The sequence below is a fragment of the Apteryx mantelli genome, chromosome 1 (assembly GCF_036417845.1).
Source record: "Apteryx mantelli isolate bAptMan1 chromosome 1, bAptMan1.hap1, whole genome shotgun sequence".
NCBI lineage: Eukaryota > Metazoa > Chordata > Aves > Apterygiformes > Apterygidae > Apteryx > Apteryx mantelli.
In genome coordinates, this window is record NC_089978.1 from 46,150,706 (window position 1) to 46,222,794 (window position 72,089).

Below are 72,089 nucleotides of genomic sequence, written 5' to 3' on the forward strand. Positions count from 1 at the left end.
AATACCAAGCAGTTGCCATTAATCTTACCATGAGGCAAAATATCTACTTTGATAGGTATTACACTCTAGTTCATAGCTATTACCCTCTAGTTAGCTAAGCATTACATTCTAGATAGGTATTTCACTCTAGTTCATAGGATCAGCAGTTGATTTTTTAAAAGAAGCAGTTTTTAATAGCTGCCTCCACAAGATGCAGGCTCAGACTACGAAGTCCTTGCATCCTATATGTAAGGGTTCACCTATCTTTAAAATTCAGCCTTCACTTACAGACATTCATTAGATACACTTGGTAAGACAAATTAATCCTGGACAATGTAACCACAAAGCCTTCTGAAATTCAATTATTATCTGTTATACGTTATGTAGAGCATTATTTCCATCTGTTCCATGCCTACAGAAGTTTTTTTTTTTTTTTTTTTCTTCTCATTGCTATTACCCAACAAATATGGTTGGAAAGGCAGCTTGGATTTACTTACCCATGGTGATGTGATTTGAAGTTCAGCCTTTGACTACTTGTGGATCAGTAATTTTGGATGACGGAAGTCTACTTTAGTTAAAACTCACAAATAAGGATTTTTTTTTTTTTTTAGAAAGTCATTTTAAAAAAGTGCTTGGTTGAAATAACTCCCAGTCTTGCCCAGAATTAAGATAAATGAAAACATGGAAAATAATTTAAATCACTTGGTAGTCTTTTAATGACTTTCCCAGAGAATTCTACCATTTTTCAACCTTATATTGGGGTTCATTATTCTACATGATCTTATCTAGGATAGTACCTTGATATATACGTACCCATTCTCAGTTATGTGGTATTAGTTACCCTGCAGAATTAGGATATTTAGATATTAGAAATAAGTCTTCAGTGAGTCTCAGCTTTCATAACTGTATATGGAGTAGTATACTTGAGCTTATGTATCATAAATGGCTAACTGAAGGATTGGTCTGACCCAAAGTATCTATATGCATTAGATGTAATAAATGTAATAAACATCCTGAAGAAGAAAAGAGCTATGGAGCTATCAGCAAATGAGTTAATGTAAACTTCATTATTTTATGTCTTTCTGTATTAAGTTCTGTCCTTCCCCTGTTTTAGGGAGTAGTACACCCAAAGAAGTTATGCAAACCTCTTTGTAATTGTGCCAGGGCAAAGAGAGAGATCTGATTCATAATTTCTAAAATATAGATAGCAGAAAATGAAATATAAAATCTCTTGCAAGGGTTCTTTTCCAAAATGGGAAACTGTAAGCAGGTAACGTTATCAAGTGCTGCATAGTTCCTGTACTCTCTCACATCACTTTGCAGTTGCTCACACAGCTCTGTGATACTTACAAACATGCACAAATATATTGTCCGTTTTTTTGCTTTACAATACCTATCTAATATGTATTGACAGCAGAGAATTCAAGTCTTACAAACAAAATGTGTGAACTGATAGGCTGATTTTCCTTCTTTCTCAACGAAATTTTTCACACATGAATGCATGGAGTGTTTAGAGAGGATACATCAGCACTTCCATCTAGACATATAAATTGATATCTCCAAATAATTAGCACGTAGCACCTATTTCTTTCTTCATATTCACAGAAAGCTATGCCTTCCAGCTTGCCCCTGCCTTGCCAATTCATTTCCTTTTCAGACATATCTGATCTGGTCCATGTGGGAATCACCAAAGACAACAGAGCAGCTTCCCAACCTCTTGGGAATCCGATTGCTTCTTTTTTTATGCTAGTTCACTTTGTCCTCCAAGTAAGAATTCAAATGTCAATCATTTTTTGTTCAATTTCATGGGGTAGAATCACAAAAATGGCAACCAATCCAATTGCAAATTACTTGATGAATCTTCTCTGAAGAGTTGCCAATAATGCTAATCATCAAATGGTTGAATCCAGCTCTGTAGAAATGCATATGTGAAGAACAGCAATCTCTGTGACTTTGACAAAGGAACTGCTGACTTGCCTCACTGTTTGTCTTTTGATGTGAAAGAGCAAATCGATTTATAGAGCTTTTGCTTGCAGATGTAGGATATGATTAGTATGCAGAAAGACCTTTCTACAGTGTCATTTGTTTATTTAGCTGTCTCTGCACTCAGCCCTGATTGTGTATACTTAATTAATGTATACAAAGCTAAAAGAAACAAAATCCTGGAACCATGATCATAGAATACTGTACTACATGTCATTTGTCACCATGAAAATGCTATTTATATTTTACTGGCTACAAGGAAGGGAAATGCACACATTTAAAAAAATGTTTCAAAATTATGTTTGCCAAAAGAAGTCATTTATAGTTACACCAGAAGTGTCAATGAAAGCTGTTTGATTTAAGTAAGAGGTTCTTTTTTTTCCAGTGTTTAAATTTTTATTCCAAACAGTTGTTGAGTCTTTATAAAAAGTACCTCTGATGCCTTCCTAAGGTCAAAGTACTCTGTAAAACATCCTAAGAGACCTGAATCATGCTGTTCTTCAAGGCCTTCTGATTCTGTTGCTTGGAAATTTTAGCTGAGAAAGAGTTTAAAGAGAAAAGCAGAGACACTAGAGACCTTCATGTCAATAATGAATGATCAATAGAAGTCACACACTAGAAAATTGACATTCAGTCAGCAATTCTGTGTTATTCATGCACATTTTACATTGTCTATTCAGGTTTGTTGTGGGGAAACGGAACTGATAGAAAGGCAGAAAAAGAGCGGAAATCATCAGAATATCAAATAATGAAATCCAGAGTGACATCTAGTGACATGCTGTATTAGAAGCATGAACATTTAGATACTTAAGTATACTGATTTTTCTAGACATTAATTACAGTTTTCCAGAAAACTTACTTAAAAAGATGCTAGTAAACATTCATAAAACTTACAAAATCATTCAATAAGCATATGAAAGCCTTCCTAATTCAATTTAATAAAATATTTGCTTCTATCTGTTATGAACACCAATCCATGCAGCAAACAAGCTTTTTTATAAAAGCACTTTACAAGCTTAAAAACATGGTTGCTACAATTAGTTTGTCAGTAAAGATTCACATTATAAACACTTTCTAAACTTATTTACAAGAGCTCAAACACTAATATTCTTTGGCCATGAACACTGACTCAAATTCATGAACAGACTCTTCTGTTCAGGCCTTTGCACCATATTTTTCAAGATGGCAGAGCACTGCGTACACAAAGAGTTTAAATTGCATTTGATCTTCCGTTCTCAACTTTTCCATTGGATTAACTGGAGAATTCTAGTCACTCAAAGTTCATTAACTAAGAAAATTGTTTTTACAAAGCTAAAATCCAGAACACCCTGTTCTTGACTTACTCTCGTCAAATACTCACACAGACAATAATTTGCTAAATTGCTGTGGTACATATAAGCAAGAATAGTTCATGTTATTAAAAGATAAATGAAATTGTTCTGCAAAGACATTGTATAGACTTGTTTAAAATTCTTCAAATATTCCTTTTTAATAATATAAAAATGCCAGGAAAAGTAATTTCAAGACCACTTATAAATTACTTTATTGATATTATGCTTTAGTAAATAGGAAAGTACACAAATCACTGCACGTGACTAAAATCAGTTTTGAAGGTTGTAAGACTAACTGAATGTAGAAGTTATTTTAATCAGTTTTACTGATTTAAATCATATATTCATTCATTTTTCAACTGTGATGTGTAAGAAGTGTTTATTATTTTTGACTTTTCATTAAAACCATTCTCAGATATTAATTTCAAAGAAGAAAATATCAAGCAATTGTTCTAAATTCACTGTACAAAGTACCAGTCCTTCCTCTACTTTTTTTCCTCTTCTTTTTTTTAATTAAGGATAACTCAGAAGGTCAAAGTCATCGACTTTCTTATGCTCCTCTAAAGCAGCATGGAACACAATGTACTGGCCAGTTAACCTGGGCTTAGCTGTTTTGTTTCATTAGTACAGCAGAAAACAGATGATGTGTACAATGAATTTTTACTCTTTGTCTTCCCTCTGTATATCTTTCCATTCTGTGCATATATCTACTATTTTCCTCTCTTCCACTCCTTAAAATTCCATGTCCCCATTTTCTCTCAATATCTTCTCCATAATTTCTCTTAGGTTCCTCCACTCCTCCCATTCTTCAGTGTTTCAAATCCCTCTTTCATACCCTCAGTGTTGATTAAAGTAGATCTTTAACAAACAAACGAACCAGCAAACTGGCCAAACATATCACAGAAATTCAAATAATTGCCCTCTTTTAACAATTGCCAGCTGTTCTCAGTAGGATGAGATCAAACCACTATTATTATTATTCGGTTTCAAAATGACTTCCTTCCAACTCTTTTTCCCAGCAAGCTCAGGAAAAAGGTAAGTCCCTTCACAATAAAGAAGGTGACACAGCTCTGTTAAAAAACAAGGAAAAACTGCTATTTTTTGAAAAACAATTCATTAATTTATCAATAATTTCTTAGAAAACGTTTTTTTTTTTAAATTCAGAACACATGCTATGGTTTTAGGATGCACATTATGTTTTTATCCACATATATTAAAACAATTGCAGCTCTGTTCTTTGTGTGGAGAAATTCAGTTGTGACCTTCCTGATATATAAAAATCTTTCCCTATCCTTTCCACACTGAGATGGGAAAGCTGTCAGATATATGGAAACATAGCAGTAAAAGTTGCTACTTTTCATTTAAAAGCCCTGAATACTACACTGCAAAGGCATGAGTTAATTACCACCTTTTTATTAAGATTAGACATGTTTTCCTTTCTTTTATTCCCCCTTCTCTCTCACTGAACTTGGTTGTTACATAGTTGACTTCCCTTTTTGCCTTTCCTTCTTGATTTTTTGAACTTCCCTACTGTGTTCAGAATTATTTCTTCCATCCTCTTTGCTCCTTTTCCATCTCCATCCTCTCCACTCATTTCACTGCTTATGGGGAATTCTGCCAGTGTTGTCCCACCTAGCCAGTTTCTTCCTCTTGCTCTGTCCAGTGCACATATTAAACAAGGTAGTTCCAACACAAAGCAAAATTGACAAGTGCAACAAGAAATCTGAGCTCTAGGATGCCTGCAGCAGCAACTACAGTGACAACTGGATTGTCCCATGAAATCTGAGACCCTCTGAAGGTGCTCCTTTAATTAAATAGAGCTAATTCAAATATGTCATGCCTTGCACTTTCTCTGTAGCTGCTGGTGCATTATTTTCCTAAGAATGATGATGTAATTAAATAGATTTTGGCATAGACTTACAAAAGCCACACTAGTTTCAGTCACTCAGGAAAGACCTTTATAATTCTTTCGTAACTGCAGCAGAATAACTATTTCTCAATACCTCTTCAACACATAATGAACATTAAACAGGAAATACCAGCACAATGTGCCTTTATTATTTTTTAGATGTTGAAAAGGTGGAGACCAAGACAAGGGTTTATTAATTGCATTTGGATGCCTAATAGCCTTAGGCTTCTTTGAAAAACTCAACCCAGAAGAGGGATGTTCTCAGCATGTTTGCACAACAAGTTGATGGAATAAATTGCTATATTTTAATCATAGTCTTTGGATTAATGACTGGCATAAGAGTCTCTAGATTTTCTTGGCCTGGTTTCACAGTTCTCATTTTGGTATCATTACCTTTTATGATCCCTTAATTTTCCTTATTCTCATTAACTCTGATAATCTTTCTCTGATCTTGGGAGTTTTGATATCTTGATTGTTTCTTCACCCACAGTGTTATAAATCTTTAAGGAAAAGCTGATTAGCTAATTGTATGATAGAAGGGGGAACCACAGCCTCTTTCTCCAACCACATTTTTAACCAAAGTATAGTAGCTGCTGTGTTCTGTGGGATGCTCTTTTTTTTTTTTCAAGAATACGTGTGTGTGTGCATGCACATTAACTTTGCTCTGAGGATACCTACAAAATTGGTCTCCCACATGACTGATGTGGAAAAACGGCATGTCTGAGAATGCTGAAAGTCATTTGGAAAACAAGAAATATGAAAAAAAAAAACCAAACCAACAAACCCCACTGTTTTGCAATACCAGAAGACTGCTCTAAGCATTGCGCTATGTCCTGCTAATCTAGTTTGCCCCCTTTATTCCTCCCCCTTGACTCCTCCTCACTGCATTTAACAAAAGGGCAGGAATAGCCTTTAGCCTAAGTAGTGCCTATCCTGATGAGTAGAACATGTCATTAAGGAATGAATGATACAGGCTTGGAACAGGTTGCCCAGAGAGGTTGTGGAGTCTCCTTCTCTGGGGATATTCAAAACCTGCCTGGATGCGATCCTGTGCAACGTGCTCTAGGTGAGCCTGCTTGAGCAGGGGTGTTGGACTAGATGATCTCCAGAGGTCCCTTCCAACCTCAACCATTCTGTGATTCTGTGAAACACTCAGACTGAGAAATGAACACTGTCTCTCATTTTCTAAGAGGAATGACTGCTTTCTCCCTGTCTTTTTGACAAGAAAAAAAAAAAAAAAAAAAAAGAAGAAGAAAGCTGGGAACTGCCCTTCCACAGTCATAGCATGCAGGGTAACAAGGGGATGGAGGTGTGCTGAGAAATGACACACGTTGCAAAGAGGGGTGAGAGTCTGAACATGCCTATGGCTTTCTATCAGAAGTCTTTATTAAGAGCTTTCTAGAGCTCATGCAGAGCTCAAACAAATCATTCATAGGCATCTAACACTCTCAAAAGGTTAGAGCTTTGGTGCTGTGATTCACTCAAATGGGGCTGGGTACCTACATTTCAGGTATGGCAGTATCCCAGCCGGGAATCCTAAAGTATATGCCTGAGTCTCTCCTTTACCACCATTTACTCTATCCCTCATGCATATATTCAAGCAACCTAGTCTTTCAGAAGCACTGTGTCCATAAATTAAAAACAAAATGAGCTTGAAAACCTGCCCAAATATTTCAGTGCCTAAATGCTAAGGAGCCTGTTTTGAAACAGGCTTGAAAAAAATGTGTTTTTTTTTAAATATATATAAAACATCTGATACAGGTGGGCAGTATAAATCCACAAATTCCGCATTTTGCACACACACATGCACACACAGAGGAAAAATAATAATAATAAAAAAAACAAATAAGCAAACACAAACATTAGGGGAGCAATACAGGTGCTTAAATATAGGTTTCTAGTGCCAACTATGTCTTAATTACAGAGAAAAGACAATGATGGACACTTGACTATTACAGTGAAAATGATGATATTATCACCTAAGTCACAAAGCACTTCTACTGCTGCTCACCTAGGCTGCCAAATGCAGCAGTTTACCCATAACCAGAGATTTGCAGGACATTCTCTGTACATTACCCTGCTTTTTGGGATCATGTTTTGGAAAATCAGATTAGAAATCCTCTGTCTAATCCTGCTAGTAATACATCATAATACTAGCGTTTAACTTCAACCAAAATAAATACTAAGATTTAATATATTAAAAGTAAATGCAAGTAATAAAAAATTGTAAATAGTTATGTTGTAAATCATACCCCCAAAAAGACAATATTATTCTTTATGTTAATAAATCCACTGCTGCAAAAACAGTACATATGCTTGTAACAGTGGACTTGCCTCCTGTTATGTTTCTAGGGCTCTATGAGCATCCTCAGTTTGGTGCATTGGAAACTACCACTGGGACCTATAATAATAACTATACTGCAGGAACCAAATGTGGCAGCATTTACAACTCCTTTAGGAGAAGCTTTTGTGCTCTCCCCAGTACATATATGAAAGAAAGATGCCTCTCTTAGGGCATCTTTGGGAGATCTTCAACTTAGATAATATTTCATATAATGAAAGGCAGATTTCTACATTTCAAATAAAACAATGAAAACTTCCCATTGATCCTCACCCGAGGATCACACACCTCCAGCCACTTTGGGCAACAGTTTTCATGGCTCATACTCCCCCAGAGGCACTTGTAGCGTGGCACCTACCTTACCTCAAAAGCAGGTTCTGAAACATTCTCATCCTTGATTAGAAAGGAGATAGTAACTTCTCTGCATATCCGTTATATAGTTTTTAAAAAGCAAGACCACAAGAAAAATCAGCAACAAGGCTGAACAGTAGACTAAAATACTAGAATGTATCTCAAGAAAAGAAAAACTTCCGTTTCTCACAACAGACAAAACATTTCTGCTTGTGGATAAATGCTTCCTTGGAATTGCCTGACTTCTGTCATTGGTGTGGAGAGACTAAATAGAAAGAGAGGTTATTTGCCTTGTTGTATGTTAGTAAGAATAACAATCAATGCACTATCTGTTGCTCTCACTAATGACCCATTTCTATATGATTGTTTTATAGTACAATTGACAAAATAAAATTGCAAGCTTTAAATAGTATTGCATTTAAAAGAGAGACAAGCCATACAGTTTCTAAAACCAGAACTTTTGCATGTGGAAAGATGACAGAATAAGATGAACATGACTCTTATGAGACACTTTCAAAGGCACAGAATTCCCAGTTAAGAAGTTTTTTTTTTTCTTTAAAGATACTAAACTAAACAGAAATGAATGGAAGACAGAAAAAAACACTTTGAAAATTATCTTCACAACAACTATGCTGCTAAATAAATTAAAAATAAAAATGTTCCTGTCCTATAAGAGTTAATCAGACTTCGGGGTTTTAAGAAGAGATTTTATTAAAAATATATCTGTAAATATCTCAGGTACTCCCACAGACTACAGATATTCTGGGCCCAAAATGAAAGACAAAGACGATGACTTTAGAAAAAGTATTGCACAGTATAATGGTGCCTTCGCTCCTTAGCCTATATTATCACTCATTTCTTCTTCTAAATGTATATAATTACATTTTAAGACTTTCCTTAGAAGAAGCTTAGTGTAATTGCTATGATCCTGCTTAATAATGCCTTGAGAAACAAAACAACGGATCCAAATAAAATATCCCTCCTTAAAGTATAAGTCAAAGGCTATCCACATGGAAGACTGAAAAACAATCAGATTTTGCATTCCATCCTTTCAACAATACAACTGCACTTTCAAATATGCTTTGTTGTTTTCTTTTAATTCATGAAAATTAATCTTATAGATGTAGATGCCAGATTTGCATTAATTAAAACTCCACTGTAGAAGCCAGGCTTAATTGCAATCAAATTTGCTTAATTATGCATGGCGAGAGATTCCCAAATGAGAAAGGTTTTAGTAAGGATTTTTGTTTTTTATACTGACAAAATAAATTGAAATTGTCATTTTTTGTGTTTTATGTAACACTTGTAAATAATTTGTGGAGCACCTTAAGTCTTCTATGTAAAGCAATGTTATTGCTTAAGTAATTATAACAATCTGCATTTTTCATTGTTAATTGTGGGTGTCAGCCTCATTAATTTTAATTTACAGCCTGTAATGAAATTAAGAAAATTTTGTGCTGATCTGATGAAACTTGTCTTACAGAAAGTTACTTAATAAAACTGAAGTTTAGAAAAGTAAGGAATTTATCGGTGCATTGTCAAGACAAGTAACAAATGTTCATTTTTCTCACAAGTTTGGCTTCTAATTTTAAATCAATATCTAGTAAAGCAATTTGTGTCAGAAAGTTTGAAAAAGTTCAATCTGCAAAGTTTTCACTTCAAAGAGTAATTACGTAGAAGAACGCAGACATAATATGCAGTTTTAATGTCAACAGATAGTATGTCACTACACTCAAAAACTTTTTGTAACTCTATTCTATTGTTCATACACTTTTATTCTGTCTGTACATTGCTTGATTAACCATATGAATTAACTCGCTATTTACTGAGTATTGAAAAAGGCAAATAGGAAATAACTTTTGAAGTCACAAAACAGCACATCATGTGTCTGAACCACATAAATACAGTCATGCAAATGGCAATAAGCAGCTGAATGTGTTTCCATAAAACTGCAAGAAAACAAAGAAAAACTTGAGTTTCATGAGTTGAAAATCTCATATCCTATAGCCCGCTGCTGTCACATCCAGGGAAGGGCATTTTGTGCTGTGATTCTGATCCTTCCACTGTCCATGGACATAAGCATGACTGCTGCTGTGGCCCTACTTCGGCACGAGCCTTACGCATAAACTCTGCTTTAAGCATGAGAAGCCCAGCTGAAGCGAACAAGACTGAAAATTAGCTTCAAGCCTGCATTTCTTCTTGTGTTACATTTTTTAAAAAACTACAAAAAGTTAATTTTGGTTTCATTTATTGCTGCACTTGATGATGGCAATTGTTTGTAGCATGAGATACTTAGCTCAGTTAGATCGTCATCTTTGTCCAGCAGAGAGGGTGTTTGGAAATTTAACTACCAAGGAGAAGGCAAAAAACTTGCTTTACTGTTGTTCATGGTGGGCTGTCAGTTGGCCAAATCTTGTTGCCACTTTTTGAGGGAAAGGACAGATATAAAACAGGTTTCTACATCTGCAAACACCATTCATTTCCTGTGGTTGGAAATTACTATATAAAGCAAGTTCATCTTCCCTATTTAAACAAACAATTTTCTGGTTTGTAAGAACAGTACTAAAGAGCACAAAACCTTTTCACCATTCATCTTAAACTGTTAAAATATAAATTATTTTTGTGAAAAAATTCACAGTTTAACTAATGCATAGGAGATTATAACATAATATCAATAAAGATCTTTCTTTGCATAATCTAATACTTTTTCCATCTTAATGAAGTGGTTTTGAATATCTGAATTATAACAACTTTTTAAAGTTAACATTTTGAAGACATAAAATTATATTAGAAATGTAATAAAGGGGTCACACACAAAAGTAGTCAAAATACAATATTTATATAATGTGATATTCAGGATATCTGAAAGGCTCTTTGGAAAATCATCTGAATGGAGGACTTCTCAAAAGAGAGAAATAGCAACCAGGTGCCTAATTCTTATTAAAATATGATGGGAGCCAAACATTTTTGTGCCATATTTAAATGTGATTCCTCAATCATACCTGCCTAAAAACACATCTATTCATTTTCTAATCACTAGTAGTTTTATCTTTCAATTTCTCAATCACAGTCAACTCAGAAAGAAAATTCCAGTGTTATAGAAGTTTCCAGTCAGCAAAGGCTGGAAGCTTCAAATAGAACAACCTAACAAAACCCAAAGTCAACCTGTCCTATAAACCTAAAACCCTGTATGCTTTATTTCTATATTATTTTACCATTATATTTTCAAGATAAATTCTAAACATATTGCATCATCTGCAGGTTTGGGGGGGGGGTAAGTTCAAACACAATAGACAAAATGTTTCTTTCTTTGTTGTCCAGCACCTACAATTCTGTGATGTCTCATTCACTTTCTTCCAAAATGCATTCACCTATTTCACTGCATACAAAAACACGTCATAAGATCAATTCCTTTTTCTCTCTTCATTGCTAAAATGTTTTTTTGTACAGTTCTGAAACTTTAACTTCCATAAACTGTAAAGTTTTCAAAATTAAACATAGCATAACTGACAACCTTTGCTCACATTTTTTATGGCCCCTTCATTAAGATTTGGTTTTTAATATACTCACTCTTTTGCTTTCCAAACCCCAACCCTTCAAACTGTATTCTTCCCTTCCTCTGTTCTGCTGAGTTTGCATCATTGTCCCGGCCATGCAAGAAAACAGAAAGATATGGCTTAATTAGGCTGCAAATTTATTAATTTAATTTATCTGGGGACTATCCAGCATCAGTCTCTACAATACAGCTGGTACATTTTTCATTAATTATTTTCACTTGGAGGAGGGCTGCCATCAGCTTTCAGTCCCTCTGGGAGCTGGTCCTCAGCCCTTGGTGAGTGATCCACCAGCCTATTTAAATGTCGGTTAGGAAGGACATGCTCTCTTCTTGTCGTACTAGACCTGAAGAGTCCTGCTTCCAGTATCCCTCTCCTCCTCAGGAGACTTTCAGTCTTATCCTTTTCTAACTCTAGTTTACCAAACAAGCAGATCTGTATGGTTGTTCAAGTATCTCAGTTGGATTTACTCTCTTGGAGAGGTGGATGACTGGAGGACTAGGCTAGACAGTCTAAGTTATATTTACAAGCTCTAGTGGCAACTTGTGCTCCACTGACCTGCCAGCCTCTCCATGGAGCTTTCCTCCACCTGGATGGTTGACTTCCAAAACCTATGAAGGGGGATGTTTAAAAGAGCTAGAACTCTGTCTTTCTAGGTAGTCTACAAAAACCAAATATGCAAACAGAAGAACACTGTGGATTCAATTATTGTATTGTAGAGCCCACCTCAAAACCTCCCTAAACTCTTCCCTTATTTTTGCTTTTACTGGAGACTATCCATTGTTGATTTGCTTGTCTCATTTTTATATTGGTATTGAGAGGCATTTATTGTTATGACCTTGCATGCACTTGCCCAGTGCTTTGGATGAAAAAGCATTATATGATGTCATAAATTTAACGAAAAAAATATGAAGGAACAAAAATGGCAATATCTGGGAAAGTTGTGGGGAGACAACGTAATTTTTCTGGCATCCAAAGACATTTCTCAAATATGTAAAATAGCAGGACCCTGCCTCAAATAATTTACAGTATGAACAGGTGAAGCCAGTAAGGGAGGGGAAGAAATAATAAATCCAAGATGGGGACAATGTAAGAAGTATCCCAGAATTTGTGTTCTGCTCTCTGCCGTTACTGCTCCTATATATAGCTTGTTACTCTAACTGAACATGAAAATGGAAAGCATAATCTTGTAAAACAGATGGGTCCCAGAATATACTGCATGATCTTGTGTATGCTTGATCCACCACAACTAGGCAGACGAGAGATAAAAACACTGAAGCATATAGCTAATTTTAATATATGTCAGAGAAAACATTAGAAAATTCTGAGCCCATGCACTTCTGTTATACAGATATTATACTTTACTACTGCAAAGAGTTTTAATTTTATTTTTTTTTAATTATTCACAGTGGCTGGTAGTGAAACAGTTGTCAAGGTGTTTTTCAGCATGTGCTAAAAATGCATAAGAGACTTTAGGATTTGCCAAAGGTCACAGATGAAGTCTGAAACAGATTCTGAATCTTGGATTTGAACTAAGTGTTGGTGGTTGTAATGGATGATGGTCTTTTCAGTGTGTGATAAAACTGAGAATGTGATTAATTTGATCTGTTATAAAAATGTACAGAATTAAAACTGGGCAGTAATAATCTAGGCAGCAGGTTTTCCTTCCTACATGGATAACAACTGGTACTTACACACCTCAGAGGTCTAACCAATTTTGACATTATTTCTGAGGGACGTATACAGAACAATACCAACAGGAAGAAAAGCACCCTTAGGAAATTGAATTTCAATTCACATGCAGCATGCAACATATTTTTGCAATGCTACTTATGACTTTTTACATTGTCTTGTGGTAATAAACTTTTCTTCTGCTGAGAGTAGAAATAATAGTGAAGTACAGAATAAGCTGCATTCTTTAAAAAGCTGGAAATGATTACATGTTTTAGGATATCTGCAGGTCTAAGTCTTCTGATGATGAATATTGCCTGCTTCTCCCCAGTATCCTAGTGAGTTGTCAAAATGTAGAGATTAGGTTGTCCCAAAGGAAGTATATAATAAAAATAATAATAAGAAGAATAAGAATGATAAAGTACATCATGTGAAATAGAAGCTCTCTTTACACCTGGTTTCAGTCCACGATTATAAAAACGTTGAGTTCGCAAAGAGGAAGGCTGAAATTTTTCTTGAAAAAATATTGACGATTACCTCAGTTTGCTGTCATTTTTACAGCATGTGGGCAGGGCTAGCTCTCGAAGGAGGTGATGCTTGCTTGGTAAAGAAGGGGGCTGCCATGGCCTGCTAGATGACCCTTCTTGCTACCAACGTGACCTAGCACAGCACCTCGAGCGTGGTGGGAAGCCAGGCGGGGTAGGGGACTGGGGAAGGCTGGGTATGCGTGGGGGAAGCCAGGGAAGTTTGGGGTGAGGAAGGCAGGGCAGTTTGTGGTGGGGAAGGCAGGGCAGTTTGGGGTGAGGAAGGCAGGGCAGTTTGTGGTGGGGAAGGCAGGGCAGTTTGGGGAGGGGGAAGGCAGGGCAGTTTGGGGAGGGGGGAAGGCAGGGCAGTTTGGGGAGGGGGGAAGGCAGGGCAGTTTGGGGAGGGGGGAAGGCAGGGCAGTTTGGGGAGGGGGAAGGCAGGGCAGTTTGGGGAGGGGGGAAGGCAGGGCACTTTGGGGTGGCGGAAGGCAGGGCACTTTGGGGTGGGGAAGCCAGGCCATTTCGGCGAGGGGGAAGGCAGGGCAGTTTGGGGAGGGGGGAAGGCAGGCTGGCCGCAGCTGCTGCTTGCCTGGAGGGCCAGGTGGTTCCCCAAGCTGCACCCTGCCAGCGGCAGCAGCTCGTTGTAGGGCTCACTTTCTCTCTTTTTCTCTTGCCTTTTTTTTTTTTTTTTTGAGGCTTTCCATGCTATCACTACTTCCTCTTTCTCCTGTATCCCTCTCTGTTTCCCCGTGTGTTACCAGCCCAGACTCAGCCCCTCTTTTCTGGTGCAGCCAAATCCTGTTTTTGCCAACCTGGCTAAGAAGGCCTAACATCAGCTCTTCATAGAGGGCCTGCATTTAATCACTTCCAAAATAGATAACCTTTAATTTTTTCAAATACACCCAGATCCTTACCTAATAATGTTCTGCTGAGGTACGCATGTCAGTGGGGTGCATAACAAATTACAAATGAGTATTTGAAATCCTGGGTCTAAGGTTCTCCTTACATTTTGACAGCAAGCTATATGGGGAAAAAAATCTTTGCTAATAATTGTGACATTTTCATATAGCTTGTATGAACGAGCATGGCACACTAGTGCTTCATCCTAGACATGTAAATAAAGGTGTCAGCAATTTTCTTAACAGCTGAGCTAACATTCAAACATCTGCTGTTTCCTTTCTTCCTATCTCAGGACAGTAGGAAATTAATGGTCATGAAAAGTGAATGAGTAACAGCAAAGAAGGACAAGAAAAAGTAAAGCAAAAGGCATAAGAAAAGAAGAAGAAGAAAAAGAAAAAGGAAAACTAAAAGAAGAAAAAAAAGAAAGAAGAGAAAGGAAAACTAAAAGGAAAAGAGAAAAAGAAAAATGGCTTGTTTGGAAAAGGAGGACTTTGGCATTCTTCTTTAATTATCAGTGGATACACAGGATAGAGGAAAGAGTTCTATTTCAAAACTCTGACTTAATGACAAGTTGATGTGTAATACTTTGCCTGAAGACCCAGACAACATCGTTAAGGGAGAGACAAGTAAATTGTAGGTAAGAAATAAAAATAAATGTTTCCACACCTCTGACATAACTGTAAAAGTTAAAAGGCTACTGATGAATTAGAGACAAATGACTATTGTTCTGACAAAATATGGAATCTTAATTCATTTTTGTATAACAATATTGCCAGCTCTTGCAATTTTATGATGAGCTTCACGATATTTGATGCTTTTCTTAAAGACCTAGCTCCTAGATTTATACTAATTAGGAGGCTATTAACTTTCATTAAAAATACCGTGTTTCCAGTCCTGATACCTAAGCAGAAAAGTGATTTTCCTGAAAGCATGACTGATAAAAGTCAAACAAGGAGAACCCCAAACAGGTTCTTTAGAAAAATCTATGAATTCTGGAAGTCTTGCACGTGGTTTTTGAATATTTGGCAATACTGTATTAACTGTAATTAAGTTAGAGTTCTATTAGGTAATAAAAATAGCAAAGCTGATAAGAAACTTCTGCACTGAAAAAGCAGAACCTGCTGAAAATCAGCCAGAAAAAGGTGAAATTCAGAAAGATTTCAATTTGCAGTGAAAAACCTTCACTTTTTGTTGCTTTCAATAAACAATGTGCATAGATTTCCATCCAAAAAATTTATGACTAACTTTAAAAATTAGTTTTCAGAGCCTGACTTGTTCTACTGGCAACAATCGAACCTATTGTCATAATTTTCACCTGTTAGGGATTTATCCCCTGCCACCCCTTGAATATTGTTGAATCCCTGTCCATCACCATTTTAATCTTCTCAGGCTTCACTGAGTTAACATTGTTCAGGCAGCATGAGACCACACTACTAACAAGATGAATTAAGGAGAGAACTCCAGTTAATTTTTTGTGTTACTTCCAGTTTTCCTAAATTGTACTCAACTAGTGTACTACTATGATGTTGAGTGCCTGCCCCATGCTAGAGTCAGGTATCTGAATGGACAATACAGAGAATTAGAGTCTGATTAGCCAGCTTAAACTCTAAAGAAATACAGCCTAGGGGCAAAGTCCAGTGTGGTTAGATGGCTAAGGATTCCTTCCATCATCTTCAGCTGGCTCCCAAGCATGCTATTCCTATTTGCCATTTTAGGGAAGACCCTCCCCTCAGAGACTGTCCATAAACTTCTACCAGATTATTTGTCACAGCTTTCACTATGGGGAAGGATGGCAGAAAAGCTATGTCTTACGTAGTGGTCAGGATGTACTCATATTTTCAGCCACCTTTGCACACACTTTTCCTCTTGGTATACACATTAAATCCAACCTCTTCTAATGATCAGATTGTATCTTAGATCTTGGTTTCCAGGAAATAAGATTGATGAGCAAGATTGTTTCAGCACTTTTTTTAACCTGGGGGGAGAAAAAAAGAAGAGATCTAGAGTGTTTGATCTCCACTAAGCTTTTCCTCCTGTAGGGACACATGTTCTACAGCTTCAGGAAGGACTCTTATGACCCTAAATCCTTCTGTGAATCTTTCATGTCTGACTTTTATATTCCTGCTGTGATATGCTATCATGGTATAAAATATCCAGTCCAATGTCAGCTTAGTGCGCCGTACACCACCGTAACTTCATGATCATTCTTTTCTTTGTCATTTTTGCCTTTGCAACAAAGGATTTTTCTGTTTGTTTTTTCCCTATCCACTACTTTTATTACTCTGAGTATGGCTAAAAGCCAGTCATTTACCTTGACCTCAAACACTCATACAGGCAGTCACTGAAATAATAGTATGAAGCAACCCTGCTTCCTGAAACACACTCTATTTTGCTGATGGACATGCAGATGGTTATTCAAGTGCTGTGCAAGTTATGGAGAAGTCCATGCACATTGCTTTGACAATGAAATGCTAGCCCTGGAATCAGACCATATTAAGTCCAATGATAAATGAAATAATAAGTACCACCCCACAGTGTATACTGCTCTACCATTTGCTGAGGTTTTCCAGAAATAAGACTGATGAAATTGCTTCAGCACCTTTTTTAACCTGTGGGAGAAAAAAAACAAAGGAGATTTACCAATTCCTACCTGTAAATTCCCTGGACAAAACGGCTAGCCTTTCTGTTGCTACTTCTTCTGAAGTTTTTTGAGGCACAGTTGTTTCTGTCTCTATTAAAATTTGCCATTTATACTGGCCCTGTACTACTGTACCATCATCTGAGTATCCAGACATATATAGCAGATGTTAATCACAAGGGCAGTACTCCAGTGCCTGGAGTAACTGGGCACATCTACTTTTGCTGCAGCTCTTCCTTACCACCAGACTTGTTGGATGCATGTAAGTCCTTCAGCTCTGCTTGCCTTCCTGTGCCTGAAAGCCCTATCATATTGGAACCAGGAAAACCTTATAATTCCAAAGATGAGAAACTCCAGCCTGACCAAAATTATCATCATTATCAAGTGTAGCAGCATAACCATAGCTCCAGTCATGTAGTCATTTGCAGTAATGTCATCGATAGAATATAGCTGAGAAAAAATACTGATATTCCCCAATTCCCTCAGCAAGTTTGCTGATGATACAAAATTGGGAGGAATGGCTGATACACCAGAGGACCGTGCTGCCATTCAGAGGGACCTGGACAGGCTGGAGAGAAGTGCAGAGAGGAACCTCATGAAGTTCAACAAAGGGAAGTGCAAAGTTCTGCACCTAGGGAGAAATAACCCCATGCACTGGACAGGTTGGGGTTGACCTGCTCGAAAGCAGCTCTACGGAGAAGGTCCTGGGGGTCCTGGTGGAGTGCAGGTTGACCATGAGCCAGCAATGTGCCCTTGTGGCCAAGAAGGCCAATGGTCTCCTGGACTGCATTAGGAAGAGCATTGCCAGCAAGTCAAGGGAGGTGATCCTCCCTCTCTACTCTGCCCTGGTGAGGCCACATCTCGAGTACTGTGTCCAGTTCTGGGCTCCCCACCACCAGAGAGACATGGAGCTACTGGAGCGAGTCCAGCGGAGGGCTACAAAGATGATTAAGGGACTGGAGCATCTCTCTCATGAGAAGAGGCTGAGAGAGCTGGGCCTGTTTAGCTTGGAGAAGAGAAGGCTGAGAGGGGATCTTATCAATAAGTATAAGTATCTGAAGGGAGGGTGTCAAGAGGCTGGGGCCAGACTTTTTTCAGTGGTGCCCAGTGACAGGACGCGAGGCAACGGGCACAAACTGAAACACAGGAAGTTCTATCTGAACATGAGGAAAAACTTTTTCAGTGTGAGGGTGACAGAGCACTGGAACAGGTGGCCCAGAGAGGTTGTGGAGTCTCCTTCTCTGGAGATATTCAAAACACGCCTGGATGCGATCCTGTGCAACGTGTTCTAGGTGACCCTGCTTGAGCAGGGGTGTTGGACTAGATGATCTCCAGAGGTCCCTTCCAACCTCGACTCTTCTGTGATTCTGTGATTCGTAAATACAGATAGAATTGAAATTCCCAAATACATGGGAATATATTCTAGACAGAGCAATCTATATATACCACCTGAGTCTGTAACACTCAGCTCCTGTACTATAGTGAGTGGCTGTGGGAGCTGTTAACAATGGGCTGGTTGAATTTTAGCTTCTTGTCCCAGGCAGCTCTTGCATCCTACTTTGGCCTCACACTCTAAGTGTAATCTGAGACCTAGTTTTCCTTGCAGTTTTCCCCAACTTCAAATTTCCTGCAGTGCCTTATCTGTGTGTCCAAGACTCTGTGGCAGACTGAGAACACCTGCAGCTGCAAGCAAGTCACACACAGGATACCTAATTCCTTCCGGTCTTCAAAGGAGGGGACTATTTGACACTTTTGCTGGCCATGCACTGTCCTTAATTCCATGCCATTCTGTCCCAGACTCACTCCTTGATCCCTACATTCAGGAAGAAGGAGGGAGGAAGGACTATTCTATCTTCTATACCCCCCCACCCCCCACCCCCGGAGAGGTAGAACATCTTTTTGGAATCATTACATCCCTATCCATCACATTCCCATTTGACCTACCTGCAAATATGCTATTTGAATATTGCTGCTTAGTTCTGCTAATCACTGCTGTCCTCTCTGGACCTAGAATCAGTCTTTCCTGAGGTGAGCAGAGCGTCGTAAGCTCCTGTTTCATTCCCCCTTTGATCAATGTTTTCTCACCCAAGGCCCCACATGGAGAAAGGCTAGGTTGACTGATCTAGAATGATTTTGCTCTCTCTTTCTTGTAGGAGACAGACCCTGATCACAAAATGGCAACTTTGGAGGAGATCAAGTACTAAGAATGTGCTGGGTGGGGAAGATTTCCTGAGTCTTCCCATTTCATTTTTATAAAGCAAAATTTTCAGAATCATCCATGTCATCTATTTTCATCTATTAGAAACAAGAAAGGTGTATGGAAACTAAATTCCTTGGTATTACCAAAGAAGTGAGGATAAGTACAGGAATTGGCTAAATGACCTTAGAAGTTATATATATTTCAGCACCATGTGAGAAATAAGATGAGAAAGCTCCTCTTTCAAGCTATTTTTATGAGAAAATACAGTATGGATCTGACTGCATGTGAAATTTTTTCACAAAAAGGTTTGAAGCCATTCTACAAATTATTTGATTGTTTGAGTAGCTTAATAAGAAATCACAGTATATCCTTACCAATTGTAACACTTCCTGGGAATTGGAAAGTCATTAATATGATTCTGATTTTGTAAAAAGGATTTAGGGGTTATCTTGAGAATAACAGTTTTTTATAATGACTGAAAATCAAATAGATCAAAAAATAATGCAACATTTGGGGAAGTGAAATATGTATGGCAAGGGAAAAAAACAACAAGGTTTCTGTAACAGAAAATTGTGTATCTCTAATGTGTTAGAAGGTTCTGAAAATATTAATAAGACAGTAGATGAACATGACCCAGTGGACATAATTTACTTGGATTTCAAAAAGCTTTAGAAAAGGTTCCTCATAAAAGAATATTAAAGATAATAAATAACAGTGAAGTAAGGGGCAAAAGCTTGTCATGGATTAAAAAGTGATTAAATGATAGGAAATAAATAGTTATAACCTCAAAGAAGAGATATATTAATAATAGAATGTCTCAGGGGTCAGTCCTGCAATTGAGTTGTTTAATATATTTTTTTTAATAATTTGGAGGAGGAAGTGGATTGCAAGGTGGCAGAGTTTGCTGATGACACTGTACTATTGAACAGCTAACCACTTGGATAACCTCTTAGTAGTCATGACAGCTATGATCCTTGGAGATAATTCTAAAGACCAGCCTATAGTGATGTGAAAGTCACAGAGGAATCCCAGTGAATGCCAATAAAAAACTTAGCAACTTACAGGGAAAGTGGTACAAATCTGTCTGTATGTCAGCTGTTTTACTGTATCTCAAGGGTCACATAAAGAATGGATAAGTTCTGACAGGTCTAAGGTAGGAATGAGGGTAGAAAAAAGTGTCCACTTGGCCTCCATAATGAAATGCTTGTATGACATGCCTTCTGTAGACTGTCTCCAGTAAACTCTGAAGTTTGTCTAGACAATTGAAGAAAGCTGGAATCATCCCCATGGTGTTCAGCCATCACATGTTAATTCTACAGATGAAAACTGTGTCTTATTTCTTTCTCAAATTATAAATAGCTTTGAATGGCTATTAGCCATAAAAACATAGGGAACCTCATGTAATAGCCTTTCCTCCTAAGATACAAGTCAAACAGAGACATTTGTGCCAGAACTAAGCATTCTAGGTCAAGTTCTCACTTTCATAACCTTACCCTCTTCCCATCATTAAGGATCAAGAACACTATGTCTTTGCCCCCGAGCCATCATAACCCCAGAGAAAGGTTTTACCTATCAGAGAGTTGACTGGAAAAGGTAGCTGCTGCTACAGTGAGATCTTCAAAAAAGGCAGACCTGCTTTCAGCCTCAGGAACAAATTACTGTGTTCATTACTAACCCTAGCTTTCTGTAAAAAGTAAGAATAACCGAACAGAGTTCTCAACACCAAGAATGACATGGATGAAAAGAATTACCTTCCTGTAACAGCATTTTCTTCTAATTCTAATGCTTCTTCCCCAAATATAAAGAATCATATATTTGCAATCTAACCATATCTTATCTGTCTCATGTCCCAAGATGTTTTTGTCTCTCACAGGACACTACCTCTGAAAAAGAAATGTCAATATTTATCACTATTAAATGTGAGATGCATTATAGCTATTCCAGCTACATTTTATCCAAATGGAATGAAAAGTTTGTGTCACTAAAAGGGAAAATTTACTTTCCACATTCCTTCCCTGAAATGGGAAGAAGTAACAGTAATCACACAGATGAAAACCTCTGGCCAAACACAGTTCCAGCCCCTCATACAAATGGTATCCCTTCAGAATCGAGCTTGCTTTACTCTCAGGCACAGATATAAAGCTTCATCCACAATTCTACCTCTTACTGCCATCCTTTCAGAAAAAACTACCCTGATACCAGATGGCTGAAGGAAGGAGAGGAAATGAAGTAGACCTTGTTGAACTTGCTGCTGTTGAAGCAGAGTGTTAATCAACAGACTCTATTTTTAAAGGCCAGTGTAAGCATTTGGACTGATGCAATTTGTATTTTATGTGATACAAAATAATGGCAAATAAGTCATTACTACCAAAGTTTCAAAGTATTTTATTCATGTTAAAAACTGCAGAATTATCTGACTGTATTAGGAGGATAGCCTGAAGTATCTGGCAGTGGCTTCAGCTCTAAGCAGAACACTAGCTGTGAAAGGCTATTCATTTAATCCATTATAGAGTTTTCTATTATCCCAAATATCATGGGAGAAATTGAGTCCATGCACAACTTAATGCAACTTGGAGGAACTTAGCCACTTAATGATGGACCTGACTTTGGCTCATGTCTTTTATACAGCTGATGAAATGTATAGTTTTAAATGCATTAAGTTTAATCAAGCAATTGATTCCTGAATTTGCAAAAAACAAATTAAGGGATATTAATGTAAATCTTTCTTTTTATTTTTTGATAAGATGTTAGGTAGAAACTCTGGTTCATTGTCAGCTGGCTGAGAATTACAGTATGCTGCAGTATAGTCACAAACAAATACTATAATTAGAAATACCAAGGGAAATTTAGGCTATAAGGCAAAATGAAAAACGAATTTGTCTGTGGAAAATTAAATTAATAAAACATTAAAGCATTAAAAAAAGAAGCCTACTGCCTATTGTAACTAAATTGTTTGCATAGCTAAAATAAAGAAACAATCTTGATGTTTGCATTTATGAATGTTACATGGCAATCAGAACAGGTAAAGGAGAGGATCAGCGCAGTTAAGGTTATGGTCTCCTATCCATATTTTTCCTACATATTTGCACCTTGTAATTAATTTAATCTTAACATTTTTATTTAAAGCAATGAAATTAGGGATTTATTATTCATTCTATCTTACCTTTAGTTTCTAAGAGACAAACAGTGATAGGCTACCAATATAACCATGGTATGCCATGTCATAGCATATGCTGGGAACTCTTTTTATGTACAAGTCAATGGGAGCAGAGTTAGGCCAATGCTAAAAGCTTTTGAAAAATCTCTCCCAGGATGACTTTCTCAACATCACATAGTAAGTCTCTAGCAGAATTGGGACTGGAATTGCACTCAGATCTTCTAAATCCCAGTTAAATGCCTTAATCACATGACTTACTGGATCTCTCCTGAGTGAATTCAAACATATTCCCATCAGTTCTTCACCTGTAGACCCAGAAAGTCTGGTTTGAAGCAGTTTGGGATAGCTGCAGGTATGAGTCATCTCCTTGTCAACTGTTCTCTGTCAAACATATTCATGAACTGATTCCTGTCATTCCCAAAGAAGGAAAACAAATTCAAGAGGAGTCCATCAGAATACAACAATCAACTCCCTTAAAGGCACTTGTTCACCTAATAGGTTTTTTTCCCCATTTTTTTCTGTTAGGGTCTTATCAGTTAAAAATATAATTCACTTTTTATGTGACTATATTGTTGCTTTCTTGCAAAATTGGAGTAAGAAAAAATACAGAAGTGTTAACTTCAATACAAAATCATCTTTCTTAAAATAAAAATCTTCAGAAAAAGGCAAAGCTTCAAGGACATTTTTTATGCATGTTTGAGGACCACCTAGACCAGCTGTGACATCTGTACTAATTGAAAAAGCAAACGAGGCCACAAAGGACTGTTCTTTGACCATTTAATCAATTTTCCACTCAATGCATTGTTCATTCTTAGAGACTTTAATGCTAGAATTGATTTTAACAGCCATTAGAGAAATACATAAGTCAAAGGGCTCTCAACCTATTTTTTTTAAGTTTGACCAATGGGAAAAAAAGACTATGGATATGTGAATAAATCAGTGAATTCAAATACCTTAATACAAAACTTTCTGTGAATCATTGTCCACCCATGTAGTAGTGGTCACATGGACTAACTAGACCAAAATGTCAGAAACAGCAACATGATCATCTCTGATAATGGTTGGGCTGGACTCTTGACTGTAAAATTCTCTCTGAAACTTTCAATAATGCCATATAGCTCACTTCAGTACAGAAGGAGGTCAGTTGTCAAATGTTTATAAATAGTTATGGAAATTGGGTATTTGACTCAGGCAAGCAGAAGAGTTCTGAAGGATGAAGAAGAATATGAAGACCACCATCAAAATGCTTTCAGGCTTGGTTAGTGGACATACGCTCTGGAAAATATAGGAAAAGGAACTACTGAAATCTGTACTCTACTTTGCAGTTCTACATGCATTAGTAGAGAGGAAAAAAACAGCAAAAGATAATGCTTAGATAATTTTCTCTTATTTCTAGCAACTTCTCAAATAGAAACGTGCATTTAACCTACTACTTACACAGCACTGGCCAAAACTCATATGGAGGTGAGAAAAGCAGATAAGCCATGGTTAATCCTGTGAAAACAGAACACACAAAAATGCATATAGGTTAGAAAGGCCAGCCTCTTCTTATTGTCCTACTTTTGGGGTTTTATGGCATTTGTAGCAATAGAAGAGAATTCCCCTCCCCCCAACTCAAAGCAGAGCAGAATTTCCGTGCAAGAAATTTTCTTCTTCTTCAGTGACAAATATCTATGATGGATAGGACCCCTATTGTCATGAAACATAAGAGGTTCTGGGGAGATGAAAGAATCCATAAGAATTTTTTTCTCACAATACAAATATATAGCAAGAGGCAGCAACAGCTATGCAATGCTACATGTGGGGAGTGACTTCTTTGTCTTCTGTAACATTAATGATTGCCTCATGTACTGCCTTCTACTTCATCTGTGTTCTGGGGCAATAAGAATTTGGCTCTAATGAAACAGATTTACAATATGACCTTTGCATACATGCATGATATATTGTGATGACACCTATTCCATTGTGAAATATGGTGCTATGATCTTTCAGCTGCTTCCCTTTGGAAGATGAGCCTTACATGATTAGATTGATATGCATCAGTGTATCAGAAATTGTGCCAAAAGAGCAGCTACTAGCATGTTGTACTGTACTGTACTTTCAGGATATTGACATAGTTCTAGAAAAACAAGCTTAAGGACAAGCTGAGCCACAAAAATCAAATAATGTAATTGACAGATTATTTGACGTAGTTCCTGATTAAAACTTTCCTATTTTACTGAGATACACTGACTTACAAAAGACCTTTGACACTCTACTGTAAAGTATATGAATGCTTTAAGATTTTTCATCGTTATGGTCCATGCCTGAAATTTGTTCAGGTTGTCAGTTATTTGTCATGGAGTCCTCAATATTGTTATAGTATAAAAGAGTATCCATCAGGCACATTCAACACCATGTCTATTCTTTAAGGAGATTACCTGTATCTGTGATATGTTGCACTATTGATACAGACATGACATCCAATTTAGCAATCCGTGTTTATCTGGAGATTTGCATGCACCATAAAGTAGAGCTTTAATTTTGTCTTTCTTTTCAACTTGGAAACAAGGGAGGTAGGCAAAGGGTGGTGCATTTTGCCATCCATACTTAGTGGCACTGTTGAGTGTTATTCATCTGAAAATGTGGTTCATGTTTGTTTTTAATCTTCCTCTTTTTATACACAAAGGTCAATGTAGGTTGGGCTTCATTTGTATAGCTGCTGTTAAAAAATAGGTAAAACATTAGTTGTTCCATCAGAAAGCTCCAGGCAGATGAAACATAACTGGCGGATGAGAAAAAAGAGGCAGATTAAGATAGGGTGAGAAAGATGAGTCGAGAGAGAACAGAATGCGCACTTACACAGTGCCATAAATTCTTCTCAAACAAATACCTTAACACTTACAAATCTTTCAGTTTCATCCTGATAACATTCTGAGATAAGGTTTCTGCATTACTTATAAACTTTGGATATATGCCAGGTCTTTACGTGATCTTAGAATACTAGATAGTGTAATGTCTATACTAATTTTGAATACTGTAGACAATATTATACAAGGGAACTCTATCCTATTTTGTAATAACATAGTTCTATGAATTTTTATGAAGTCTCATGTAATGCAATGCTGTGCCTTAAGAGGAGGAAAAAAAGAATGATACTCAGAATAATATGGAAAATGTATAGATATATAGATAGATAGATAGATAGATAGATAAAATCCAGTGTTGTTTTCTTACTTGAACTTCTTGATGATATCCATAGCAATAAACTGAAAAAAGCCAAGATGTGGGCCAGAGAATAGACACACGATCATGCATATTAACTGGTTATCATAGTCTACAGTATGGTTTCAGACTGTGGCAAATAGCACTGCTGTGCCTGTGCATTACTTTGAGATTATTGTGGGCCAAAGACTATTTCAGCAGGTTGTTTGGAGGTGGCCACTCTGTGCTGGAAGACAAGAGAGTTTTGCTATATAGATGTCAGATGTGCCATGCAAGTTTTTGTTTTACTAATACAGATACAGCCATAAAGCTGTGCAGTACTGTTCATCCTCTCTCAAAGATAATTTTGAAGAACAGATGGTTCAGAAAAGAATGATCAAAGGATTGGAAAAATATCTGAAGGAACATTGAAAATATTTGGATTGTTTAACTTAAAATGGAGACCCAATAAATGCATGCAAAATAGTAGGTGAAAAGTAGAAGGTAGTTTGGTGAACATAGAGAACTGGTAATAGGAAATACCTATTTATATACCCCAGTCTGCAGAACTTATTATTGAAGGAGGTTGATAGATCTTGAAATAAATTATTGAAATACAGCTAAACAAGCAGACCCTTAAACAGACAAAAATCTTTTCCCTTTTCCCATATTTAGTGCATGTCTTGAGGGCTCCTTTTACACCTAGAGCAAACAATTGCTTCTCTGTTAAATTTGAATACTTGGAAGAGAACAGAGCAGGTATAGTTCTTAAATTCCCTACCAAAAGCTGTGTTCACTTTAGGAATAAACTTTATGTTAGCTTAAAAGATTTTGCCATAAAATGAAGTGTGTTAAGTTATAACATAGGAGTGCTAACAGTCCTACCTACACACAACACAACACCCACTTTCATGGCTCCTATTTGAAGTGTTAATTCCTTCCAATGTTCAGTTAATGTTATTAAGCACAAGATACATTCACACTTTGAGAGGGCAAAAATGTGAACAGCCAAAAATGAAAATTAACATTAGGATTTATAGGAAAACAATTTTTGAGAAAATACTGGAAACATGGTAGAAACTTAACGTTTCAGTTTGGATTCTTACAATTACAATGACAGTCCCTGAAACACTTGAATTAGCATTTCATTTTCTTAAATATCTTGTTAATCTGTGAAATTTGCACCAACTGTAGTTATAAGTAGACCAAATTATGGATTTTTTTATATGTTTCTGGGATCCAGGTTGTCATGAGTTGGGTTATCTGGTTATCTATTTTGGTGTCAGTTAACTTCTTTGAAATACCAGCCATCTAGGTGGAATCAGTTAACTCTGGAATTCATCTGAGAGACTTTAGACATTGCAATTCTTTCTTTGCTTTTTTTTCCCATAATCACCAGGATTTTTGGGAGAGAAACAGGAATTAAACATCTACAGCTCTGCTATTTTTACAAATATGATCTTGTTAAAGACCCTAGGCAAATTGATAACTCTGAAAAGCTACCATCCATCTGCAAAGTGGGGAATAATCTGTAAATAAAGCTGGAGGTAAGTCTGTTGAAAAGAATATTTGTTTTTGCCAGTTACTGAAGTACCCCATCAAAAAATAACTGTTCACTTCTATCTGAGGAAGCATGTTGTCTTCTAGGACTGATGCAGAGCAGTTTCAGTAGACTGGACAAAAAAAAAAAATCATTCCCCCTGTTTTTTTCGTTTGGTGAGGTAAAAGACCAGGCTTACTAGGGAGAGGCAGAATAGTCAGTGGAACATTATGCTGGTCTTATTTGAAAAAAAAAAAAAGAAAAGAAGAAGAAGAAGAAACGAAGAAACTCAGTTGTTATACAAAGTGGCCACTGCTAATGTGAGAGGCTTTTCCTCTGGGTGCTTGCCATCCAGAAATGTCAAGTGAAATTTCCTCATTTTTTTTTTCTCCAGCTGCTGTTCTTTAGATTCAGTGGAGCCCTCAGTCTGGTTTTGAGTCTTCAGGCACTACTGGAATGAAAATAGTGAACAAACTTTTCTTCTTGCTTTTACTGTTTACTTGCTTTATAGTTTTCACGATTTATTCCATTCCATAACTGCATTACTTTAGTATTGAAAGTATTTTAGAATGCAAATTTTAACACAACACTGTACAAAATACTGCATCAATACTGTATCGTTCAAGTATAGAATTAGTCAGCTGTTGCTGCTCCATCACTGCTGGAAGTATTGCACATGCCATTTTTTCAAAGGCCCAGGTCATGTTCCACACAACTTCCATGCTTAAGTATCTTGACTGTCTCCCATGGAGTCACTCCTTATTTGTAAGGTGTTTGGTCTAAGAAGCAGCCCGTGTAAAACAAAGGGATATAGAGACATACCAGCTGACAACAGCTCTGTGAGAATGCCAGTAGATATTTAAAAAAATTTCTGTCTTTTATTTTGTTTTTCGTTTTTTTTTAATCTTTCTAAAAACCTGCACCTGAAGAGATCTGAATGAGAGAAAGCGTAAAGAAAGGTTCAATTCCACTCTAACAGGGTGTATAGAGGAGGGTACTAAGGCAAGGATAACGGAAAGATACAAAAAGAAAGTGGGAAGGGAGAGTTGGGTTAATGAAGTCAGAAGAAGGAGAGGAAAAAGTGACCATAATAAGGCAAAGATATGCAGAGGCTTGAAAGGACAAGTCAGATGCTGTGCAGCAAATCCAAGACTACCACATTAGAGCAAACAGTCAGAATAGGGTTGGTAATGTGCATTTTATCTTAATGTCAGAGATAATATTTTCCATCCTTTGAGCTTGTCTCAAGCTTTATTAATGAGCTTTGCTAATTTATCAAAAAAAAAGGCTATTTGGATGATAAACATGAATATTAAAACAAAAAGAAGTATGGTTTATGGAAGTTCATTGCCAAATGTCTAAGCCATCTATTGTGAAGCAAAAGTATTCATCTGCTCTTTCAATTGCTTGGTTAAAATGCTAAATTATTCCTGGTGCTTTGTAGCACATCAGTTAACATTACTTTTAGTTTTATTCAGACAGCATATTCTAGTTTTTCTTTGTATACAAGGCACTGGCAGCTTGACCTTCCTGTTTGTTCCTTTATAAGACCATTATCATCAAAGTTCTGTGGCAGACAATTCACAATTTTCAAATGTTAATGTTAAAAGACCTAGATTTCTGGCTGATGTCAGGCTTTATTTACACACTTGGAAAAGCAAAAAAGGTTTTTATCATACTTTGAATGAATAAGCTCTAGATAAATCGCGAAATGCAGCTCGAAATATTTATTATCACATTTTTGAGAAAAACAGGATCACAACAAATGCTTTGGGGAATAGAATCTAGATAAAATATATGCTGGGAATCCCTTGTCTGAGAGCCAAATGCCAGTACTTAATGTCTTTCTTAAAACAAAGCTGTTTGAAGGCAGGTATAAAAAAGCGGTTCCATTGAAAGGCTCCTCAAAAGCTGGTCCTTGTTGTACCAGTTCAGATCTAGCTTCACACAGAGCACTTGTGGTGCTAACTAGACTGAGCAAATAATTAATGAAAAATAATTCAGCTGATGAATTCAGCCTTTTCTGTTCCTGTAATATATATGACCAGGCTATGATTATTTAAAACATACAACAAATTACTGAATGGCTTCCTTTTGTAATTTTTTTAACTGCGTAGATTAATCACAAACAGCTTCCTCTGAGTTTTCAGTGCTCATATCTCTGGTGATCAGTTGTGATTGGTCAGATAAATCATGTAGCTGTGTTTCTGTCTCTTCACTGATGAATGTGTGAGACTGCTCATGGCTAAAACATCAGTCCAGATAAGGGAAAATGGGGTTTCCATGAGTCTTCAGTATAGAGGTTTGCCATTCGCTTGTGATGCCAGAGCTCTGCCCTCATGCCGGAGCCTGGCCACCGCTTCAGGTGACAGTGGTAAAGGAGCCTCCATTCTGGTCTAAACAGGCAGGAGGAACTAAGGCAGTTTGATTAGCTATGTGGAGTTTGCCCTCCCCAGCACTCTGTCAAAGAAACAGTTACATCAATTTGTACCCTATTAAAACCTATATAGTTTGTGTATTTTATTCTGTTTCCATGTTTAATGAAAGTAATTTGACAGTGGAATGCTCCATAAATGTAAGAACCTGCTTGGCATATCTAGGGACCAAAATTATATTGATTTATTTGTGGTTCAAACTAAAAGCTAAAGAGGTGAATACTGACTTTTAAAAATTACATTCAGTGCAAAACTGATAACATGACCCTTATTTACCACACCATATATTCAGCTTTAATTTTTTGTGTTTATACTTTTCCCTGTAAGCTGCAGCACTTATATTGAATATAACAGTGAAATAGCGGGTAGACAGGCAGTGTTATTCAGTTTTGCTGGCTGTTCTAAGTGATGAAACAATAATTTACTGGGTGATAGATAACAGAAGGTAATTTTATGGTTACTAAGAATGAGTTTGCATTTGTTGGGATAGTTACTATTTAAATTTATAAATCTATTTTGTATGTACCGCATTTTAAATTTCAGTGGCAGCCCAAGGAACAGTATGAGAGTAACACAAGTAGTACTGTCATGAACTCCTAGTTTAGCAGCCACTTGAAAAGGTATGCTGTAATTCAACATGAAATAGGTTCAGAATGTTCTCACAATCTTGTTATAAATCATGGTCTTTGGAAGGGAAGGTGTTATTAAGTTTGTTTTTTGATTTTTGCTTGCCCTTCCTCCATCATCTTATCTAGGGAAAGTGTTGGAAGGTAGGAAAGGCAATTCTGTACAGGAGGTCCTTTTAAGTGCTGGATTTAAGTGCTCTTTCAGGATTTAGCACTTTTCTAAGCTTAACTGACAGGTCACTTTGCCCCTTGTTATCTGGGCAGATAGACCCTGAGACCCTACAAAGACAATAAGATTAATTATGGGGCAGGGAGTAGGATAGTACAGCTTCAGATCACAAAATTCAGACAAGCCTGAGCACCTGTCAAGATATTATGACATTTACATTCAATAAATACAATGTCTCCAGGGAACCAGAACTGTTTTTGTTTAAAGATGGAGATTGGGCCCCAGGGAAGCCATTTGTTGAATGTGCTATTCTGTAGTATAGAAATACCAGCTTTTGTCAGATTTAATTGTTGGAAGAGCCATTAGGATTTCAGTTCAAGTTACAAATCTGAAGGAAGCCTAGACTGACAGAATGGTGGTTGATTTGATGATCACAGGAGCAAAAGAGGAATGGAGGTGGTAGAAGTGATAAAGCTCACCTAGGAACTTATCAGTTAGACTTTTCAATATAAAAAATATAACTTCTGAGCATCCCAGAAGAATCTAATGTACTGAATTATGTAACAGCCAAACAAAGGACATTCCTTGGAAGTTAGGTTGACTGCAAAGTACTTTAATAGCAAGTAACAAAATTCTATGGAAATGCAACCATGATCTTCAGGATTTCAATCAGGATTTTTATTCTGTTTATGAAATTAAAATGGTCATTAATAAATTATGTTTCCTAAATTATAATAGAAATCATTTCTTCCTTCACATTCCAAATACCCCAAGTATACCACAAAACAACAGGAAAACTTCTGGAAAAAGATATAAAAATTGGGGAAAAAGTTGGGTGCTGTCAAATGGCAATGTTATTCCAAATTCTTGTGTGCTGAATCAAATTGTAATGATACTTTTGTCTTGTATAAGATACCCTAAGGAGAATAACTTGGGATTTTCACAGAGAAAAAACAAGAAGGAGATGATTCAAAATATCCTTATATTGCTATTGATATTAGTGGGTGTCAAAATTCTTGCACTGGTAGTCCAGTTTATAATGCAGGAAATGGACAGTAAGACAGCATGAAGAAGGAGCCAGATAAAAGAGTGCTTTCCATTCCTACAAACAAATCAGTCCCTTTTCTCATTCAGAAAGCGAGTGGAAGGCATTCTGCATTTGTATCTGCATTTTACAGGTGGAGGAAACCAAGGTGCCAGATTTTTGATTTATTTGCCCAGACTACTCAAAATTTATAGGGCAGAAGTAGGAATAGAGCCCAAAATCATATGCATCACTGAACATATATGTTCTTTTGGGTGGCCTGTATCTTCCAGTTTGCATTATGGTAGCTTTATTGTGTTGCATATGAAAGCAGAGAGTAAGTAACCAATGGGTGAGATGTCACCTTGAGAACTACTCACAGGAACATACGTACAGTGACTTGAAAAATGAATAGAAGCAAAGTCAGTGCTGATCTGGATCCTCTGAAAGCTGCATTCACAACACACTGAAAGATAGTCACAGGAGATTTTTTAGTGAGATCTGCTACTTTACTGAAGCAGAGAGATCCACAGGTGATGGGAAGATTCAGAGGCAGCTCCTTCCTGTGAGAAAGGCTTCACGCTCTGCTTCACTTCAGCATTTAATCAACCGCAAAAGCAGTTTATTGCTTTGTATATGCCAGTGCCAGAAACATTATCACTTAATTAAATTGTTTCATTGTTTGGCTATAACAAGCGACATGTCTCTTTAACTCCCTGTTTTATTTAGTAGTGAGTTTGCTTTAACATCATTAGAATGGGGTATTAAATTGAACTGGTGGCTGTTTAAACTCAAGTTCAAATCAATAATACAGGTAACAGTTCCCTGCCAAATTCTTTGATGCTTTTCACTTTGTTGCAGTCCTGCATTTGAGCACAATTTTTCAGCCTATTCTTCTGCATTCACATATGATTTATGACTATTCTTGGTGCTGGGACCTATGTTTCAAGGCCTTTTCACTATTTAAGCCTCATACAATCAGTGGAATTTCCCTCTTCTGCCTTTATTTTGCAGAAACTGCAGAACTCAGTTTCATTATGTCATCAATTCAAACAACAGTATTTTTACTTAAAAAAGGTGTCAAAATAAGAAAATATTTAAGTGTCTTCTTAAAAATTGAAATTTTAAATACACATCTTGAAGCCCCTCTAAATAGATTATTTGTTACAAATACTCCAGATATTAACTTTTTCAGTTTAGCTTAGCTTTATTAGTTTTAAGAGCTTTAAACAGAGGATAGTTAAGTGTTCAAATGCCCTCAAGGTTACTCAAAACATTCTGAGATGGTTCAAGCCATAAGGTTCTCATTCCTGCAACTATAAATCATTAGCTATGTTACATTGCTGCTATTTTATTATTTAATTTGCATAATGAAAATTACTATATAAATAACATTATCAAAAAGCTTCATCTCACAGTATAAATAATTACTAGCTATTTAAGAGGAAGAGAAATGGAACTTTGTCACCCAGCAGGTCCTAAAAATTGTTCTAATTCCCTTGGTCATAGTTGAAGAGTTTATTGCCTCTGGTAAAATTTGGAGTTACTTGGATAAAAGGAAAGGAAGAAATACATAAAACTGTTTGGCTTTTTTTAGAGAGATTATTTTAAAGAGAGAATGCATATAAGAGTAGACTGATTCAAATTCTGACCTTCTAGCTGGTGTGGTGTCTTACCAAAAAAACCACTCTTTAACTTCTGCAAGTTTCCCCAGAACCTGAGGAATTCATAATCCTTGTGCCTTCAAGTGCCAGAAATACAGAAGAGTAGCCCTGAAAACCTGGGCATCCACCAGGTTGCTGGATACGTCACGTGTCACACTTGTTACCTTTTCCCTGCCAGAACAGAAATCTACAGCAATGCCGTCTTTTCAGCATTGACAGGGGCAAAACGTTTATCTTGCATAATGGAGGGCGTCTTCTGGAAGCACAAACAGAGGACCCTCTCAGGTTTACAGAGATCTATATTATATCCATATTTAAATTTACTTATCATATCTTCATGCTAGCTGATGAAAGTTAACTGATAAAATTTCTCTCTCTGCTCGTAACCCCAGTAAAATATAATTGCTTCCCATGACCTCGTCACTGACTGTTCAGTTCTCCCACATTAAAGAAATAAAAGATATGCTTTACTGTAATCCCAAACACTCTGTTTAATTTGTTCTCCATTTGTCCCATAATTATAAAGCCCCAATTTTTCTAGAATTTAAAAAGTGCTCCTTGCAGATAGTCTGTTTATTTTTCAAATACATAAGTTATAAAATTAACCTAATACCCAAATTCTCTAAGTTCTTTTTCAACATCTGAGTAGTCAAGGTGATTTTTGACCTTGTCCTCCTACAGGCCAGATGCAAAATTCTCGTGAGAATCCCATCTTTATCTGATTTGGCATAGATGTTTGTTGAGAAGTGACCCTCTCTACAAATAAAATAATTGTTAAAAGGGGAATGCAAAGTCAACAACAACAAAAAAGCAGTTTCAGTCACATGTAATATTGTTTCTTTTTTATACATTGCTTAGGCCAAACAATGATGATAGGACTGTTTTTATAGCTGGTTGTCAGTCTAAATAATCTGTTGACTTAGATTTGATAACACGATTATTAAGCGTCTATCAATCGCCATCTTTTTATAAACCAAAAATAGTATGTCCAAATGGATGTTGACAAACCAGAGAGAAGGAGTACAAAAACAGTTAAGGGAATGGCATACAGTGAAAAGTTCCATCTCCATCTGTTTAGCAAAGACATCATTAAGAGAGTATCACAGCCTAAAATAAATTACTTCCAAAGCAGGAATTGCATAGTAGGTAACTCTTCAGTCTGGTAGTTAAGCATTCAATGGATAGAAGTTGAAGACAGAATTTCTACCTTCAGACAAGAGTTTCTGAATGTTTTAATATTCTGAAATATTACCAAATTTCCATGGTAAGGGTAATTAATAGTTCACCAGGAGTTTGAATGGATTCTTCTTTAATGGATATTCCTGAATCTTGGGGCAGGGGCAAGAGCAGGGGCAGGGGAAAGGAGAGGAGAGGAGAGAGTTCAGGGCAATTCCATGGCCTTTATTTTATCACACATTGGAGAAGGTTATCACAGTGTACTCGTTGGATTTTCAATCTAGAAGAAAGCAATAGTTCAATATGTTGTGATAAAGTAATAAAAATTGAGCTAAAAATGCATAATTAATTTTTTGTGCTTTCTATAAAATGGTTTTGACAGAGGACTTAAACTTTATAGAAAATATAACCTCATCTAAAAATGGGAAATAATCACACAGCTGAGCTATGTACTGGATGGGTTAAACCACACCTACTTCAATATATCAAATAAAAGGAAAAATGTTAAAAAGAAATATACAGAATGAAAAATGTAGAATCATTGCCTTATGACTAAAAAAGACTTACAAGTCTCTATTTCTTGTATTTCAGAACTTCTATTTGGAAGAAAGGGAAATAACCTTTATTGTATTGTTGGAATAAAAGCAACTAGATGATTCATCTCTGTGAATCTGCTTGTTGAATTTGATGGATCATTCTTAAAAGCGACGTTGCTAATCTTCAGGTTTTCTTTTTTAGGTTATTCACAGATCAGTGGGTTTTCCGGCTAATACAGGTCCTGATGCTCTTCTGTCTTCACACATGGTATTCATCATATCTTGACAAGAAAAGACCTTCAGTCTACAAATAACCTTCACTGAAGTAAGACATGTAAGTGGGTTTCTATATGAAAGATAGATTTTATGGCTGAATAAAAAACAACTGTAGTTAAAAAGTGTCATTGCATGGCCTTATTTGAAGATTTTCCTCAAAAGAACTTTTAGTGTTTGTTGTTAAAAGCACTAATAGACAAAAAAAGGCTTAAATTATTTTATCATTAACCACAAATTCAACAGGAAAGGAAGACCAGTTGAGTATTTTATCATTCTGAATTGTGCAGCCTTTAAAATATTTAAGTATCCACATTAGTTCTTGTCAAACTAGCACAAAGCAGTGCATAATATGACCTATGTGTAAGAGCAGAACAAGATAAGAGGCTATGGTAAGGGTGAAATATTCACAGAGTGGTTGCTGTGTGCAACAGTTAATAATTTTGTTTCCTAATACTGTACAATTACTTTTTTTTAATCCTGAACAAGGTACCAAAAATACCAAATTTCTCCTCCCAGTCTTTATTAGACAGTTCAGCATCAATACCACTAAAATATATTAAACCCTTGTCAGTGACAACAGAACTTCAGCACAGTAGAAAGCTGATTAAATTTTATTGTCTGATAGTATAGAGTCAGTTTTTGTTTGTATCAGAAGTATTGGTCAAATTTTCCTGTTTGCCACATCAGCATAACCCTAGTGAAATCAGCAGATCTCTCTCACTGCAGACTAGAACCAACTCATCCTGAAGTGACTTACTGATTTCATTGGGTTTATATCAGTGCAAATCAGGAAAGGCTTTCGCTCTCTTCAGAGAGAACATGCAGAAATTTTAAACAAATAGGTCCACTAGAAATAGAACTAATGAAATTTAATTACTAACATCTCTCACATATCAATCCCATGAAGTCTACTAAAGGTTGTTTTATTACTTTTTTCATCATTAGGAAACATTTCTTCTTTTCCTCATCAGGAATGCTAATAAGGTCTCTCTTCTTTGCTAGCCACTTATTTCGTAAAACATGTAGAAGCTTAATGTCTTCAAAACATGCATTCCTAACAAGTCAGCTAGAAACTGGTCACTGGTTTCCAAGAAGGTGTCACTGGGTAGGAGAAAATGTGCTGGTCAGTAAGGAGACTTGCAAAGACGGAGTTATCTGTCTGAAACTTTGTACTATAACCAAATAACTAGGAACAGCATCTTCAGTAGCACCTAAGCTGTGATCCACAGCAGAGCATATTTTCATTTTCAGGCTAATTTAATATTGCCATGAAATAAAAATTATGTTAATAAAGATAAAAATGTCAGAACATGCACTTTCAAGAGGTAAATATAATGTTAACATTTAATTGACAAAGTTGCAAAGCAGAAAGGTAAAAAACAACAAAATAAAACATGACAAATTTAAGATCATAATAGTTTGAACATTCTCACAAGTAATTGCATATTATTATCTTTGTTGTAAATATCTGAAAGAGTAACAGAAGAAAAACAACTCAAAGCACTAAAAACTCTCTGAAAAAATTCCCTATTATAGCAAGATAATTACCAAGAATAAACAGCAACCATCTTTGTCTAAATGTCCCAAAACACAACTGCAATTCCAATTGGGATCAAAACACTGTAGAAGCAGTTAAACAGAGGTATGAACACATTCAGATGGTATGATGTACGGCAACAGGGCTGATGCTTTTGATTTTGTCTGTTGGGTTTTTTTTTTGGACTTTTTTACATTAGAAAAGAACAGGCCATTATATGTTTGCAGCTATTTGGTTTGAAAAATTGCATTTTCCATATCTCCAAGTATATGAACCTCTAGGAGGACTGGTAAATACAGAATATCATAACTTATTTATCCAAAGCAGAAATTTCTTTAAAAATATTTTAAGATCTTGCTGTGGAAATAATTGAAGCTGTTTAATAAATAAGTATATGTGTAAGTGCTTAAGCTTGACAAGAGATGAACCTCATGGACTTAAAAATTTAAATTCCTTTACAAAATTAAACTTTCCTCAGGAAACCCCTACCAAGGTAAAGCCGGGCCTGTGTGATGCCATTTCCAACTTCAGAGCTGAAAAGAGTTAAAATATAAGAAGTCATGTGAAACATGAGCTCATCACATGAATGCTGTGTGAATTTTATTCTTTTGTCGCAGTTTTTTTAAAAGAAAAAGAAATGTTCAATCATATTTGAAATTCATTATCTCAGTTTTCAGTGCAAAGGACATTTTTTTACAGATGACTGTTTGAAAATAATGTTTAAAGAGCCAAACACTGTACTGCCTACCTTCAGCAAACTCCAGCAGAACTCAGTAGTGCGTGTTAGTAGTATCAAAGACTTAGAATGTTATCATTGGACTGATACTTCACTATATTTTTTAAATTAAATTAAATTTACAACAAATCAGAACAATAATAATAGCCCAAATTAAATTTGATAGTAGTGTGCTGCAAATTTAGTTCAAAATGATTTTCTCATCAAAAACCAACAAAAACATAATCATTTATTGCACTGGAGCACAAGCCCACCAAACGCTATTACAGTAAAAGCTAGGCATTATTTCCATCTGGCTTTGCACACACAGGATGTTGTATAAACTACCAGAAGAGCTCTATTTCATTGTAATTAAAACTTAGTGTTACACTTAAGCAATAAGGCAACTCCAGGAGATGTGATTATCATGAGATAATGACCTTGGGGTGTTACAAAGCAAGGAAGCAACCAAATGCCTCTAATGCTCCAGAGGGCATGATTATTTCGGAATAACCACACCCCCCGAGGTTGTGTGATTAGTATCGGAGACAAAGTCTGTACCCAGAATACAGATATGATTTTGTAGGGAAATGTTGGGGGCTGGCCTAGATGAAATTGGTAACGAGAAGTGCTGAAACAGCAGTTTCAGATGAGTTGTGTTGCTCACGTGCTAATTCTGAAACAGCTTTAGAACTCTCTGGACACATATAGAGCTGACAGTGATGTCATACCTGTATAAGTAATCCTCCGTAAGTGCACAGATCTAATCTTTTCCTCCTGTTTTGGTTTCATAATTTCCATTTCATAATAGCAATAAACCACGGTAAGCAATGCATTTCTGGGGGATTATTCCACTGCTCAGGTGGCTGAAGTCACTCCACCTTTAGCCTCGTATCTTTCAAGGCATCTGAGATGTGCAATAATTCCCCGGAAATGCACTGCCTGTCATGTCTTATTGCTTAATTACTTTGTACTTATCAAGTAGTTGCTCTTTAAATGAATGCAGAAGCACGGTATGTTTTACAGTTATGGTGTGTATAGGAGCAGTATAACACTCTTATGGCAAAACATAAAATAAGTAATTGTTACAGCGTAAGTACAAGCCAAAGCTGCAGTACAAACTACAGTGCAAACTATGGTAGTTGTAGGACACTTTATTATTCTGATAAGTACCCTGTATATGGTTAAGTAATTGGGACACATTCAGCTTTAATAAGGGTGCAAAACAAGGATGAAGGGAAAGAGAAAAACAGATAATGCAAAACTAAACTCTAGGTACAGAGAGTTTTTATTCCTCTTGCTATTGACAGATGTGGAAATATTTTAACATTTCTGAAACCTAACTCTAGTAATGAAAAAATGAGTCAATTGGTGAGGTGTATCAGCAAGGAAGGAGAGAGACCACATATTGCTATTGTTCTTCCAGAAAAGAAAGTGCCCCAAAAGTGGAGTAGAGAGGAAAAAGAGCAGATTTTACTTGCAATAAAAGAAAATCATCTTTGATTTTTGATAAAATCCTTTAAAACTAATACACTAGGAACCACATGAAAAGATGTGGAATTGAAATGATGAATATTGCTAATTTTCCTATACAGATAATATTTTTCACACATTTGTGGCAATCTGTGTCCTATACACCACCTTTCTAAAGGTGCCACAAGTAATATCTAACACAGGCAATTTGAGTGATGTCTACTGTCCCAAGTGATGGTAGGTGTGCACTGCAATACATGTTATGCCAATTAAATAGCACCCTTTAGAAGAATTGCCTCCATTCAGCCACTGAAGAAACATTCTCTTCAGCAAAGATACTCAGCATCTCTGCAATATGTCAAAAAATGAAAATTAAGTGTACCTAGCCAGTAAAACAGGTAGACAATAGAATCAGTACTGAAACAAATTTTAGAAGGAAAGAATTAGAAGAAAACTATACTGTCCAAAAGTATTTTGAAGTTAAATTCCATTTGTACAGGTCTTAGGAGAACTATTCTTGAAAGAGTCACAGCTAGTCACTGTAAGATCTCACTTCAATTTCTTACTGGAGCAGTTTCCATCCTTCCCTTCCTACTGCTAAAATAGAGTCCTCTGGGAATAACTATTTATCTTAACTGGTAACAAAAGAAGCCAAGAGTGAGCTGACCAGACGTCAAAGTCTAGCTTTCACATGTGTAAATATCTATATATATTCACAATCTACTTCTGAGCTAACAGAAACAAACAAAAAAATCTTAAAAGTGAAGATACAGTTACCATAGATTCAGTATATGTCATCTGTTATGACAAAAAGCACCTCCCCTTCCTGGTGCTGTTAAAAATAATAACCCCTTTCTTAAAGCAGGAAGCATAAACCTTCCTAATAAAACCTTCACAGGTTTATCTACTCTGTTTGGAGTTGTACCTGTTAGGAGGAACCACGCAAAGATTCAGCCAACACAGAAACTTTGTTGCAGGATTACAGTACATTAATACGAAAACAAAGACATCACTTGACTCTCAGCTGAAGCAGCTTACAAAGGTTTCATGCAAGGATCCTAAGCCTAAAGACAGCCTTAATGGCCTGGAAATACAAAAAGAGAGCAATGTAGCTATGAAATAAGCAAAATAGTATTTATTCACAACTATTTTTATTTGTGTTGCCTACACTGTGTAAATAAACTATTATGGAGAATAGATTTGATTGCTAATACTGATTGTCTCATTCATAAGTGCTTCTTTATGCTAATGCAATATTATAAAAGCAGAATTATAATGCTTCATTAAAGGGAAAAATGTCTGAAATTAAATTTTACTTTGCACTTACCAAATATCTGTCTTACATTGCCTCATTTTGGCTTGCTGGTAAAAATTAGTGCTTGGGCCTGCTCTGAGAAAAGTCCTTCCCCTTCAGAGAAGGAGTCCTACCCAAGGCAGCATTGTGAAAGCAACTGACTGACAGGCTGTGACATATGTTCATCATCCCAGAGTTTCAGAGGAATTCCTCATTGATGTAACACGTAATGAAGCAAATTCCTTTTGCAAAAACTAGGCTAAACTCAGTTGAAATAAAATCCAAAGCTCCTTCATTACCATGATAATATGTGACTCAAGGAAGTCACGCTATATAACATACATCATCTGTGAATCTGCAGGATGTAACTATAGACTGGTATACATTCCCTGAAAGAAATTTAACCCCAAAATTTCCACTCAAATTCAGAATACAGCACTATCTCAGTCTACTGCAGCATAAAGATTAGTTCAGGTTCCAACCAGCTCCTTCTGTTTCTGTGTCCACGTTGATGCTAGCAACTCATCTACTAATGCTGAATACTTGTAGTGAGAAATTTTAATACTCTGCCATGCTAGAATAAAGACTTCCCATGCCAGCATCCTAATTTTCTCGATAGTTACTGTCACTGTAACCCTTAATTTAGAACCAAGAACTGGCACAATGGTAAATTATGGTGCTCCTCAAAAGCTTCGCCTTCCAACCTTAGCACTGTGTTTGTGTCAGAATTTGAGAGAAGAAAAAGAGTTTGTTTCTCAGTGAGCATGATGTCATGTTGAGCAAGAAAGAACACATGAAGTGAAAAGAATTGCAGTGCCAGTGTGTTAGTTCAGAGCTCGTCACTCACATCTGAATTTCAGGAGCTCTGTTCTTGGCAATTTTTTAAACTTATCACTTCAAATCTTCTTGAAAACAGAAATGGTACACTGAGCTGGCATAACACTGACGCCATTTAGGCCTAGATTTTCTTTATCTATTTAGACATTATCTGTTTTTATTCCAAAAAAGAGGTTGCAAAGAGAAAATACTGTGTTGAAACAGAAGAGCACTGAGAAGGGATTTTCTTCTTAACTATTAATGGATTTATTCTGAACAGATCTTACCTGGGTGCTTTACCTTTCATTCTTCAGGTAAAGATGTGGAGGGTGGGTCAGAGCTGAAGTTATGTAAAAACTGCAAATTGTTTTTTCAAAGGCTGAGATAAGAATTGTCAAAGTACTTCATGAGTATTGTTTGATCAGCACAAATCACCAAAAATACTAGAAATCCAGACAGGGACCACACAGAAAGGCAGTCACAGAGCTAAATAATCATGATGCATTATCCCAGAGGATGGTATCATTTGTATGTTCTCTGTGGACCTGAAAGACCTTGTAACTCCCAATATGAAAATGTTTAATTAATTAACCTACCTGGGTCCCTTTCTCTCCTCAGCTGTAGCTGAGACTTTAATATACAGCCAGACAACATTGAGATGAAGCAAGTCTGAGTTCCTTCCCTAAGCAAACACCTTAGCTGCATCCTGACCAAAACATGCCAGCCCCTGTCTGCTCCTTGCTCCCCAGGAGCACAAGAAGAGGGGACTTGCCACTCTCTCAGAGAAAATTAATGAGGATGAACGGGGGATCGACTCTGGCATGCACAGCAGCACATTTCTGCAAACAAATCTAGACTTGGCCATATAGCGTTAACTTTTTTTCTGGCCTGTCAGTAGTTAAGGGACAGAACAGGTTCTTTGGTCTACCTGGCACAGGATGGACCTTGCTATCAATCAGCATTTACGTACTTCAGTGTCAGCTGTTTAAAGAGTACATGCTCCTGCATGCCCAGCTTGCAGACCAGAGGGAACTGGAGAAAGTATAAAAACAATGTCTCTGGCATATTGCAAGAGAGAACAAGATGACAACCAGGGAAAAGAACTGTTGAAATGGAAGAAGGCAGGCATAGCTGGGAGATAGCATGTTGGCGTGGGGAAACTGGGGGTACTAAGATAAGAGTTAGAAATTTAGTGGGAATCAGGGAATGTAAGGGCCAGGGGAGTACTGCATTGAGCAGGAGGTGAAGGAGTGGATAAATGGAACCCTTTAATGGCTCAGTTAAGGCATGCACAGCTGTTAGAATTAATACCATTTTAATACATCTGTTGTGCATTTTGGAACAATGAGCATTGTCTATAGACAAAAGTAATTGTTCCGGAAAAGTTGCTGTATTATCCTTCCAAGCAGAAGTCATTTCTTTATATCTTTTCTGTCCAAATGTTGACTGGAACTATCTATGATCAAAGGTATGATTTGGATGAGGAATGATACAGTCAAATTTAACAAACTGAGACAACTAAGGCACTAGATAAATATGAGGGGAAAACTGAGTCAAATCAAATGTCCAGTTATTCACAGGAGAGAAATAATTGAAGAAAAAAAGTTGTGAACTTGATAAATTTGTTAAAATGCAGTAATTTAGACATCCAAAATTCCCCAGTTGCAAAATGGAGCATCCTTCATCCCATCTGTGAGGCTTCTTCTTACTTTTGTATTTATCTATTCCCTGGTAAATTCAGTTCAGCATTTGCAAGCAATATGCTGCAGAAATCTATCTTGTTGCATTCTGAGTACCAGTCCCCAAATCACAAGGGACAGTATTTTTTGTTTTCTTAATGAAAGACAGCAAAATATTTTGCTAGAATACTCTGTTTATAAGAGTAAATCCTATTATCGTTCCTGATGTCTCTAACCCAGTGGAATTCATGTTTTATAAATGAAATGTTAGATCTTATTTCTCTATTGACTCTCTGCAAATGCCAGGTAAAATCCCAGAAGAATACCTACAGTACATCTTTTCTGACATGGGGCAATCCGTGTTTCATTACAGGAAAATCAAACCAGATGTAACCTAATTCTTTATTACTTTCTCATAGAGCAGAAATGGATCAGTCTTTGGAGGCCAGTATGGATGATAATTTAGATAACTTGAAGAGAGCATATTTTAGTGTGTAAGGCCAGATGAAATTATGAAATTTATTTTAGAGCATTTAAAAATTAGTGAAAGGCATCACTGCATACTTTCAAGCATTTAAAATTTAGCGCCTCCCTCCCCCCCATACTTTTAAAGTAAACTTCTACAGCATTTTGTTTCACTATTACTTTCAAAGCATTTTATGGGGTGAGGGCTGGAAAATATTTAGTGTTGTATACAGGGATGTTATCCAAAGAGTAAATTCACATGCCTATCATATGCGTTAGGTCAGTATGACAACGCATCCCCACTACTCCTTCCTTAGGGTGACTGCTTCTCATGTGTCTCTAGCTGTTAAATCTGAACTGCTCATGCAGGTTCCATCTATAGTCTGTCAAGAGCAACAGGATCTCCAGCAGGTGGTTCAGCCTATGTGTTTTAGATGTATGTCTAAGGATGGAGTGAATCATGCTTTGGAGGTCTTCCTCCCCCCTAACTCTTCTTTGCTTACCTAAGTTAGTTTTGATTGAGTCTATAACTAAGCTTGTAACTTGGACTGGATAGCTAACTTGAAATATTTAAATTAGGTGAGAATTATCCCTGCTTTACTGATTTATTTTTAATTACCAATCTATACCAAGAAAGCACATGGTAAAAATAAAGTGATATTTACTATGCACTGACTGATACCACACTGAGCAGTATTAAAGTAAAATGATATATTAACAATTAGATTAGGGATATAAGCTTAATTATTATCAAAACATAATAAACTTTGCTAACAGGAATCTCATGAAGTTCAACAAAGGAAAATGCAAAATCTTGCACCTGGGGAGGAATAACCCTATGGCCCAGCATCAACTGGGAGCTGACAGACTGGAAATCAGCTTGGCAGAAAAGACCCTGGAGGTCCTGGTGGACACAAAGTGGAACGTAAATCATCAACGTGCCTTCATGGCAAAGAAGGCCAATGGCATCCTGGGCTGTATTACAAAAAGCAATGCCAGCAGGTCGAGGAGTCTTGTGACAGTCTACAGTACCCCAGACTTCATGATTATATGTCTTACATATAGTAACAAGAGTGGAAGACAAAGGAGGAATGACTGCTGTGGCCCAGGATTGCATATTCATTGTGATGCAATCTTAAGGGCAGAATCATCACAGGGCAATTGAAAAATAAGATCAAGAACAGCTTTTACTGAAAGCAGCAGCAATTTCAGCTTGGTTTTCAATGTATATCGTGGCTTGGTAATACCAAACACAAGATCGTCTGAAAACTCTCATAGTATTGAGCCTTTCTGAGCTGTGGTAGTTTAGGGTCTATACTATAAAACATATATATATATATATATATATATATTTTTTTTCATAACTAAAAGCCATCCAAGGCCTGCCCCAAATCTGAAGTTTTCTTATCCTGAGCTGTCAAAACTAACAATAGCTACATAGGCAGACCTTCTATGTCTGTTCATTTTCAATTTATTGAACAGAAGTCATGAATCCCATGAGTCATGAATTCCATGATTCAAACCCCACCCCTCAAAAATAAAATGTTTCTGTTTAAGGAATACTGCATAGCCTTAGAAGCAGCAGCAGACTTCAATATTTGGAATCTGAAGTTTGCAGCAAAGTTCTTAATGGGTAGATCCTTCAATCTTTTATATACTGAATGTTTCCCTAAGAAAGTAGGATGTAGGCATGACTTCTACACCAAAATTAGCACACATCTGATTATTTTGTTTCAAAAAAGTTAGATATTTTCAGTATGTTCTCAATAAATCACAGTATAAATGAAGTGGGCATTTTGCTCATTGCTGCAAAGAACGCAAAGAGCAGTTATCTCTCTGTAATATTTTTCTGGGACCAGCAGTCTCTTATTCTCCCTGTTAGCATGAAAACCCTTGATGTGATATTGAATTAAGAGCTGCCTTTTGACAGCCATCTTCATGTAATATTCAACCCCCTTTTTCACCATCACAGGTACAGTGCAAGCCTGAGATCTTTTCTTGAAGAAGATGGAGAAGTTGATTCATGCCTTTGTCATGTCTAGGTTGGGCTACTGCAATTTATTATTTTAGCTAAGTTGAGCTAAAATGCCTGCTTCAGCATCTCCAATTTTGTCAAAACATCAGTTGCTACAAATCTACCCCAACTCAATCCTGCTTATCAACCTGCTTGTTTAAGTGTTTCCATTTACTTCTAGTAAAATATCACATTTATTTTAAAGGAAAGCTTTCAACTGGAGAACCATACCAGTCTTGCTAATTTGCGTGTTTATTTAATAGACTAAATTTTGAAAGGGGCTTTCAAGTATGTAGGCATAAGCATTCACATATCTAAGTAATAGAGTTTATGCTTGCAAAGCCCATTTTGACAAAAGAGTTTTGCTTCAGAAAATTCTGTTCTCTGTGTAGGTAAGTGCTAGATCCATCACATGCATGCAGAGATGACAATGTTTTTAAAATATATGGACAAATTTTTGCTTGAGGAAAAAGTTATGTGCACACCCATGGAGACAGGCCTTTCAGAATTTGGCCTAGAATCAAAGTGGATTTTCTAATAGAGCTGCCATTGTTAAAGCAGCAATTTCATGATGATATTGTCACAGCTCACTTTCTGTTTTAATAGTTTTGAGGGAAACGATTCGGTATTTTGTACCACTGTCTCATTTCTTTTTTTTTCCTCATAACCTTATTTAGCATAAATACCTAAAAGCAAAAGGGGAAACTGTGCTCATCTAAAACAATTTTCTGCATAAAAAACGTAGATTCCTTCTCCCTATTTGTGTATATAACCTAACAAAGTGTTATTGAAATAGGTTGTTTCTTTTAGAAAGACATCTGACATTGATAAAAGGACTCCAAGTGATGGAAAATTTACCATATTCTTCACTAATCCATTGCGAAGCTGATTGCCCTCACTGTTATAAATGTATACCTTGCATCTACTCTTTCAGCTGAAATCCCCTGCGATTGCATGTTGGTTCAAGTAAGATGCCATGACTTGTGTAAAAGCTTAATACATCAATGACTGCTCCAAGTGCTGACAATACAAAATGAGTGAGCTTTCCCCAAGCATCAGATCAGATACAATAATCTTGTTACAGAACATTTATGCTTAAATTTGAATTTATAAAGCATTGCACAGGATTTTAACCATGCTATTTCACTGATCATAATGGAAATTGTCTGACTGCATGCCCTACAAGCTGCTTTTAAATGTCTATGTTAGACACTAAGGGCAAGATATATGAAATGAATTGGGCGCTGCTGTGCTGGGATTTGTAATGCCTAAACTTTTAAGCTGCTTGACTTCCCTTCCGGTATCAGGATCCTGGATTATATGGCCAAGTCACAGTGGGAATAACAGTATAACTCAGTGGGAAGACATAGCTGCCTCACAGCAGCCAGCATGTTCTGTAGGAAGCCCCTTCATTCTAGCCACTTAAAAAGCTTGAGCTATTGCTAAAGAAATAGATCTTGAATTACATTTCTGTCCAGAGTTTAGCAGCTTACTCTGCAATTAGAAGGCACCTTATATGCCTTCTGTAGTTCAAAACTATCAGCCTGAAAGGTCTCCAGGATGTATAGGTACTTAGCCCTTTCTGAGCAAGAAGATGAGGCAGAGGAATCACTTCAAGAGAAGGTAGGCAAGGGTGATGGCTCTTTTACCCAAGGGCTCCAAAATTGTCACCTCTCCAGCACTTGTGAAACCTGCAATCAGTTGCTTCCTCTGCCTGAAATAACTATATTCTCCATCACCTAAAAGACTGATCTAAGCACAGCAGATGCCATCGAACTCCTTTCTGAATGGCTCTGCAAAGTTTTATGTGGCCACCATTCCTAAGCCAGGTCGCCAGCATGGTGCTCCCTGGCATCACTATTCTCCAACCATCTATCCCCAAATACGTATTTTTATCCCAAGTGCCACATGTCCCTCATCCTTTCCACTCCCCCATTTACATACTTGCTATTTTTCAAACTCCTGAATTATGAACATACATGATTCATCTCAATCTATGATCCTAATTTCCTGAAGCCTTACTTCTGGCCTATAGAGATTGCTGTTTCCAGGAAGCAACTGCAGTACTACAAAGTCTCAGAGCTAGGACCTCCCATCCTGATGAGGCAAGGGAAAGTGGGGAAAAGTATTGGGACAGGAGGAAGGAGATAAAAATGAAAATAACAGTCCAGCATGTATGGCTAGACTGTCGGACAGAGAAACACAACCTATGCACTTTACATAAAATGACATTAGGAATACAAGCCATTTCACATTCAGAGGTAAGAGGCCTCACCACTAAATTCAAGACCTCTTTTCACTTTTATCTTGTTCATTTTCTGACCAAATTAATCTCAAATTATTCTATTTAAAAAACCCTTCAAAATTTATTTCAGGAGTTATTTATGCATTTTGTAGTAAACAGATTTTATTTTAAAATATCAAACAAACATTCCCGAAATATTCATCAATGCAGGGAGAAAAACCTGTGTTTACCCCTTTCAACACAGCTGGCAATCAAAAAAGAGCAACCTCTTTAAGAAGAGCCAATGATCTCTACCCAAATATATAATTTAAGCATAGGGGTGTAACAGGGTATTTCAAGGTTTGAATCACACAGAGGTAAATAATTACAGTCCTGAGACAGAGACAGAGTTTCATGTCCCTTGTCCCATGCTCCTAGTGCCTTGTTTAGCATTGCAGATATAACATTAGTCACACAGTGAAATTATAGTTCAAAAGTGTGATCTAGTTAGGGGGAGCCAGAGTAGAAGTTAGGAGACCTATGCACTATTTCAGATTCCATCATTTCTTTCCAAGTGAGCAAATCCCACAACTTGTCTGTATCCTAGAATTAGAATTATGTGTATTGTTTTTTATTAATTGAAGAGATGTTACATGGTCCATAATTCACTAATTATAAATATTGTTGGTATAAGCAAGAAAGCAAGACATATCCTGACTGCATGATTTACATTTTGTGATAATCCCTTGAATTACTTCATTGTACGGGGTGTTTAACAAAGAAGCATTCATAGTGCATTACAACGTACATGTCTATGGTTTATGACCTGCTGGGACAAACTGAATAATACATAACCCATATAACAGTGATCTAAAATATAATAGATGTGCTCTTGAAACATGAGTTTGTGGGCTGTTCTGTCTGGTCCCTGGCTGGAGGCCTGAAAGTTTAGACACAAATCTTATTGTCCTGTTATAGTTCTTTGTTGTTATATACAGCAACTGATGTTATCCTTTCTGTTTTGCAGCTAAGAAGAGAGGTTGGATTATGTTAACTTTTCTTGCCCTCGTTATATTTGGAATGTGGCATTTACTCTGGCAAATCATCAAGAGAATTCAGTTAATGTTTAGCTCTTTAGGTAACATTACCAGCTCTCTTACTGTACTTAACATGGAAAAATCTTATTGTTCACTCAAGACATTAATATATGCTGATGAGAGAGAGGTACCTTCTGAGGTATGTGGATTTTAGAATGGCTGCATTTCATTTTACACAGTCTTGACAATCTATAAAGTCCTTATGGAACATGGCTAAGGCAAAATTTAAGATTCCTGAAGTAACTGAGTAAAACTATGTATAAAAGAAACTTAATAACTCTTGTGGACTATACTTTGGAGGATCAGTCTCTAACATATCTGGGGGAGGGTGAGGGACCTCAAGTAGCTCCTTCAAAATCTATTACTAAACTAAGCTTTATATTACTGCATTACACGTCAGCTGGAGAAACTGTCTCTCTGTTTTTTAATAATCTAACAAAGCATTTTTGTTTCTCTCAGCATTTAACATTCAATTTGTTAAATGTCACTGAAGAAAAATAAAATGAAAAAGACATCAGTTAATAATGTACTCTTTAATGTTTCATCATCCCATGACTCTGTGTTTCGCCATGTTGACCTAATTTGCCATGACAGGAACATGGTCCTTGTTTCAGAATATTCCAAGTGTAGAAATGACTAAATCTTAGCAAGAATTGTAGTTACCTTAACAAACAAAGCCAGCTTTAATGACATTATTTTAACTGTTCATAGTAAAGATATATCATTAAAAAGACATAAATATACTAAGTAGAACATGATTTATTTAGCTACCTAATGTTTTAATTGCCATGGTTAGGAAATGATCCTTCCTCATACAGCGCTCATACAGTCTTCTCACATCAGACCTCATTATAGTTACTTAGTATCTTGCCAGATTAGGCAAAAATTGGGCTATAAATCCAAATTTTGTTAGGACTGTTTGACACTCTAAATGAATCTCACAATATAAATCCTTTAACTGGAAAAGAACAAGTAGGCCAGGGGGTTAAAACAATAATATACCTTCCATCTTTGGTCATTTATTTAAATCCATCCATATTTGTTATTGATGAAAGATCTTATGCGATGACAGGAATGGCTACTGTGGACCATATCAGGAGTTTCAGTCTCGGTGAACAGAAGTTCACATCACAAAATCGTAAGTTCAAGTGATGTAATACAGTAGCACCTAACAATCTTAATTGAGAAGATAAGAACTGAAAGGACATTAAAATAAAGGTTCCCTTTCACATGACAGTTCACAAAACAAGGTTGAGGTATTTTGGCATTATTGTATGACTCTATTTCCATATTTAAGTATCCTTTGAATAGAAAAAGGCTTATAATGTTCATTACTATTAGGCACTAACTCACAAACACACAAATTCAGAAAACTGGAGGAGAAGGAAGAGCAAAGAGGTGAAGATTTAGGTTAGATGTCAGATTGAAACATTCTGCTGAAGTTATTCCAAAATACTTGCTGACAGAGAGAATAGTAAATCTGATTAGCCAAATTTATTACGAGTATTCTCTACACATTATTTATTTACAAATAATCACCTTCCAGATATTTAAGTACTAGAGCTATTCTATTTTTCCCTAGAAACTTAATTAATTTACCCATCCCAGTATAACCTATTTATCCAATTTATCTTCTTTTTTACTCTACAAGCTACCTACAAGCTACTAATTTGTGCTGTCAAATTAATATATACTGATTTCAGTGCACTTAATCATGACCTTGTGAATGTTTATGCATTTCCTTACAACTTTTTTCTTCTAGAGTTGTCCCTGATTAAGTGCGCTGAAATCAATATATCCTTTTATGAATGAAAGTATCCTATAAGGCAGTTTCGCCCTAAAAGACAAGGCGAATATGAGTATAATTTTTGTTTATTCTTACATGCATAGGCTTAATATGTACTACTTAGTATCTGCTATTCCTACGAGATAATTATACTGAAAATTATCAGTTCTGAATGCGGCACCATAAAAGAGAGATATGTATTTGGTGTTTCACTTCTGCAATCAGTTGCACACCTACTTCTCCTTTATGATCCCACATTAGTTCTGGCAACCTCCCCACGATTACTGTGTACTCTCATTTCACTTTCAAACATCTCATGTTGATTCACAAGAATGGTTCATTTCCCATTATTTGCATTCTCAGAAGCTTGAAAATGCCTTCAAATATGCTTTTACAGTGTTCCTTTTACTTCTGGTGCACATCTATGATGGAACTTAGACGGAATTAAGTTGAGAATGTTCCTTGTTCTGGTAATGTTCCAAAAATCTTTAACAGTGAAGTACATTTCCATCAGAGGAAACAAAAAAAAAATTGATTTAGCAGTGGAGACACAGGTTTTATTCAAATCAAAGCAACTTTGCAAAAAAGTGAACTGATGATTTGAAGTAATTTGTTCAAACTTAGCACAGGTGAGTAGGAGTATATTTATAAATGCAAGGAAAGGAAACTCTGGTTCTTCCAACAAAGATCATAGGTGAGAAAACAGACAGCCAAAGCAGCAGAAAATCCATGACAATTTATGAAGGACAGAACTTGTTTTTCTCCACTTGAGTTCCTGCCTGTGACACTAGACTCGTAAACATACACTAAGACATAGCCTGCAGTCTGGGTGTCTGCTTGCTCTAGATGATAAGGGTACGTGTGGGACAGTGAAGTATGGAGATTTTCATCAATACCTCCTCAAGGGTAAACAAGATGATATCACTCCACTCAAGGAAACTTTAGGTTAGATTCCCATTACAGACAATGGAGAGCATCAGACAGTTGCAGGGTGCAAACCATTATTTTAGATGTCTACTTTGGATGAGCTGAATCACATCCTGAAAATATACAGTATTCTCAATAGCTTATAAGGGCATCTGGAGAACAAATTCACAGGTGGACAATGTAGATGTCCACATTTGGTCAAAGCCCACATTATGTCTTAATTACTTTGGCAGATAGCTTTCATTTGGAAAAGACAATGAGGAGCATTGTGAGTAATTAACTCCATTAATACCAGTATTCCACAAAACAGACTCAATCAGTTTGACTATCTATAATGCCAGATATTATGTTATCCGAATATCTGTTCCTTGTTAGATCAGTTTCAGATGATGCCGTGTCCTTCTGACCAGTTGCCTTCTCTGCTGAAGCATTACATCATGTTTACATCTCTGCGAGGCTTTCACTAAGTTTCTGTATCCCGAGGGATATGTGAGGACAGGGCTAGCACCCCTCAGCTCTGAGCACGCTTTTAGTTAGAATACAACAAAGTGTCGTTTTCCTTCGTTCCACAGAAATGTAGGGAACACCTCGAAAAGCATGACGTATCCAGGATACCAACAACATGTAGTTCAGTTCCCTATTTTCATTTTTTAAATTTACAAGTGCTGTGGAACAATGCGTGGAGCGATGTGTATATTGGTGGCCTCATAGAAAAGAGCTAGGTGACTGAAATTTAAGTCCAGTGTTTAAAGAAAGTAAAAGTAATAAACAATTAATGACCTGTGCCCCCTCCTTGTAGTGACTAAGGTTTTCAAGATAGGGCATGTCATTTGATTCCCAGCTACTTCAAGGGTAGTAACCCACTTTCAGCCAAACAGGGTTATCTTATTTTCTTCAACATTTTCACTTTTTAAGACGCTTGCATTATTTTCTTTAGGATTTATGTCTTGCTGCAGTAACCCATGGCTTTGTCACCTCCAGGTTAAATCATAGTATATGATACTATCCAGAATGACCCAGAAAAGGCAGAATTTGGTGGGCTGGATTATTAAGCAACATATCTAAGAGGGCACATAAACCTTGGCTACACTACCTATAAAATGATCAGAGCAAAGTTTAAAATGTTCTCTTGGAACAATAAAACTGTAAATAGATATGTTTCTGGCTATGTGAGAGGCCTCGTCGCTCACTTGGAGATATCATAGTGACAAAGCTAACCACAGGTGTTTGTACTTGCATGTCTGCGCCTTTAACAAGAGCAACATGTCCTCTATGGGTGTTGATCTGTATCTGATTTTTTTTAGCTGTTACTGTGTTATTAGCTAACATTTCTAATTAATAGAATATTCATAACACAGACTTTTTTTCCTCTGCCTGTTCAATGCGAGGCTATGACCAAGACTTAAACATGGCACAGAACAAATTTCTGTTTTAGGCAACATTTATAATTGCTTTAATTAAAAATGCAGACAAAGATATACCTTGAGATCTACTTTGCTCTGGGATCTTCTTTCCTTCTTGATCAGACTGGATCTTGTTACCTTCAATCACCTATTCTTCTAGGCTTTTTTAAATAGAGCGCTCATGGAGCTGTGAGGGGTTAGTAGGAAGTAACTAAAAGACATCCTTTGAACTTAAAAGGGTTCATAGGAGTTCCCCTTTTCAGAATTTTATATATATTTATATAAGATATCATTTTAAAATCATACACTGTATTTGGAGAATTTGGAATGTTTATATGAAAAACTCTTAAACATATGAATAAATGAATGTATGCATTCCATGAAAGCTAAGTAATTCCATGTCTCCATATACTACTTTCATGCCATGGATGCAGTCCAGCTAGTTAGACAGTTGTAGTGTAATGCTATAATTACTATAATTCACAATTACCATTTTTAACTAAGGTAGTTTTAAAAATCTCTTTACAGCCATAAACCAAACATTGATATTTACCATGAAGTCTATTCATGTTACATTTCATCCCTTTTTGTCCTGTCAATCAATGCCTAATGCAGTGTTAGTCTAATTATATACATACAATGTAATTATATTGTAAGAAGAAATCCTCCTATTAAATATAACAAGGCTTTAGAGACGGGTAGACTAAAGAAACAATGCTCTACAGAGTAGTGTGCAATGATTCCTATCTAAATAAAGAGCTGAAATGTCACCTGAAGATGGAGCACAATAAGAGTGATTGATAAGTCTTTTTTTTTTTTTTTGCTAGTTAAGATATTGTATGCCACTTGACTACTTTACAATGCACTCTAAATACAGAAACTTTTTGTCATAATGCTAGCAGAAGATACATATTTCTGTTGTTGCTTTAACCTGTTTAAATTAAACTATTGTTTTTGAGGAAAGCTTAGAGTGCCTCTCAGGTGAGTGACATGTTTTCTTTTTATCTTTAGCACTTTATGGCAGTACAGTTAAAGGAGAGAGAGGATCAGGTCTAGGAAGCACATGCATCAGCTATTATCAGTCACCTAGCTCATACTTGTCTCACTAATGTGGTTTTAGAAGGTCAGACGTAGCAGAGGTACTATTCAGGTGACAACAGGAACACCAGCATTGATGCATATCACTCAAAGTAAAACAGCTCAGCTTAGGCCATTGCTGCCCAATGAGGACATCATTACAACGAATAATATGATATCAAAATTGTTATACTTAGACTCATAAGTGTATACAAAAGAGTACTGTCATCAGTGTACTTCTTTCAGATCTACAGCATAGACCTCTTCAGCTCCAGACAAAGGAGGAATTTTGTATAGGGAGAGGGAAAAGCATGTGAATATTTTCTATGTGGGTCATACCATGTGGGGAGAAACCTTACATGCAATGCTGGTGTGTTTCCAAAGTATGAAATGGACGCCAACAGAACACAGTTGTCAAAATCCCCGAGAAGTGTTCAGCTCAGATTGCAAAACCCCAGTCTAAGTGCCTAAATGGCAGAGACTATACATAAATTCTCATTACTGCCAACTGAACGTTAGTCAACACAAGCAAGAGGGCTGTACATCTGACCAAATGTCATTTGCTACTTTGAGGTAATCTTAAGAACTCTCCAAGATCCATTAATAATGTTGGCTAGATAGGAGCTTAGATACCTAACTCACATGTTTGTGCTTGCATTTAGAAGCCTAAATTTAGATTTTCATAATTTGAAGCCAAGTGTCAGCCCTGGGCTGTGTTTCTAACTGTGGGAACAAATGATGATCCTGTCACCACAGGAATCAAAAGTATGTTAGCTGTTCAGGATGGATACAATACATAAATGCAAATCTCAAGTTTTAAAATCTCATGGTTTTGCAAGCTTTGCTGTAGTCAGGGACAGACTTGAACACAATGAATTACAGGATTTTTTGGGATCTCTTTCTTCTCAGAGTCCCAGGGTCTGGCCCACCTAATGCTCCTTTGCTGGGTTAGCACACAACAGAGACTCTAATGTATTTGGCGGTCTTCTAGGTCTTGCCCCATGACACATGCAAAACAGCTTATTATTCTTCTATAAAAGAGTGAAAAACCTCATACTGTCAGATGAACTGGGGAATAAAGAACCTGTACACAACCCATTATCATGAAGCAACTGGCCTGGTGTGACTTGCTCCTGTGAGCAGTAGTAACTTACTGCTCCCAGGCTTGTTCAGATGTACACTGTGAGGAAACCGAGTTCATACTGGGTCCAGTGATTTTGTGTGAGAATGCAGAACAGATCATAGGAGCTAAGAAGACAATGAAAAGAGGTTACAGAAATGGGAATATGTGATATCAACTGCACTTGAGAAGGCATTGGAGGGCTCTAAGGTTGAAAGACAAGTGAAAATCTTTTTCTTTTTTTTAATAATTTAGGGCTCTCCCTCTAAATCTTTCCACCTAAGGCTAGCCTTACCCGGCAGAGGCCAAAGTCAAATTATTCACAAGTGCTGAAAAGGTTGAACTCAACTCTATTATTTTTCACTCTTAGACCATTCCTTCTTTCTATCACACACTTTTATTAAAATCTTTGAAATGGTCTTCAATTTAGCTGGGATGTGAGCTTTTCTGGGTCTTCCTTTATTTTAAAGATAGGAATACTTGGGGTTATGCTGTCAGATATATTAATTTCTGTGGCATATTTGACATATGAGGAGAGGCTGAGTGAGCTGACCTTGTTTAGCCTCTAGAAGAGAAGACTCAAGGGGATCTTGTCAATGTGTAAAAATACCTAATGGGTAGAGTAAAGAAGATGGAGCCAGTGGTGCCCAGTGAAAGGGCAAGAGGTAATGGGAATGAAATGAAATACATGGGGTTCCATTTAAATGTAAGAAAAAGTGTTTTTACTGTGAGGATGATCAAACACTGGAACAGGTTGTCCAGAGTCTCCATTCTTGGAGACGTTCAAAAGCCAACTGAATATGATCCTAAGCAACCTCCCTTAGATAACCGTGTTTTGAGCAAGGAGGTTGGACTTGACAATCTCCAGGTCCCTTCCCACTTCAACCATTCTGTAATTCTATGATTTCTCAGTTCCATGCCTGATCAGCAGAGGTTTATGAAATAACAGAAGGTTTCAAATAACTCTTGCAAACTTCTGAAAATTTTGGAATCATTATTGTTTCTACATATTACACAAGACCACTTAGAAATCTTAAGAGTACCACAAGTTTAACTAAGCACAGCAACATTTAACCTTGATATACACAAACCAAAGTTTAAAGCACTGATGACTTTCCTATTCATTGATCCCTTTTTGTTTCTCTCTCCAAGCTCTAATTTCCTTGCTCTCTTATATATTTTTGCCATTGATTTTTGAAGACCACATTTCAGATGAGAAACTGAATCCCTCTGTATCTGTCAGAGTTGCCAGCTGATAGTCAGAATCACAGAATCACAGAATGGTTGAGGTTGGAAGGGACCTCTGGAGATCATCTAGTCCAACCCCCCTGCTCAAGCAGGGTCACCTAGAGCACATTGCACAGGATTGCATCCAGGCGCGTTTTGAATATCTCCAGAGAAGGAGACTCCACCACTAGTCAGTGACTAAAATGGAGATAATCTATTAGTGAAGTTAGTGTAGTTACCCTCATCTGCAAGTTTAATGGACCTTATCCACGGATGAAGCACATTCAGTAAGCTGTGATCCTTTATAACGCAATCATGCACAGTTTTGAGCATCAGCTGGGATGCGCTACATGCCCTCCACTTTTATTATACACTTCCAGCTCTCTGCATCTTTGAGGGCATGCAGCACCTCTTGCAGGTACACCATGGTGCACCTTGAGGCACCAACTCCCCAGGCAGTAATTTTTGCCCACTGAGCCAAAACTGATTCTCTGTCTTTCAGCTCTACAAAATGTGGTTTAGATTGAAGTCAGTCACTGCATATATTGAAGCACTGCTTTGAAAATATATCCCTATATGTTCAATGTGAGGTGAATTTCCATGTATGACTGAAGCAAGGTTTAGAGGAGGAGATCAATGGATTCTCTCTCAGCTGATATAAAAAAGGCTGTGTAGACTTTATAATAATCAGAGAGTTAATCTAGCTTCATTCTTACATGACTAAAATTCATTGGCAGGCTTTTATTATGTTAATTTTCCAAACTCACAAAGCAAAAAACTCAGTAAACTGAAAGTAACCAAAGGGGATGTTTGGTAGAGACAGAAATGAACTGTGTCTTTTGAAGTGTTCCAAAGGAAATGTGTTCAGAATATTTAAGTCTCAAGTGAGTTACCAAAGGTTACTCATTCACAAATGAGATAAATTCATACCTGTCAAATTGTCTGGATTCTCTGTGTGATCGGTAGGGCCTCAAATCATTTATTTTTTTCCCCAGTGAAAGTTCAATATTTTCACATATCCAAATTCAGTAGCATTTCCTGTGTCTGAAAGTAAATTAGTTCATTTTCCTTTCATCTTACTTTACACTTTTACCAGACTAGTGCAGAGAAAAAAAATTTAAATCCCGATGGCTAACATATATTGTTTTTAAATATAATTTCACAGTGCAAAAAGCCTGCAACCTCCTTACAACAGATACTATATTTGTAAATAGAGTCTATTCAGTAAGATATGTCAGTGATTTAAAGTAGGTGTGTAAAATATTATTTCAAACTCATTCAAGACTCTTGGGCTCTTTACCACTGCTTAAGTTCTTGTGTGACCAAAAGAAGGTTATATGGAACCCAAAAATCCTTCCCTTCCAACTTGATCCAGAAGGAAGAATTATCTGCAGCCTACCCTTGCTGTACTGTAAAAACATGAATAACTGTTTCCACCATGCAAAGTGTGGACTGAGATTGCTGTCATCTCTGTGGATTGATGCAAAATTCTACAGATTAGATTAAAATAAGGAGCTGAGGATTCAGAAAAATGGCAGAAACCTCACATTTTGAAAGAAAAAGAGGTAGCTGGGGCAGACAATGGAGAAACAATTTGCTCATGAAGCCAGAACAGCAAAAATGGGGGACATAAGCACTTACCAGGAGTCACATTACTGTGAGAAAAAAAGACAGACAGAGACTGATCCTGTGGACTTTTACTGTGTTTTCTTAATCATTACTTATACTAACTGCATATAACAGCAATTTAGATTGAGAGTGGGTTCAAGATCACAGTCACTGCATAGCCAAGTTTTTGTAAAAGAATATCTATTTTTATACTTTTGGTTGCATGGTAAATGTCTTAAATTTTTGTTTACACAAAAGAAGAAAAGGAGAAAACAGGTTCCATATATTTTTAATATGCTTTAGGCTAATTAGGTTGACATTAAAAAACAGAATATAACCTCTTAAATAATAATGCTTTTTACATTTTTGCATTCTGCACTTTTTGCATTTTCTGTTTTTATTCAGGAAGTGTTATTTTTCATACTATCTATGCCCTATGTTTGGTTGCATTTAGCGTCTCAGTGCAGTGAAGGAAGATGGAGTTTTGAACCATGCAGTGGCACAAAATTTGTAAAATCTTTGTATGCTTTCTCCTGTCTAGATAAACAACTTCTGAATCCATATTCCCCATATGACATTGTCAGATCCTACAGAGAGTAGAATATCTTCAAGAATATATCTGTTGTTCTATTCAATTTACATCTTTCTGAATAAAACCATAAATTCTGCTATTAAGTCACACTGATATGATTGACTATTTTTTCTGAAAACCCACGTGTAATTTTTATTTTGAAATCTATGCACTACTCTTCAGACCTCTCTTAAGATATGTTGGTTTTAAACAATGCAGTTAACATGGTATCTACTGTCTGATGATGTCTGATCCATGATAGAGAATCACTACTGGAAGAAAGTTAAAACAATGAAATAGATAGTCAAAGGAAAAATGAAAATTCAGTCTTCTAAGAACTGAAGGTTGAAGTATTCATTTTTTTTACCTTGAATTAGACTATACAGCTCCTTTGGATAACTTTTTTTATATTTACATATATAGGTTGGAAAATATGTACAAATGAAATGTAAAAGAGAAATGCTTTTATTATCATTATGTAGGAACTTCCTCCTTAACTGACCTTCTTTTATGATAATACCCTGCCTACAAAAAAAGTGTAAATCAATATTTAATCACTTGGGGTTCTAATTATACCCTTATTTACACTATTATAATCCAAAGGCAGCTCTGTTAAATTAAGTGGCTTTTTCCCTAACATACTGTGATCCTGCTGAGCGGAGAATCTGGCCCAGTGAGGTCAGAGAAGAATGTAACAGCATATGTATATTGTATAAATACAAATGAAATAGATCACAAGGTACTCAGAAAATGACAGCTACTTTAATTCTTAAAGGGCTTAGACTTCTGATCCTTTTAGAAATTATGAAATGAAGAATAACAAAAAAACAACCCCCCATTATTATCCAAGCACAAGTGGTATAAGATCATTTATCTTGATGGATGTCACCTTAGAGCACATATTATCCCTATCTCTCAAAGTGTTTTTTCCCCCTTATTTCATCTCTGACATTCATTGTAAATTTAATGATCCACATACGATTTGCTGGTGTCTCAGCCTGGTGTTTTGAATCATGAAACTAGTGCTAAATTTATGGCACTGCAGTACCACTTAGTGAATCATTAAGCAGTACAGTGATTTTAATGATTTGGATCATACTGGACCTCATCACTGTATAATGAGGTTCCATTTAGCGTAAATTTTATGTAAAAATTCAATTTGCAAACCAACAACATGAAACTACAACATTTTTTCTAACCTGACATTGTATTTATTTATCATGATTTCTGCTAGTGTTTCACATGGGAAAAGAAAATGCTAGCTCATTACAGAAGTAATTTTTTACAGTCCTCGCACCATTTAAAAATATGCACATTCTGATCAGTATTTTTGTATAAGTCTCTTCTTAAATGTAAACCTCTAGAGGTCTCAGATATGATTATCTGAGCATGCTGAATTAGACTGCGATATTACTGGTCTAGCGAACCACTCAGGGAAGAGATCGTTCAAATGGCTCACAGAACCCATTCTCTGATGTCCTAGAGAAACCATGAACGCAGGAGGAAATACAAACACATTTATTACTGCCCAGCTACTGGGTCACCCAGTTGCTGTTTCCATTATAAGCCCTGTTTTTCAATCTAAAGGCTTTCCATGCTGAACATCCATAACTTGCTTCTCTAAAATACATACATTGAAGGAAGCGATTAGATGTGTTATCAACCCAAAGACAGATTTGCCCACTTTTTAAAGGGTTTAGAAAGTATAATAGACATGACGGAGCCAATGTACTTTTAGAATATGTGGTATTTGTACAGAAAATGTTTCATCTGCAAACTAATAATTTTAGACAGTTTTTCTGCAGATTTTGATTCCCAAGTGTATTTTCATCAAACAAAACCAATCTAAAATACTCACAGATAGTAGATGGGTCATTCTTTAATACCTATTCAACTAACCTCCTGGAAATATTATTTAGCATGGCTGGGCCAGAATTCTAAAAGAGAAGAACCCTTAACGGGAAGGAGCTACAGTTCTTGAAAAGTATGATTATTATTCAGTCCATCTGGTTCAGATGACATGCATCTGAGCAAGCTGAGATTTAGTTAAGTCACTGAAGTCTGCATTATTTGTTGTTAAAAATACTGGGGATATGCTAAATACCTTTAAATGAATTGATTTGTTATTTCAACAGCACAGGGCAGCTCAGACTCTCTAAGTGCATTACAGATGTCAAAGGAAAAAACAAGGTGAATAGGATAAGGAATATTTTTCTCTTCCAAAAAGAAAAATGAAAGCCATGAGTAATAGTCACCATGCAGTAAATCAAATGCGTATAGATGGCAAATAAGCAGCGTAACACAGTGACCCTAACAAAGTCTCCAAGAAATGCTCATGTTACAAAACATCCTAGAATGGTGCCGCCCCTTTTCTTCATGCCTGCCCAGCTCAGATGCCCAAATGCCAGATGGAGAAACTTTCTCTTAAACCACATCAGAATTATGTGATACTAGTCATCTGTGAACTTTCAAAATGAGAAGTAACACAGAGAAATAGAAGCTTTTCTCGGTCTTTTAGCTTTCTTTTCCACTCATGCAGTTTTAGGCACAAAGGTAGCCTATATTTTCTGGAACCAGGAGCTTTCAGTAATTTGGCCTGAGAGACAATGAGTTTTGTTAGGTAAAGTCATGCAGTCACTCTAGAGCTGGAAGGAATGATGGATGAAATGTAGCATCAGAAGATTTCTAGCAAACCATTTGAAATGCATCATTTTACAAATTTCACAATTGAATCCAGATTTACTTGCAATAGTGTTGTAGACACAGGACTACTAGCTCTGCAAAGCAAAAACTCTGTCTTTAGCCATATACGCAGTGCCTAGCACACTTTTCCTACTATAGGATTAATGAATAACAAAGCTTGTTTTGACCTAGCTGAAGGGATCGTGCACATTTCACATGTAACATACTCTTTTGTAGTTCTGCAAATACCAGAACTAAACAAGCCTGATTTCCTGTGGATTTTTGTGTCACAACCAATATTTTTTGCTGTTACAGAAGCTACATTTCCAATGAAACTTTCCTGCTCATAGAAAGCATATTTGTTTTGTGTGGATTCTCTGGTGTCTAAAAAAAGGTTGAGCTGTGGTTGCAATCTTTTCTTTATCTGGGTCACTAACGGGTCTCTCTCTTAAACTTTGCAATCTACATTATACATATCCACAGATTTAATGATCTGTGAAAGCTATATTCCACTCCAGAAATTTGGCTGAAACTAACTAACGGGTTTTAGGAAAGGAGGGACTGAGTCAGACAGACCTAGACAAAGATAGTACAAATGCAGACCTGTTTCTTATGTAATGAAAATAAAAATAGAAAGGTGGAGATAGCGGTTTCCTCAGATGCTGTCTTTTTTTATTGTTTTGGTAGAGCATTTTAATTTGCTCTTGTCATGATCTCAAAACTTTGCAGCAACAATGGGATTTATTTAACATGATGGGTGAACCCAGCTCAACCAGAGCATTCAGGTGAACTGGCCTGCACTTTTTCTTTAAAGTGGGTGCAGCAAAAAGGCTTTGAAATCTCTAAAGGAAACTTTCATTAGCGCGTGAACCAGAAGAATTTTTAAAGTGTGAAAATCTGGTCTGATGGGTCAGACAGAATAAACCAAGAGGGTTGGCAAAGAAATCCCCCCAAAATGCCCTCCTTTCGCTTATCACATTCTTCCTAGCTGTTTATGTTGCTTTCCAAATGAAAAAAAAAATGTTTTTGTGGATGAATAAAGTTCCACTCATCCATCAGCCCTGGTCACCTTCTGGCCATTGACAACCCACTAGTCAATCTGAACCAATTTTGACTGGGTAATAACAGAGCCAAAGATAATTAATTACAACAAGTTTTTTAAGAATTATCAGATGGGCTACAAAGGGTCTCCATAGCTAGCCGTAAATGTGCTGACATGACTGGTGTGTGCAGAGGGCCCATCAGCACGAGTACCACAAGTCAATGAGTACTGGGTTGCCCCTTGCCCAGGCAGAGGTTCAAGCACATGGGAGGGGACTGAGGACACTACAGCAAGAGCGGAGGGACTTATATAGGAGACATTACGGAGATCTGAAGGTGCTGCACTAGGAAACAGAGTCATTTTGTACATTCAGAGGATGTAAGATTTATGTCCGTAGGCAATTAAGAATCTCCACAGCTCAAATAAAGTGTGTTTCCTCTTATTCTGTTGTCTCATAAAATTAACTTGATATGGTTAAACAAGCCTTTACAACCTGAGAAATGAAAGCATCCATTTTGCAGCCTGTTTTCTTTTTTGCCAAGAGAGAGCTTGTCCTCCAGAAAGCAGAAACCACAGAGTAGCAGCACCACCAGTTATAGCTGTGTTATTGCAAGGACTTTCTCAGGTCATTCCGATTATCCAAGGCATCTGGACCATACAAGCAGTGTGACCCACATGAGCAGTATTCATAACAAATAATACCTTGACTCTGAACAATTCTTTAGCAAATGTTAGCTAATTGCCAGGTTAGCATGACAGCTTTTTGTGGGTTTCCTGAGCAGCTTTGTACCAGCTGATACAGAGCACACAGTTCATCCAACACAAAGATTATATATCTAAACAGATCCTAAATAAAGCTTGAGATAACATCACAGTAATCAAGAAAGAAGCATTGTTGTAGTATTTGGGCTGTGAGAATGTAACAGTGTTCAGAAAAAAAAAAATCTATTGTCAAATGTGGCTGGTGGTTCTGACCAACAATCCAAAACACCTCAAAGGTTAATGTATTTTTCAGAGTATTTCATGTAAAACAGACATTTTAAAGGCATCTTGAAATATCCACCTCATAAATGAACATTAAAAAAAAAAATGTTGGACAGAATCTCTGATGCTTGAGCTATTTCTCTTATGAAGTATAGATCAGTCATCTACTGTTTTAAAGGTGGGGCCAAAGTTAGCAAAGTTTCAAAAATACAGCTACTAAATGTGAAAATACCATTTTGTGGCTGCAAATTGCAAAAGAAAGACTCAGACAAACCCCGAAAACAAAAAAAAAGACAAGCCACCCTCCTCCCTACATACACACAAATCTGAGGTTTGTCACAGATGAGCTGGAGGATGAATAGCATTTGAATACTTGAAAGTCTGTGTACTCTTTGATTTCAGACAGCTTTGTTTTCCCGACTGCATTTTCAAGCAGCCAAGGACAACAATAATAGACACTGAAATAGACACTATTTTTGGCATCTTACTCACAATATGACTAAATAAACTTGTATTTTGCTAAGTTTTTTATACAGTCATTTGTTGTATTAACAAGTAATTCTTTTGCTTAAAATTTAAGTTGCATGCTGCTGATTTTTTAAGACGCTGTGTAACTTGTTGCAACTTAGTTATCTGAGACTATTTAAGTATCAGGACGGTCATCTCCAATATCTACTTAGTAGTCTTTATCCAAGATCATAATGTATAGTGGCATGACCTGATTTTTTTTTTAATTTGACATTAGTTGGTGTGTAATAAAAATCAATATTATAAAAACAAAGAGAACTTTTCCATGGGAAGAATTTCCATCTCTTTGGCCACTTTCACTTTTTCAGGTTGCTTCTCCCTTCTACACACTGCAGCAACAGTCACTTCTCTTGTGGTGCTACCTCTTCTTATATGATCTATTTTCTACGGGTTAGTAACAACTAACTGTATGAAAACCAATAAGCAAGAAAAAAAACTGTATGACAATGGCATGACTAATATCAAAAGAGAGCTTGAATTAACAAGACACTGCAAACCAGCATTCTGCTAGAGTATCACCATCATCCCAGTAGCACCAGAAGGACTTGGATCAAGCGAGATAACTGGACATTCTATTTATAAGAAAAGTTACCTTTGCAAAAGAAATGCAAACTGTGTTAGTTCTGAAGCTGAAAATAAATTCTGCATACCTAAAAACCTCATATTTTTGCATTCCCAGACATTTGCTTTCCACAATGTTTTCAGTGCAGGTACTGATGCTCACTTCTTTCTCTATGTAACTTCTCTGATGTTAATAAAAATTAGAAATCTAGACATTTATAGTATCAGCATTGTTGGTACATATGTACATGTGTATGCGTTTAGCAGGTTATGTTGAAACAGCGGCAAAGGTGAAAAACTTTTGGAGACAGTCCAATTTTTTTATGAAAGCCTTAAAGCAGGGCTTTGAGAGCCTTAACTTTATGTATGCATTAATGTAGTTAAGTAAATTGTTTCCTATGTGGTTGCTAGTTATTCACTTTGATACTGAGTTCTAAAATAATCTTTTTAAAGTTCAGAAGCCTGAGATACAATATGATTTATTCTAAAACTCTGAAATTTTGTTGGTAGCTTATTGTTGATCTTATCATTCAGATTTTAAAATATCTGATCAGGGATTTTTTCTGCTCCAACAATTTTAATTTTGCAGGCCACTGGACCTTAATGTGAGCTAACCTTTTTACCTATTTTGTGGAAAAAAATCTAAGAAGGCTTTTTTGTTTAAAATAACGAGTTTATGTGCACGCACAGCAATTACTGACATTTCTTAAAGTTCATATTGCTGTTCAGTATTTCTCAAATGTCTGTGTCAGGGCACCAAGGGGGAAAACACTTTGAAAACAGAGCCTGAATGAGATGCTGGGTTAATACAGGAGTGAGGTTGTTTAAATAGCACAACTTTTACTTTATTGCATTGCACTTCAAAGAGATATTAACATAATTGTTTTCCATTTTATTCATCTTTTACGTTAATAAAACCTATGGTAAGGATATTCTGCCATCGAAAGTAAATATATCCTTTCTTCTGCCATGTATAGAAACTATGGGAAGAGTTGCGGTAAGAGGAGTGGGTGTTGTATGTCCAGAAACTGATAATGGAGAGTCCTTAAAGTAAGGGGAGGGTAAGTGGATTAATACCATAAAGTTGTTTAAAGACAGAGAGAAGTGTAGGAATACCACAAATACCTATTGTGGTGTTAGTATACGCATACAATGCATCAGACCATATTTGGAGTCTTTACTTATGTTTTATTCCCAAATAGCTGTCCAATAAATTTCTGAAAGTGCTTGAACATCATCTTTAGTATTTTGTCCAGTGTTAACTAGGTATTAGCTAGATTAGTTTACATTCTGATCATCTGGGCCATAAAGATTGTCAGGATCATTTTCTATGGTTTGCTTAACACTGACTACTCAGAAGTTAACAAAGAAGCAGCAAAATCTACCTAGTGGACATCAATAAGAAGTTTGCAATTGAGAAATAAGAATAAAATTGAAAAATAGGGAAAGGATTGGGCTGTAAAATGCCAATAATAATAACAGTAATAATGGGCAAGCTTCCCAAGCTAGGGTTTTAAGTTGCCTTTCTCTTTCAATGGATCTGCAAAAATAAGTTTGAAATCACACCTTGAAATGCTGTCTTATGATATTTCTGATTTATACTGATTCTAAGACTATCTATAAAGGAAAAATCCAGATATGTACAAACTTAATTAACCAATTTTGAAAGGATAAGAACTAGACCAATGACCATCTAGCCCAGTATCCTGTTTCCAGCGGTGTCAGCAGGAGATGTTACTGAGGGACAACACACAAGGTTGTGTGTTGTCTGCTGTCTATTCACCTTGTACTCTCTCAGCATCCACAGTCATCTCTGCATCTTCTCTGTATCTTTTATTTGGATCCATTTTTCATAAATCGGTGCAATTCTTTTCTGAATCTGCTAACACCATCTGACCTCAGAACTTTCTGTGGCAAAAAACCCTCCAAAAGTCGATTACACTACTGGAAAAAGTGCATTCTTTCATATTTTAAATTGAAGTCCTACTGTTTCAATGAGTAACCCCTCAAACTAGTTATGCAAGATTTGGTGAGCATCAGCTCTGCATTTACAACCTTCACGATTTTTTAAATCTCAGCTGTATCATCCTCAATCTTCTCCTTTCCAAATTAAAGAATACAAGCCTTTTTAGTCTCTCCTCATCAATCAGCTACTCTATCTCTTTATTCTCTATACTTTCCTAAAATCCATCTTATAAGTCTATAGAGAGACCAGAACTACACACAATACTCAAGATGCGGGACTGCCAAAGTTTTATGGAGGAGAAAAATGATAGCTTCTGTCTTGTTCTTCCTACCTTCCTGGGTGAAGACCAATGTTTTGAAGAGTTTTTTTTATTGACCTTGAATATTGATTTGATGATTTTGAGGACTGTCTGCCCTTACGAGAGTTCTGACTTCCAGTCTGTGCTCAGCATCATGAAGGCATATATTTATCCTCAATGAAGCTCATGTTCCATGTTTTTCCCACTAAGATTTTTGAGGTCCCTGGAGTTCCTTTACATTGGTATAGCATTTGACTACTCAGAATGGTATCATCTGCAAACTTAGAGATTTCTTGGTGTACTACCTTCTCTAGATCCTTGGTGAATATGTTGAAGAAAACTGGTCCAACCAACAGTTGTTGGAGGTATCTCACTGTGGACTCATCTATTCTGGAAAGTGACTAATAAGCCCTACACTTTGCCATCATTTAAACAACTTCCATAAAAGGACCTTTCTTTCAATCCTGTGTCAAATCAGTTTCTTTAATTGGCGAAAAATCCTGTCAAATATTTTTGAATATATAAAACTTTCCAGATTTTGTAAAAAAGTTGATATAGGTTTAATGCAAATAGCTATTGCAAATTCCAGACGTTTGGGTTTTTTATCATTTTTATCAAACACTACAATCCTAGAAATTTTCCTAGAAGACCAAAATAGCATCAAAAGTTTCCTATGTTAAAAACAGTTGCCACAAATAAAATAAAGGCTTGGAATTTTGTACTTCTACTTGAAATGTACCATATGTCCTCTAATACCTATGCACAATAGGGTGCAAGTTTAATGACTTGCTTTTTGTGCCCCTGTTGTAATTAGATATTAGAGGACACATGGCATGGTGCAGCCCTAACAGCGAATTTTCTTGTTTTGATGGTTTTCTGCTACAGGCTTAACATTACTTCAGTAATGATATTGTTGAGAAAATTCAATCGCATGTTGATTTCTAGCTTTAAAACCTAGATTTCCTTTCAGATCATACATATTTGTGGCCTGTCAAAACCAAATATGTAAATGGTATCAACAGATAATTTATCAATTAAAAAAACACAATCAGTTCAAAGACTATAATTTTAGATGAGTACTGAATGCTGCATTTATTATGCTTGATATTCTAGGCATAGCTTAGCATTCATTGTTGAAGGAGTGACTGTATCTTTCCTTTTCAAAAGCTTCTAGGGTATTCTTACTATCTCGCCTCTCCTTCTAAATGTATGCTTGCTCCCTAAATGGGTGTCCAGGCTCATGTCTTTCTTTCCCTGGTGAGTAATCCTCAGTTCTCCCTCTCTTACTCAAGTCCCTCAGTTATGTTACTTTCTATAGCTCCTCTCTTTATTCAGTGAATCTGACCGAGCTCAGGCATTTCTTTTTTTTTACTATAGGAATCTGTGGTTAACCATCATCTGGTACAGAGATCATACAATCTTTTTTTGAAATAAAAATATTGCCTATTTTGCAGATAGAAACAAATTATGTATGGATAAGGTACTTTGAAATGTGAAAAAACCCTCAAGACAATATAAATGCATAACAAAGGATTTGAATGGGTAAAGTCAGCCTGCTCTGTACCTGTTCTTTACTGTTGTACTCTCATTCCTAAGCAGTATATGAAATGTATTGATAAATACAACACATAAGCAAGTACTCTATTTTTAAAAATGCCCAATATTAGAGCACACAGAGCCAAATGCTTTTTTGTTGCTGTTCTTCAGGCAAGATGAATTTGCCATGTGTTTCAGAGGACATATGGTATCTCAGTAATTCATACTGCACCAACATCCTAAATAGATTAAAACATTACTTCTTGCATGACAAAAGCTGACACTCTGTTTCCCTGACTGGTAATCTAGAGGACATTACTATCATGCAGTAGTAGAAAACTGAATCAACATTTAATATTTCACCAGTACAGACACACCAGGCACTAATTTTGCCAACAGTTGTGATTTTATTATGAATCTTCTAATATTTAAAGTCTTACCCAAAGTACTAGTTCTTGGATAGTGCAAATAAATAAGAATATTGGTTTGTGTCTGTTTTATGAATATGTGGCTATCTTTTCTAGGGGCAGAGAGAACATGATCCTAATGCCTCTGAAAAGCTCAGCATGCAGAGAGGAAAGAAGAAGTACTGAATTTTTATTTTTATTCTATCTCATAGTATTTACTCCAGTTTAACGACTGTGGAAGGAATGATTCAAAATCTTTTCATTTTGGGATTGGCGTCACTGTGATGGATCACTATACTACAAATCAATAGCAACTTAGAATTAAAAAGAAAGCATTAAATTACTTCAAAGTGATCATAATCCACCAAAAAATACCATGGGAAAAGTCAAGAGAGAGCAAACATTCAAATCTGCAAAGTATCTATTGTCACTGTTTCTTTTGATTGATGACAGTTTAAAGAGTGGCATTAATGTTTGTACCCATCTTTTCCACTTTCTTTTAGAGTGAATTCTGCAAATAACTATTCTAAATAGTATAGAAATGCTAGAAAATTTAGGTTAAAAATGCTACACAAGTGTCCCACTTAGGTCACTTTTTGAAAAAGAACAGATTATTTGGTCACACAGAACTTGTGTAAGTCTCCATTCCTAGACGCACTCATGGTTGCTCGCCCCCTGTCCCAGTAAGCACTGGGAGTAGATCACAGTGCAGAGAGCCTCCCAAATGAGCCATGAAGATTGATAAAATACAATCTCAAGTAGCTGCTGGCACCTCCCTGTCAAGCTTACTAATGAGTACTGTGTTACTGCTAGAGTCAGCTGTCACATTATCTCCAGGCTAATAAACGGATCCTACGACAAACAATACACAAACAAAAAGGAGCTGACAGAGGATCTTTCCTTTTAATTCAGTCTCTGCATATCCCTAGGACACTATCAAATTGTTGGCAGAGAATATTTTCACATTTTGGAAGGAAGGTTTTGATTGTTCACTTGTTTATGTATTTATTTACTTTTAGGTTTGAGCAAGAGAAGCCAGATAAGTAAGAATGATGCCTTTCTTTGTTTAAAACTTAAATCCATCTGAACATATAAGATCTGAGAAAGTCAACTTTTTTTAGAATCAATTTTCATGATTCTCACTTTTACCTGGTCCTAGTGATGACTGGAAACAGATAGCCAAATTTTATGACACAAATCTTAGCTGAGGTATTCCCCACACTAGAAACAACAACTGAAAGGAAAATTATGTACAAAAACTGGGTCACACAAAAATTAGTTCCCAAAGTCAAGCATGTAAGATTTAGAGAATAGCAAAACCACAGTTCCCTGTGTGACCTTAATTCTGGACCCTTGGTAAAGGTCATTAAAATAGCTTCAGCATTGGCAGTTCCAAAGGTTTTTCTACTCCTGATGCCAATCTACCAATCTTTGCGTAATACCATATATTATATAAATATTAGAGGAAAGTGAATTTCTAAAGGATTTTTAATACCACTTGCAAATTCTCCCACAGCTCCAGAACTCACCAGTGTACTGGAAGTCAATAATTTTGAGAATCATGTATTGTATGCTTTTCTTTGTGTTTAAGACATGTAATAAAAAGGCTCCAAATTTATTTTAGCATCATTTACATATGTAATTTCCCAATTAAAAAGAAAAAAAAAAAGGAGAACAAATGAACAAAGCCAGAAAAAACATCATATGAAACCATGTGGATATTTCTGTCATGTCAGGAAGCCTGGGATATTCAAATCCACAACAGTGAAAGAGCAAAACCGAATTCTTATTCTTTGTGAATTCCCACTCCAGTGGGAATGAGATGCCAGATTTGTCAGTTGCGTAGCCATTTGCCATACAAATGAGGACTGCTGCAACTCGGTAACTCTGTTTCAGGCTTTGGAGAGAAGTAGCCTTTAGTGCTTACAGACATTTCTTCCCTGTCCTCGGGAATGTCCACCCACAGCTTCTCACCTGCTTTGCCTGTGACAGTCCTTTCTCTCATTATTCCTGTCAAACTCTTCTCCTCTGTCCACCTCTGCACATGTTCCCTCCAGTCCGCCCTTCTCCACTTTCCATTCCCTCTGTTCTGCATTGATTCAGACTGCTTTTGACATCTGAAAATTTTGGCATATTTGTTAAAGAAGGAATATGACCTTCCATAAGGATAACATTAAATGTTAAATATGTGTTAAAAAAGACTAGCACTTTTTCACACACTTACATCAAGCGACGCCCCTGCATTCACTTAGAGGCACTAGAGGCAATGAGACTTGCTTCTCCCCAATAAGTGCTCCTTCCTTTCCTAGAGAAGTGTTTACAGGTATTGTATTTGCGTACTTACCAGATACAATTCTAAATTGTCTGAAAATATTTTAGAATTTGCACTGAGAAAACAAAAAAACAATGCTGGTTTCGTTAGGTTTTTTTTCAACCATCATCCGAGACTTAACTGTAGTGATTATTTTAGGAAATTAAGTTCTGTCATTTAGTTGCAATTATCATAGATAACAATTTTCAGGTAGAGTTTTATCCTTTTCACTTCAGATTTTTACCTCATACAACAAAGAGCAGGAATTTGAGCAATGAGGAAGTTCACGGGAGGTACCAAATATATGAAAGAGTTTTTGTTACTGGCATCCCTTTATATTTATCGCAGGAAGAAAAGGTTCATATAGAAGAATAAATAGAAGTATTATGACATGAAGTATCTGCAGAAAACATTGATAGTCTTTCAACTCTCATCTTATCAGCCTGGGCAGAAATTCAGAACACTATTTAAACTTACAATACAGTATGTTGTATAAGTAAGTGACACATCACAAGCAATGTTATTACCAAACAAAAGTGCTATAATATATACAAAATGGTTCATGAACACTCAAGTGTGTGTAGAAGTGGCCCCCTCCCAAATCCAGGCACTCTTATATACAAGAAGCCTAGAGAACTGTATTCTAAAATGAAAAAGAAATAATGTGATATTTGAGTCATACATGTAACAACATTGTATATATCCTTATTTATATTCAATGCATCAAAGAAGACCTCCTCTTACACAGAGCTTTTCTCTTATACTTTCTGCAGATCTTAAGACACACTATTCTTTTAATACTTCTCCAAGTGTCTTGCTATGTAGTTTGTGCTATAAACACAAATTCAGGGGTGAATACAGAAAAATGGTGCTGTTTATACCCTCATATATTCATTTACACTGTTTACACTACAGGTAAAATTCTTACAGTAGATACAAGGGATAAAGTTGTGTATTTCTGTATCCTGAGATCCTGCAATTTCAGGCCATTTCTATAGGTCACTACCTATGGATTTACAGACTCAGGTAAGTTTGTCTAAGCTTACTTGCATTTTGCCAGAAGTATAAGTCAGTAGGGTACTGTTATAAACCTCTGTCTGTATGTCACCAACACACATCTATTCCCAAGCAGTAATTCCTGAAAGTAAATATTTCTCTTATGGCTGTCAAATAGCTGTATAAACTAGTGGCTCTCAATCCAGTTTCTACCAGCCATGTGAGAGAACACATTGTCACAGTAGATCATATTAGGATCTTTTGGGGGAGTTTCAGCATGGTAAAACTATCTCCCTTTCCTCTAAAGGAAAATAAATTGTCACCTTTTCTTTCCCCTAAAAACATTGTCCAAAACTGTAGTCAGGCACATTTTGTAGCACGGTAGGAAACACTGCCATTGCTCTAGAAGCAATTCTAGCACTTCACTTTTCAGCAATTTTGTGGTTTTCAGAAAGAGTATGCACACTACAGTAAATAAATAGATATCTCCATAAATATATGTAAACAACACATTCGAACTTTGTACTTTTTCTGTCTGGAGAGCTTGCTTTTGTTTTATAAAAAGCACACATGAAAGC